Here is a 72,089-nt window from a genome sequence, read left to right as displayed (position 1 = left end):
AAACAAACAAACAAAGAAAACAAAACAAAACAAAAAACAACTCTAATGAAAGATCTCTGCGAGTGAGATCCCAGTAGAAAGAAAGGGCCATCAAAGAAGGAGGTACCTTTCTCTGAAGGGAGGAGAGAATTTCCACTTTGACTTTGGCCTTGTCAAAGTAAGATCAAAGTCGGCGAGCTCAGGGGGCTACCATGGCCTTGGCAACTCATGACTAGAGCCTGAGGAGATTGCTGATGCCTTAAACAAGAGTGTAAAATTGTTAAGTCAGCAACAGGAGTCACTGTGCACTTACTCCTCATGTAGGACCTCTGTCCTTAATATACACTAAATTCATCTTCTGTATATAAAGATAATTGAAAATGAATCTTGATGTGAATGGAATGGGAGAGGGAGCGGGAGATGGGAGGGTTGCGGGTGGGAGGGAAGTTATGGGGGGAAAAAGGCATTTTAATCCATAAACTGTACTTTGGAAATTTATATCTACTAAATAAAAGTTAAAAAAAAGCCAAATCTCTTTCCCTTAATTTCTTGAAGAAACAAAGCTCTAAATAAACATGAAAAAATGATAATATACAAGAAATCTAGGTAAGTACGTATTTAATGTTTGCTCCAGTTTTATCTACACTTCTCTGTCTCCATGAAATGTTTTGATGATTACGACCAGAGAGAATTTTTAAAGGACACAAAATTGAACCTTCTAAAAAATAATCTAGACAATCACCACCAAGTGTAAGTAACTGACACTATGTTTCCTTATTTTTTTTTTTTTTTTGCTACCTTGCACTGATTCAGGTAGGAATGAGATGCAAACAGTTGTAAAAGGAGAAGCTTCTTTGTCTGTTTTTGAGCAGTCAACTTATTTCTATGTATTTCCTTTTAAAAAAAATACTTATTTAAGTGTTTGAAAGTCAGAGTTAGAGAGAGGCAGAGGGAGAGGGAGAAGAAGAGGGAGAGAGAGAGAATCTTCCATCTGCTGGTTTTCTCCACAGATGGTCACAACAACCAGGGCTGAGCCAAACCAAAGCCAGGAGCCAGGAGCTTCCTCCAGGACTCCCACATGGGTGGAGGGGTTCAAGCCTTTGGGAATCTTTCATTGTTTTCCCAGGTGCATTAGCAGGGAGCTGGACTGGAAAGTGGAGCAGCCAGGAGTTGAGCCAGCCCCCATATGGGATGCCAGCATCTCAGGAGATGGCTTTACTTGCCAAGCCACATAATTGGCCCCTATTTTATGTATTTCTGAAACCACAATGTGATGCCAATAGCAGCCATCAGCTATGACAGTTATGAATTTCACAAAGACTACAAGGAACAATGGCAGAAAAATAAAGTTCTACATAACTAGTTCAAAATAATTTGTTAATGTATTTTAAATGTCCTCTTAAATTTCAGAGAAATCAATACAGTAGGCTGGTGCCGCGGCTCAATAGGCTAATTCTCTGCCTGCAGCGCAGGCACACCAGTTTCTAGTCCCGGTTGGGGCGCCGGATTCTGTCCTGGTTGCCCCTCTTCCAGTCCAGCTCTCTGCTGTGGCCCGGGAGTGCAGTGGAGGATGGCCCAAGTCCTTGGGCCCTGCACTTGCATGGGAGACCAAAGCACCTGGCTCCTGGCTTTGGATCAGTGTGGTGGGCCAGCCACAGCCGCCATTGGAGGGTGAACCAACGGTAAAGGAAGACCTTTCTCTCTGTCTCTCTCGCTCACTGTCTACTCTGTCAAAAAAAAAAAAAAAAAAAAAAAGAAAAGAAAAGAAAGAAAGGAACAAATCAATACAGTGGAATTAGGTCCTTCTCATGATGTCATGGCACTCAAAATGTTAGCTAGAATTACCAGTAAATAAAACAAATAACTTCTTTATTTCTAAGTCTTCACCTACTAAACACAGATTTCTATCATCTGCAAATAATTAAGAGCCATTTTTGTTTAAGTTGTTGAATGAGACATGTAGCTTTTGTTTGCAGTCCTCCATCTTCCCCTTCCCTAATATTATTATCATGGAAGCAACCCTTTTGTACGACATAAGGCTGCTACCATGGCACAGTGGACTGGCTCAGAAGTGGGCAACCAATGCAGTTGAGTCAATTAGAGTTCTCTCTGAATTATTTGGAGAAATGATATTCTGCCATGAGAGGGAAGAATGAAGCCAGTACAGGGGTGGAAGGAGGGAGAGGAAGTCTTGGCAATCCGTGGACTCCTGTGATCCCTATTCTGTGAGTTAGCCACCTTCTCTCCTGGTAGATCCCTGCCCTGCTGCATGGAGGTGGTGAAGTTAGAGGCGATTAGCTCTCTGGAATGTCCAAGAAAGAGCAGCTTTTTGGAATATGCATTCTGGCTGCCATTTATCATTTATATGATAAAATTATTGTAATATATTTATATATAAATTATAAATTTATAAAATAAAAATTGTATCACTGATAGTTGATCAATTATTGACATTAAAACAATTCAAATCAAATAACCACTTCAATTCTGTATTGAAAAACATTAATTATTCATGATGGAGTTATTTTCTCCATTTGACACTTTTTTAAAGATTTTTATTTATTTATTTGAGAGGTAGAGTTACAGACAGTGAGAGGGAGAGACAGAGAGAAACGTCTTTCCATCTGCTGGTTCACGCCCCAAATGGACACAAAGGCCGGAGCTGAACCGATCTAAAGCCAGGAGCCAGGTGCTTCTTCCTGATCTCCCATGTGGGTACAGAGCCCAAGCACTTGGGCCATCCTCCACTGCTTTCCCAGGCCACAGCAGAGAGCTGGACCGGAAGAGGAGCAGCAGGGACTAGAACCTGGAGCCCATATGGGATGCTGGCGCCGCAGGAGGAGGACTAACCTACTATGGCCCCCATTTGACACTTTGAAAAAAATGTCACTCAACCTACTGTCTCATCACTGAAAATTTGTTGCTTGTCCTGCTAGTCAGAGAGACAAAGTCCAGTGAGATCAGAAACCATGTCTTTCCCCTCTCCTGAAAATGTTTCTTTCCAGGAGAGTAATTCATATAAACTGCTAATTGTTTTAATTCCCAAATAATACAGAAATTTCTGTGTCATCTGATTTATTTTGGTTAAAAAAAATCAACAATAGAGAATTCATATCCTCAGGCAAAGAAGGTACCCACACCCAAGAATTTACTTTAAAATAATCAACCAATCATGGTTGATTCTATTTGTTGTTGAGTACTTTTAAAACATTGCATCAACTACTGCCATGAAATGAATCAGTAGCTATCTCCCCCAATCAATCTATTTTTATTTGTTCACTTTAATTCATTCAAGATACAGAGAAATGGATGAAAGAGACTGAGAAAGAGAGAGAAGGACAAGCGCTTCACTCAGCTGGTCCACTCTCCAGAAGCCCACAGGGCCAATGCCAGGGACTACAGCCTTTCCGTGAGACCCTGTGCCAAACATTGCATCAGTGCCCTAGAGCAGAGAGAGTTCCACAGGCTTCCTCAGGGCCAGCTCCTTGCAGGATATCTGGGCCATGGAGCCAGGCCACCTTCTACTGGATGGCTGTGCTGCCGTAACTTGGAGGATGGGAAGGAAAGAACTGGGATCCAGACACCAAAGCAATGTATCTAGACTTGTGAATTTAAAAAAAAAAAAGAAAAAAATCAGAGAAGTTCAGAAAAGGCCAAGAGGGGAGGGATTTTCAGGCCCACCCTTCCTTTAACCACAGACACTGCATTTGCTCTGCTTTTTGTTTGAGAGTCAATGAAAGATTTACTTTGAATTAAGCGTGATGTCATTATAAGTCTGAAAGCCATCATACAGAGCCTTTGAAAAATTGGGAGGACACTCTTCCTTGAAGGAGCAGCCAAAACCTTCACCAAGGCCACGTGTTCTTACAGCTCCCTGTGGCTTCAAGGTGCTGAGACGTAGCCTGGAAGAACTGTCTTTGGGAAGCGTCTTTTCCCCTGCTGGATATACACATGGTTAGGCCATGATGGGAGTAACTACAGTCAAGTTCAGTTACCAAACCTCTCATTTGAACAGCTCAGACCTGATGCTCTGTCATCCATTCCTAAACTTCCAGACCAATCCATGGCTCAGGGACCAAGACAGGGTGAGCGTGGTAGCAGGAAGGAAGGAAATAGGGACAAGATATGTGTCTGCTCTCACACACACATCTGTTTTAGGTGCTAGCTCCACTCTGGTTTTTGTTTGGTTTTGCCTTGTTTATATTTTCTTCTTTATTTTTTAAAATATTTATTTATTAATTTATTTGAAAGGCAGAATTACAGAGAGGGACACACACACACACACACATACATACACACAGATCTTCCATTTGCTGGTTCACACCCCAAATGGTAGTAACAGCTGGTGCTTTGCTGGTCCAAAGCCAAGAGCCAGGAGCTTCTTCTGGGTCTCCCACATGGGTGCAGGAGCTTAAGGACTTGGACTACCCTCCACTGCCCTCCCAGTCACATTAATGGGGCTGGATTAAAAGTGGAGCAGCCATTGGCAGGCGCCGTGGCTCACTAGGCTAATCCTCTGCCTAGCGGCGCCAGCACACTGGGTTCTAGTCCCGGTTGGGGCACCGGATTCTGTCCTGGTTGCTCCTCTTCCAGTCCAGTTCTCTGCTGTGGCCCGGGAGTGCAGTGGAGGATGGCCCAAGTCCTTGGGCCCTGCACCCACATAGAAGACCAGGAGGAAGAACCTGGCTCCTGGCTTTGGATCGGCACAGCGCGCCAGATGTAGCGGCCATTTTGGGGGTGAACCAATGGAAAAGGAAGACCGTTCTCTCTGTCTTACTCTTTCTGTCTAACTCTGCCAGACCAAAAAAAAAAAAAAAAAAAAGTGGAGCAGCCAGGACTTCAACTGATGCCCCTGTGGAACGCCAATATCACAAGTGGTGGCTTTACCCATTAAGCCACAACGCTGGCCCCTAGCTCCACTCTTGTTGGGGCAGAGAATAAAACACAGGCCAAGCACCACCTCTGTAAGGAAGAGCTCCAAGGTACTTTTGGTCCCTTTCTCTGTAGCTTCTTGTTTTAGCAGCGCTTGGGAGTGGCTGCAACACACCAGTGGCAAAACTCATGCTTCTCTCTCCTCTCTCACACATCCAAATTGGAAAGCCTTCCCCTGGTCCCTGGGCAGTAACTAGGAGTGATAGCAAGAGCTGTGATGATACCATTTATGAGGGCTTACTCTGTTCCAGGCATCACACTGTATACTCAGCAAAGAGTCATTTGTATTAATCCTTATACCAACTTTATAAGAAACATATTGTCCATACCGTGTGAGAGGAAAAAGTAATCAACAGTATTTAGTGATCATGATATGCACAGACAAAAGGACCCACTGTACGTTATCTCATATAATCCATCTTGCAGTCTATTTAGGAGGTTGTACATGTGATGGCACCTGCTACAAGATCGTATGCTTTTTTCTGAGTCCCAAAGCTAGACTGCACAAAGCTGGACTTAAAGCCCAGATATGTACGATATAAAAGATCAATCAGGTTCTCTGGTGAGTGCACTAGAAAACACATTTAGAAAACTGCTCTAAGCATTTTTTAAAGTTTTTTTTTTTAAGATTTATTTTATTTATTTGAAAGACAGAGTTACAGAGAGAGGTTGAGACAGAGAGAGGTCTTCCATCTACTGGTTCATTCCCCATATTGGCTGCAACGGCCAGAGCTGTGCCGATCCAAAGCCAGGAGCCAGGAGCTTCCTCCAGGCCTCCCACATGGGTGCAGGGGCCCAAGGACTTGGGCCATCCTCTACTGCTATCCCAGGCCATATCAGAGAGCTGGATCTGAAGAGGAGCAGCCGGGACTAGAACTGGCGCCCATGTGGGATGCCGGAGCTTCAGGAGCTTCAGGAGCTTCAGGCTGGGGCTTTAACAGGCTGTGCCACAGCTCCGGCCCCTTAAAAATTTTGAATGCCAGTCTAAGAACAGAGGAATTTATTTCTAAACTACAGATTTTTCAAGCATACAGTTGCAAGATCAACGGCTACTTTAAGATTAATCAGCCTGCAATGTTCAGAGCAAATTGTGAGTTACAGAAACATGGAAAGAAGGTAGGAAATGAGTACAAGATGATGACAAAAGCAGAGGTGCCCACTAGGGGACAGAATGCAGAGAGAAAGTAAGGAGAAAAACAAGATAAAGGACAGTAAAAAGAAATCACTGAAACACTAATGATGAATTTGAAGTAGTTCCAGTTCTGCATGCTAACAAAACAATAGTGCCATCAGCAGAAATAGGGAAATCTTGAAGAGATTGTTTGAAAAAGAATAACTTTATTGTTCCCTACTAAGGAATCCAATTTGCCTGATTCCAGACTGTTTATATAGAATAGAAATTAATATATTTGAATTGGATCTAATATAAGAATATACAATTTCTGGCATTCCTATTTCTAATAATGTTATATTCCCTCTAATTGTTGTGTATCCTAAATGTTTAATTAGAATCAGATTCTCTATACATTATTATTATTACCTCATACTAAGAATTAATATCAATGTAATTTCCAGAAAAGAAACAGTAGAAAGAGGACAGAGAACAACACCTTTGAGTTTTATACTGACAGTGACTTTTCTGGTCTTCATTATCATAATCTTAAAAATCAAACATAACATTCAATTTTAAAACATTTCTCTACTTCTACCATCAGCCAGGAATCTTTGTCTGGATTCTCTCCAGACAAATCTCTGTGCTACTAATTTTCTCCTCTTGCCCATCTTTAAGGAAAAGCTGATGGTCAAAAACAAACAAAAAACAAAGATGACATGGGCCCCTCCACTTCTCGATTGAATTAAATTTGGATAGTTGGGAGTCAGCCACAGAAGACTCTGTTGGAAGTCCCCAAAATCTTAATATTTCCTCCCAAAGTTGTTTTTCTCTCTCTTTTTTTTTTATTTGACAGGTAGTTATTGACAGAGAGAAAGGTCTTCCTTCCGTTGGTTCACCCCCCAAATGGCTGCTATGGCCGTTGCTGCGCCGATCCGAAACCAGGAGCCAGGTGCTTCTGCCTGGTCTTTTATGCGGGTGCAGGGCCCAAGCACTTGAGCCATCCTCCATTGCCTTCCCCGGCCACAGCAGAGAGCTGGACTGGAAGAGGAGCAACCGGGAGTAGAACCCGGTGCCCATATGAGATGCCGGCAACGTAGGCGGAGGATTAACCAAGTGAGCCACAGCGTCGGCTCCCCAAAGTTGTTTTTCAATATATTAGAATATCAACAACTGCTGCTGAGATCACTATAAGTAGTACCTAGTCCCTGTGTCAGGAAACCTTTGGTTCAGTCCTAATCTGACTTCAGACTTCGTCTTCAGTTACCTGGTATCATACATATGGAAACACAAAGCACAGCAAAAGTTCAAACACCCCTGTGTCTCTCAAAATACAACAGGCGCATTCCCAGCTGTGTATATTTCTAACCGTGCTATATAAATTCTGGCAAGCCTCGATCTCACCATCTAGTGCCATGTCCATGATGGTGACGACTGGATTCAGCTCTCACACTAGGGAAGGTGGAGGACAGGGGGAGTTCGCAAGAACTGGAAATGAGGAAATTTGCCACAGGCAGGGGTATACAATGCTCAAAGCGAGGCTTTTCTGGCAATTTCACATGCCACCAGGGAGGAGCCGTTTACTGATGTGACCTTTGGTTTAGTGTGTGAAGGTTTATACAATTGGGGGTGGGGAGGAACCACAGGAGTCAGATTTGCAGAAATGAAGGATGCAGGTAGCAAACTCATTCTATATTAAAATGACCATAAGGCAACCATATACAGAGCCAAGTGAGGCTATAGGCATGTCACAAATCAACAGCAGAAGGCAAAATCATAGCACCTCTCCTATCCCAGTAACAATGCTAAGGGATGTATTTTAAAGAGAGGAAGTGATCATGGAAAATTTATGGGAGAGACATTTGAATGGCTGCTGAAAAGCCCAGAAGCCATAGGGAGTGCATGATTTCATAAATACTGAAAAAGAAGGACTGCAAATCCCCTACCAGGCCCATCATGTATGTCAGAGAGCTGGAAATGTGAGCAAAGTGATTTAACATCCAAGATGATGACTGCCAAGAATGTGTATGTCACCATTTATCACAGGGGTGAGGAAATCATCACAAGGGCTGGTAGCAGCCAATCGGTGGCCTGCAAAGAGTGCAGTGACCTAGGCCAAAGCCAAGTCAACTTTTGGGGGAAGAAACAGAGGAACAGCTCAAGGGAAATGGACCCCTTCACCAATTCCAGATGGGATATGGGAGCCTTCATCCATCTCAATTACAAAACCATTGTGAAAATAAAACCTCTAAACATGAATTAATGATCATGGCTGAGTCTCTGCTGAGTTTTCCTATGAAGTTATTTCAGAGGCTCAAATCGCAGCTACAGGGGAGTGGCTTTGTGTGTGCCCTGTAGGACAGAGGTATTGTATTGAGGCAAGTGTCAGCTTATTAGTTATTATTCTGGAGAGAGTCTCATAATTTCCATTTGGGCTTGGTTTCTAGTTGCTTGGTCCACAGTCACTGGCAACCTCCTGTGGCCATATCACCCAACCTCCTGTGGCCATATCAAATGCCCTTTGTTGCATTTAAAGGCAAAACTGATAGGTCTCCTTTGCTGTCTGAAAATATCAATGCCCTTACCTACTGGTCAAGTCTACTCAGCATTTAGTTATCAGCATCCCAAGAATATTTTCCAAATGCAGTCATCTCGGGGAATCCGCATTGCCCCATATCCATGGATTCTGTGTTTGGGGAAAGGTGAGATTGGATGCACCAAAGCACTTTCTGTCAGTTCTTCCCATTTCTCTTGGATAGATTCATAGGGCAAGAGTCATCAGCTCTGTTCTGGAATTCTGTGTAGTCACATCTCTTACCAAAGAAGCATGCGTAGAACTCACTGGGTCTTCTGCCTGCCTATGAAGGAGCACATGGCTGAAAACATAGCACAAAGATTTTAAAAAGGAAAAAGAAGCAGAAATATCCTCTTCCTGTGATTGAAAGGAGCAACTCGAATTTTCCGGTATATCTTGTCACTCTGATACTCCCAGCAACTTGCTCATTCCTTTGTGGAACACCACTGTTTCCTGTTTTCCAGGCAGCATTTTTCTCCATATTGTTTTAGACACGGTGCCATTATAATCACTTGCAATTGACCAGTAATTGTTGCAGAAGCAGGCCTCCCTCTGCCAGTGCCACCCAGTTGCTGGACTACACCCAGCTGAGTGCAATAAGTTCCAGAATCCAATCAAAGCTAAGCCCCATCAGTATCCAGGTTTCTCATTATGAAGTTGAGCCAACACTCGCCTCAATGCAATACCTCTCTCCTACAGGGCATGCACAAAGGCACTCCATTTTAGCTGTGATTTGAGCCTCTGAAATAACTTCGTAGGAAATCTCAATAGAGACTCGGCTGTGATCATTAATTCATGTTTGGAGATTAAGCTTTTGCAATGGTTTTGTAACTGAGATGGATGCAGGCACCCATCTCCCATCTGGAAAATGGGAATAGTAACACTTTTTTTCAGGAATGTGAAAATAATCTGAATTGAAGAAAACAAAGCTAAAGTGCGTCCTTGAGCCTTAACAAAATGAAGTATTAGTCCTGGGAAGGCTAACTCGCCCTGTAGGATGAATACTCTTGGTTTATAACTAAATTTGAATCACCTGTGCTAAATGCATACCTCCAATCCTGAAATGATGAAGCCTCAATAGTTTTCCTATCTTCTAAGCTAGTCAATAATGAGCAACCTAGAGAAATAGGAACAGAAGGAGAACTTACTAATGGGGTGATCTTGGCCAAACTACAAAAACTGCTAAATATAAAATGCCAATGAAAGGACAAAGAGTCCTTACCACTTAGTCAAGAAATTTAGACACAGTGGATACTCAATACAGGTTTTCTCATTGATATAACTTCCCACCATCTCTGTTAACAATCATGGCAGTAATGACAAAAACCAGCATTTATTGACCACTATTGAGAAATAAAAATATGGATGTTTACCATGCCTCACATGCACAATTCAACACATGATATTCACCCCTGCAGAATTCACAAAACCCTTAAAGATTTGAGAATTCACAACTGAAGCTCCCTCTGGCATCCAGGTCTGATATCTTGCCCCAAGTGCTAGGTAAAACTGAGACCTCCTGCCTGCCGTATCCAGCATTATGCAGGGCAAAGGTGACTCACCCATCTCTAAAGATGATGACATTTCAAGAATCATCAGAAAATGCAAGGGCTTGAGAGACAACTTACAGCTCTGTATTCCTAATAAAAAATACCAGCGTCTCCCGGCAGGTGGACTGAGTGTGGATGGACATGTGCCAGACCGACGCTGACAAATGGGAAGTTTCAGTCTGTCGGGCGGAGATGTGTCATGTCCATCTGCTGGGCTTGGCTCCTCAGCAAGCTCTGCAGCCATTCACGTTGGACCTCGGGAGGAGGTGCTGCGTGAAACAGAGCTTTGCCTCCCCACAGTTGCTCGTTCCTCTAGTGTCACATTTGTGGCCGAATGATTCATTTACTTCAGTTCATTGTTTAATTTCATGTTAATTTTGCTGTCTTTCTCTCACCCAATATATTCCAATGACTCAAAAAACAGGAAAAAAGTTTTTAGAGGGATGTTGTGTCTGTATGTTTGTGTGGTTGTATTTCTCAGACTGTATTTCTGGGAAGTGTGTTTCTATGTGGATACTTCTTTGTGTGAGTGTTTCTGCATGCCTGTGAATGTATATTTTTGTGTGTGTTTCTGTGTGCATGAGTGTGTATTTCTATGTGTGTGTTTTTTAAGAGTGTGTTCCTGCATGTATTTTCATGTGTGCATGTTTATAGGTTGTTTCTGGGTGCATTTTCCCACATGCTTCTGGTTGTATACTTCTCTGTGTGTTCTGTTGGGCGTTCCTGTTTGTATTTCCTTGTAGGACTGTGTGTGTTTCTATCTTCATGGTTATGTGAGTATTTCCATGTGTATATGTGCATTGGGAATGGTAAGGAACAGATGGCAATGACCTTTTATGTTACAGGTGTTAGGAGAGCTCTTACATATGGTGGGTGTAGGCTTCTTGGGGACATCACACAGCTTCCAGCAACAATGAATGCTCTAGGCATTCTCCTGAACTTTCTAAGGAAACCAAGATAGGTTGGATTCACACTATATATCTACCCATTCTTCCCTATATGCTTAAAGAAGTTGTAAAATATCACTACTTCCACTTCTCCATATCCAAAGAGATGACCAACCTGCTGTCTTAACTAATGGTAGGATCACGCATGAATGTTTGTGCCATGTTATGGGGTGCAGCAGCACGTTCCAAGGGCTGTTACCTGTATGCTTACATGTTTTATTCATTGTAAAATAACCCTGTACATCTCAGGACTTGGATTGAAATATGGGCAGCAGCACTGAAAACTACTTTAAAATATTCATTTACCCTGGGATCCAGAAGGAATTTTAAACCATTTTCTTTATGTATCTAGCAGATTAATATTTCCTTTAGTGTTAATATGCAAGTTTATTATTCTTGTTATCTTCATTTAATGTTCTAAGGAACCAGGTGAGACAATTTTGCGAGTTTAATGATCACTGGCATAAATACACATGAGGGTCACTCAGGACATGCCATCCCTTTCAGGGCATCTTGCCAAAAGAGCCTGGAGTTAATTAATTAATACTAGGAAATCCCCTGCCAGTCTCAATGTTGAAAGACAAGAAAAAAAAAAAAGTAAGAGTTCTAGGCTGTAGGCTAACACATCTCCTTCTGTAAAAATTAAAACCTAATCAGAATGCTCATATCAAATGTTCCTCTCAAAGAGTAGCTAATAAAGGATTTATCTATGGTATAAAGGAAAAATAAATGGTGGACTCAATTACAGAGTTACATTCTGGTACAATACAATCTATGGCACTTACCCACCTCGTTCTCGATCATAAATCAAGTTGCCTTGTTTTGCTGAAGTTGATGTTGACCCAATATAGTTTGCACAGATTATGTCACATTCGACACAAACAGGTGACTCACTCTGGACATGCTCTGTGCTCACCTGACAGGTGATGGCATGGACAGGGAAGTGCACCTGACCTCAACCTGCATGGTCACTGTCAGAAGTCCGGCGCCGTGGCTCAACAGGCTAAATCCTCCGCCTGGCGGCACCGGCACACCGGGTTCTAGTCCCAGTCGGGGCGCCAGATTCTGTCCCGGTGCCCCCCCTTCCAGGCCAGCTCTCTGCTATGGCCCGGGAAGGCAGTGGAGGATGGCCCAAGTGCTTGGGCCCTGCACCCCATGGGAGACCAGGATAAGCACCTGGCTCCTGCCTTTGGATCAGCATGGTGCGCCGGCTGCAGCACGCCGGCCGTGGCGGCCATTGGAGGGTGAACCAACGGCAAAGGAAGACCTTTCTCTCTCTCTCTCACTGTCCACTCTGCCTGTCAAAAAAAAAAAAGTCACTGTCAGGAAGACAGGTGAAGAACTGGAGGAGACAAAATGGCTGAGGATCCTCTGTCTGCTTCTACAACTATTTGTGTGTGTACATCTTAACGTGTGTGTACAGCAAAAAGGCAGGGGCAGAGAGCAAAAGAGAACCACTAAGAGCAGACAGAGAAAGAAGAGTGCTCTGAGGCTGAGAGACCTCAGAGAGCAGAAAGAACAGGGGGTGGGGCCGAGGGAAGCAAGCACTTCCTGGTTAACTGGGGCCCTGGTTTGATTGGCTGCTGTTGAAAAACAGTTTCCCTGGCTGCAGTTGCTGTGCAACTGCTTCCTGCAATTAACTGACTTTATTTACTCTGTTTAACCCTCTCCATTAACCCCTTCTTTACCATGCCTTCTGAGGAGCCACAGCCTTGAATGGAGGAGGCAAGTTTATACTATCTCACAGTACACCTCCTAAACATGCATCCACTTGAAGCTTTGAAATATGTATAAATAAATATTTACTTCCTTTATGCATTTATATTAAAATATAATAAATGTATATTTTTGTATTTATAAATATTTATGTTATGTAACATATATACATAAATATGCACACACATGCAGATACTTCAAAGGATTTGTGAAAAATTGATATTATCTTTTTCCATGACTTTTTAAAAACCTCTTAAATGCACACATATATGTTATATGTCTTATAAATCTTACATCTTGCAAATGACTTTAAGGTCCATATGAATATAATATGGGTTTATTTACAAATCATTTCCAGATCATCACGTACATCCACACACATACACATATAAGTAAGTGACCAAGGATTAACATACCTTGCCTATCTTGGCAAAGGAGAAACAGAGAGGGAAGGAATTCAGGGCTGACTCAGTTTTAGGTAAGATCTTAATGTCTGCATCTAAAAAACCTAGATAAATGGCTGAGGAAACACTAGCTGCACAGTAAAGTGAGTGAATCAAAGAACAATAACACATTGTTGTAATTACTGATATATTGGACCAAATGGCTTAACACACCCTTCATGGGAGGCAAGAGTGTGTCTTGAAGTGTAAAGCCACTGGGAGTGTGTCTTGAAGTGTAAAGCCACTGGTCATGATTTTATGCAGTGAGTGAGGAATTGGCTTAAGGTTATCTCCACCATCTCTAACAATCACCAGCCACAGCTTTAGCTACACCTAGCAAGTGTTCAGTGAACATTTTAGGGGATAGGAGAGAAAGAAAGAGCTGTCCTCACATTCCAACACTCCCACCACCAAAACAAAGTTAGACAACTTGGTTAAGTGATTCTATGCTAAAAAGCATACATATTTAAGTATATATATATACACAAGTGCATTAGTGTATATATACATGCATATGGATCAAATATATGTGACAAGTATAACCAAATGACATGTTTTTCAATACAAAGTATTGAAGGTCATTGTTACAAGTTATATACTAAATATATATATATATATATATATATATATGTTAAATATTATGCTAAGCTATCTAAACTATAATCAAAATCACTTTGGTGTTTTGGAGAAACAGTATTTCTCATGGGGCAGAAATATTTGATCAACTGATCGTCCTTTGAACACAGTCCCACTTGTACTGTCTTGATGTATCTTTTCACTTCTGGAAGCTGTGATCACAGAATTCTCCCTAAGAAGCATCTTGAAATTCCTGAACCTGCATATGTCTCTTTTCACACACAATGTAAGGGAAGAGAGGTTTCCTTTGACAGACCTAGAACGCATTCTATTCTCACTGCTGCTGGAAAGCATGTTAGGTACTACTTCCGCTTCACCAAGGAGCTACCACTCAGGGGCCCTGCCCATGTGCTAGGCACACCGGGTTCATTATTCAACAACCCAGAGGACCTGATTGTTATGTCCACTTTTAAAACCAGGAAATGACTTTCAGCTAGGTAGAGTAGCTTGCTGTCAAATGTAAAATAACACATAAACTATACAGGTGGGATTCAGACCCAGATCTGTTGCACTCTAGATCCCAAATTCTCCTCCATTAAGCTCATCTCCACCTGCTCAAGCCAGGGGAGAGAAACAGCTTTGTTTTGAGCCATTGATGTGCTCTAAAGTGAGATATGTGTTTGAAGTACTAAAGAGGAAATTCTTCCAACTCAAGGTTTCCCAAGAGAAAGTTTTCTGCATATTTTTGTACAACTAATGATTCTACCAAAATAAGACTCAGGTAGCATTTTCTTTTAAGAAAAGGACTAAAAGGCTAACTAGGAAAGACAAGTGGCTGAGAGGACACCACTGAGCGTTCTTTAAAGAAAAGCACCAGCTTGGTGGGGGTGCCTATATTTAGACAATTAGTCAGACACATTTCTCACCTACGAAGCCACTGGGCTGAACGAACAGGTTGTAGTTTCAGTTGAAAGGAGATGTGAGATGATTTGAAAGAAAAGAACCCTAAAAACAATAGGATTCTGGAAAAGAGCCAAGAACAGAAAAAAGACGATGCCAAAGTATAGTCAGAGAAGGAACAGTGCAAGGGTGGAGGTTGGAGGAAAAGGAAGCCTAGGGACAAGAAAAAGTTCCAGAAAAGAGAAGGAAAAAAAAGGGGGGCGGGGAGATGCTGCCTTCTAGCTGTTTCTTTACACTTGGTAAAGTTTGAAATTGTACTTATTTTCACTCAAAACCATCACGCACAATAGCCAAGTCTTTCTGTCCACAAGGATGACTCTCTTACTGAAACCTGGCTCACCAGACAGATATCTTGGTTCTACGCTTACTGACTTTTAACTGTTGTCTCAGTTTCTAGTCTTTCATAGGAACAAACAGATGCATTTTTGCAAGATCACACAAGCAGCACAGGGGTTTCCTTTCTGTGAAAGGCAGTGTTTAGGGGGAGTGAGTCAGTCCCCATAGCAGGAGAGCCTTGCTGTTCCTGACTACTTTCAGATACCAGGGAGAGGGCCTGGGCGTTCTCACTGGCAGCCACCAAAATGTGGCCTGATGACAGACACCTGTACACTTGAAATTTCATTTTATGTTCTCTGTAACAAATGTGATACCACAGAATATCCTAGTTTAGCAGAAATAATTTGAATCCTTCTTACATACTGTAAGCAACAATATTAGTCTTATCTGCACTTCCTTCATTCTCTGACTTAATAAATACATAAATAAACAAAACTCTCACTGAAAAATATAATATTCGACAAATTCTATTTTCTAATTTCACCATTAATGGTATGGTTAAAAATGTAAAGAAAAAATACTGTTTCTCCTGACTTTCATTGCTCTTAAACTGGCTAAAAAAGAAAGTGCCTGGAATAGACATCTGTGCCGCGGTTACAGTACTTCTTTGGACAGCCACATCTCCCATCACAGTGCCTGCATTCAGGATCGGGCTCTGCGTCCAAGTCTACTTTTCTGTTAATGTGCACCTTGGGAGGCTGCATGATGGCTCATGTACTTGTGTCCCTGCCACTATGTGGGAGACCAGGATGAAGTTCCTGGCCCCTGGCTTCCACACTGCCCATTCCTTACCATTGCATGTATTTGGGGAGTAAATCAACAGATGGGAGATCTCTACCTGCCTGTCTCTGTCTGTTTCTCTGCCTTTCAAATAAAAAATACCCAGTTATTGGCCGGCACCATGGCTTAACAGGCTAATCCTCTGCCTTGCGGCGCTGGCACACCGGGTTCTAGTCCCCGTTGGGACGCCGGATTCTATCCCGGTTGCCCCTCTTCCAGGCCAGCTCTCTGCTATGGCCTGGGAAGGCAGTGGAGGATGGCCCAAGTGCTTGGGCCCTGCACCCGCATGGGAGACCAGGAGAAGCCCCTGGCTCCTGGCTTCGGGTCAGCAAGATGCGCCGGCCACAGCGGCCATTGGAGGGTGAACCAACGGCAAAAAGGAAGACCTTTCTCTCTGTCTCTCTCTCACTATCCACTCTGCCTGTCAAAAAAAAAAAAAAAAAAGAATACCGGAACATTTAAATGTAGACAATAACCTAGACACTGAATTTATATTTAGTTTCTTGGAGTCTACAGGATATTCTTCTAAGAAAGCACATTGCCTTGTTTTAGCATCTGTTAAAATAAGTTTCTCAGGATCAAGGCTTAGGATGGACTTTGGGGATCTTCAGGTCTCTCTTAACCAAAAATCACTTTCAATATTTTGCCTTCCAAAGGGAGTTGTGAAAAAATATTTTCCCTGAACTCCCTCAATATCTTCCCCCTGCTGATTGTTACAGTTCCAGGATTTGGATCAAACGATTGTTCCTGCCCTGTGTTACTCATTTCCCTCAGCATTTCTGACAACTTAGAAGGAACCCTCATCTCTCAGGCTCCCACCTCTACATCCTAACCCACACACCCATTTCTCATCTAGCTCCACCACTCTCTAACAGAACAATCCCTCTTTCCCTTCTCAGAAGCCATCATAGAAATTAAATGTCACCTCAATTTGTTGCAAAAATGGCAACATTGCAGCTTTTGGGAGAAATATCTTGAGAATTGTAGATCTGGAGTCTCTCGGATTTTCTGACTGAACGCTAAGAATTTTATTTCTAGAATTCTACCTTTTTTAATTTTACTTCACCAGGTAATGGAGCTATTACCTATCTCATGTCTTTTGCTTCTGATTGCCTAAGATGAACCCTAACTTAATAGGTCCACACAAGCCCTTTATTTGAAACAAAGCAAGGTTTTTTTTTTTTTTTAAGTTTTTTTCCTAGTTTCCAGATTCCAGGAAACCCAGAACTCTCAGATAACAAGATCTCCTTCCTTTCCCTACACCTCAGTCAATCCATCATCAATGTCTTGCTGGAACAAATTCCTAAATAGTGGTGTAACCAGGCCCCTTCTCTCTGTTCCATCTCCTGCCTGGACTCTGGAACACCCCCTGGTGGCCCTGGACTCCCTGCTCGTTGTTTCATCCATTCTCTACATCGCATCCAACACCCCTTTACCCCAGGCCTCAAGGCTTCAGAGGCCTTCCGCTGTCATTAAAGACAAGAACCCTACGTGGCCTACCAGGTCATCCACCCTTGTGCCAGGAGCCACCATCCCCTGCAGTCCAGCCTGCCTGTTCTTCCCAGAGAGCACTCTTTCATACCCCCTGCATCCAGGGAACTCTCAGTTCAAGCATTACCAGTGAAGAGAAACTCAGCAGATGGGCTTCCTCACTGCTGTTGCCTTTGCCTCTTGAATTATTTAAGTGAAAAGACAGCATAGCTCGCAGGGCCATCTCAAGGGTGAGGCCTGAGATTTCTGCTCTCTCAAAGGTAGGAAGAAAAGGGAAGATGAGCATTACCAGCTGGACATGAGCAAGGGCACCAACACTGACATGGACCAAGAGTCAGGAAAGTACCCTTTGTGGGCTTCCTACCCTGTTCCGGCTCTGGGGTACAGCAGGAAGTGGGGATGTCTCCCAAAGGTTTCTTTTACTAGTCAGTGAGACAAGGGATCTTCAGAAAGTTTATGGAAAATAATATTATGAAAAAAATGATGCATAGATTTCAAATTATTTTGCCCCAACATAAACTTATTTTTTAATTCCATTTTCCATGAATGTTTTGAAGTAACCTCTATATGTAAACTTATCATGAAAGAATGTTCATAAATACTGAGATGTGGGTAAAATAGATATTGAATAAATAAATAGATATATAAATAGAACAATGTTGTCATTATTATATTAAAATGAATTATTAATTAATTTGGAAAAAGAAGAAACCACACATTCTCATAGTCAAGAACAATGTATGTGTGGGATTCAAGCTTGGAGTCACAGAGCGGTCCCTACCATGTCCCTTATGTGGCTTGTGTCATGATCCTTAATCTCATATAAAATATTTTTCCTTCCCCCAAAAATAGAAATACTAGAAAGCCTCCCACTATTTTCATTTTAGAGGGTTTTGACACAAAGGTAATGCACGCAGTTTACATGTGGACTTTGCTCTGTGCTTACTCCATGGAAATAAAGGGGAAATCATTTTCAGAAACTCATTTATTCAAAATCTTTCCCAAACCAAGGAAAGATGTTTGTTTTTTCAAAAGGTTGCTTAATGATCCTTCTTTTTGACATTGCATGATGGAAAGTCAACAATGTGACATTTGCCATAAGAAAAACAGAAAGATGGGATCACGTAACACAATAACAAGAGCGCCGCGCAGCAGCCAGGAAGTCTGGGATGATTTTTTTCGGTGCAATTTGTTTCTCTTAGTCTGGCAAAGGTTTTGGCTTCGGCTTCATGTTCTTTGATTGTTATTGCGCCTGTCTACTAGTGGAGACTGTAAGTACTCCGTCTTCCCTCCCTGGGAGGGTGAAAAGGAGAAGCCAGCCAAACCTGCTTTGAACACAGGTTTTAAGGCAAATGATCCCGCTACCGACTCAAAAGACCCAGGAGGGGTGATTTCTCTAGAGTCCTAAGTGCCAGGTCTCTCAGTTATTGAATTTCATGTGCGTAGGGCAAGGCTTCTGGTGAGCAGTGAGAGGCGTGCAGGGATAAACCAAGAGAGATGCAACGTGTGCTGTCTTGGAACTAGTTTGTTCAGGAGAAGCCATCAGCTGCCCCTATTGCTCACAGAATGGTCATTTGTTCAGGATACCAAAGCTCGCTATTTACAATGAACCCCTCACAGAATTGTCTGCCCAGGCACCTTGTTCTCTGGTGCAGTAAGTGCACAAACCTTGCCTCACTAGGGACGGTCTTTGAATAAAAGCCACGTAAGTGTCACCGGCTATAACCTAACATTTTTTTCTTCTTCCCCCTTTTTAAGGCCAAAATGACATAAAACTATGTTACATACCCTTTGTATTTGGGGACAATAGCTCTAGGGGTGAGAATGTCAGAATGGGGGCTGGTGTGTAGCCTGGTGGCCAAGACTTCCGCACCCTGTACCAGAGTCCCTGGGTTTGATTCCTGATTCTGGTTCATGACTCCAGGTCCCTGCTAAGGCAGACCCTCTGAAGCAATGATAATGGCTCAGGTAGTGGGGTTCCTGCCACCCACAAGGGAGACCAGGATTGAATTGGCAGCTCTTGGCTTTGGTCACCTTTTGGCCTGGGACCATTGCAGGTATTTGGATAGTTAATCAACCTACAGGAACTCTCCCTCTCCCTCACTCTCTTAAACAAATTTTTTTAAGTGTCAAGAAGAATTAGATGATGTCATTCAAATGAAAATGTTATTTCAGAGAAACTTTTCAAAATGTAGGGAATGTAGTTGCATTTATTGCAAGGAATTTTTTAAATAACTTACCTATTGGTGATTCTAAATGCACAATTAAAATATTAAATTTATATTTTAAATATTATATGAATTCATCATGGCAGAGTAACCCAGAGGAAAAAAGTTGTTTCATTGAGTTCCATAAATGAAACATTTTTTTTATAAAGTAAATTCAGAGTGGTGGTCATTTTCTGCTTCTGTATAACAAATCCTCACAATTGTAGCAGCCTAAAACAAGCATGTTTATGGGTTCCTGGTTCCTTAAGTCAATAACTCATGTATACAGTGGCTGGGTTCTCTGCTCAGGGTTTCACAGGTGTTGGCAGGTTCCAGGCTAATTTGGGATCAGGAGTGTCCTCCAAGATCATCAAGGGTGTGGCAGTCCCCATGGCTGTCAGCCTAAGCCCTGGTTCTCTTGCTGGCTCACCAGGCTGCTGTGTGTTCTCAGTCCTTACCGCCCACCCCGCTTTCTTCAAGTGAATAACAGGAAATCTCCTTCCTATGAAACCCCTCTGCTCTGTGTCTCTGAGATCCGCTCCCAGACCCCAGACCCCAACCTCACTCCAGCGGCAGATAAAAAGGGCTCAAAGGGGGAGGTGGGGCCCCTGAAGATCCTTCTTAAAAGCCACTGTGCCATGTAACAAAATCTAATTAGGAAGGTCAATGACATCCCAGCCCCAGGGGCCCTGCAAGATGTGTGGAGCAGGGGACCGAGATCTAGGGGCCACATTAGAATTCTACAGATTTGCTGGTAGCTTTTCCTTTGAGTCCTTTGCAGCCCAGTGCAGTAAGTGCAGTAAGGGGGCTCAGCTGCGGGCAGCCCAAGGCCACGCCCATATGGCCACATGGAGGGGATGGGGAGGCTCCTGCTCCAAGCTGTCATGGCTCCTATCCCGTCACCTCCGTTCTAGTTCTATTTCAGTTGCTTGGATGTTATTCGTTTTTGTAGATCTTTTGACACCTTTAATTGCTCTTCTCTTCCCACGCCTATTAAGTTTTCTCACCCTTTGATATTGGCATTAGGAACATTTTAAATAATTTGCCAAATAGTGTTTTACCACTGCTGTCTTCTGTAAGTTACATTGCTCTTCCTTTAACCCTGTATTAAGTCTGCTGCGAAGTGTGAAAGAGCACAGAGTGGGGTTATTTTACACATGATACTGCAAAGTTGCCATTCTTCTTTAGCCTACTAGCTTGACGGAGAGGCAAGTTAATACTGCAAATTTTCCTTGAGACGCAAAAACTCACATGTCAATTTCATCTTTTTGCACACAGGCTAGGGAGGAAGGGATCCACTAGCTAGAATCTGAGCACCAACTCTAAGAGGAATTTATATTTCCTGAACACTGAACTTCTTTCAACCTGTTCATAAAGCCAAGCATGCAACTTCCGTCAATACCAGAAAAATAATGCTTAACACTCTGCATATGCTTCTGAGGAATCCAGGAGTTTCTGACTTTTATGAATAAATAGGGAAATCCTCCCTCTTTCATCTGGCCCTTGCCCCCTGAAGCTAGGGTTCCCTCACTGGAAAAAGCAGAGACAAGATGTGACTCTGTGACCACCTGGATAGAGTGGAATGGATTCACATTTTTCATGTTCCAAAAAGGCTACATGCCACACTGTCATCACGTGGCCTGTGACATCACCTGGGTGTGACTTCCACAGAGAGGCATTGTCCACACTAATTCTAAGTAGCCTCTGCTGCTCCAGCACCAACCCCTTCCCCTTTTGTTTACCTGTCCCCTTTCCACTCACCTACTTTTCTTAAGACATCCTGAAGTGCTCTCTGTACCACTGAAAGTGCTGTCTGATCTCTACTTGCCTCCAAAGGACAGCTTAAAATCTGTCTCCCTGTTGTCACTGAATTCGTCTTGATTGTGTGGTGAGAAAGGAAAAGGTTGTGAAGTGCTGTGGCATATATCTTGGGAACAATGACAAGAGGAATTCTCATGAAAGATCTTTGTGTTTCTATGACTCCTTCCTGAATTTTAGATGGACACAGCTGAGAATATAAGATCCCCTGGAGTCCCATGGCTACAAGTATAAAATGCAGGTGTGAATTAGACTGGCAGTTACCCCAAATCACGTGGACCACAAGAACAACCACACCTCTCCACCTAAACTCTCCCACAGCATAAAAAGCAAGGGTGCAGCTTCCCGTGACATCCTAGATTTACACACAAATCAAGTGCAATTCACTTCCCCAAAGAAAGCGGTTTCATTTTTTGTTTCCTGTTTTTGAGGCCCCCCCCCCCCAATTAAACACTCTGAAAAATAAGAATCAAAGCCCTTCTATCTGGTGAAGCAGGCTGAGGGGTTAAGATGCTATATACTATTGACTAGATACTATTGACTGAGGGGTAATACACTTGTACCCAACATTGGAATGCCTGAGTTTGATTCTCACCTGTGGCTCCTGATTCCAGCTTCCTGTTAATGTGTTCCCTGGGAAGCAGCAGCTGATGGCTCAAGTAATTGTATGGGAGGACTTCGAGTTTGTTCCTGGTTCTGGCTATTGTGGGGAATTGAGTAATGAACAAGCAGATGTGAGCTGTCTGTCTTCCTGCTTATCAAATACATAAACATTTATTTGGAAAATTGTTAGCATGACATGGTTGACTATGAGTGGAAAGGAATACAATTCATACAGTTCAACTTCTCTGCAAATTGAATGAAAAAACCTGAAATGTCCAAAAATTAACTGCAATTTTGAAACTGAAACCTCTTCTTGTCATCTGTGTTTATGGAGGGTAGAATAATGCTGCCCTAAGGACATCCTCCTTATCATCCCTAGAACTTGTGGATTTTATGTGGTAAGGAAGAATTCAGATTACAGCTGAAAGTTAGGTGGTCCTTGAAATGGGGAGATGTGCCTGGATCTCCCAGGCGTGCCCGCTGCACTCTCAATAGGTCCAAGAAGAAGAGGGAGGCTGAAGAAGGTAGAATGAAGCAGCATAGAAGGACTCTGCCCATCCGTGCTGGCTTTGAAAAACAGAAAGGACAGCAGAGCTGCTGACACTAGGTTGCTGAGGCATGTGCCATGCTTCTGATGTACAGAACTGTCAGAAGTGTTTGGACCACTTTAAGCCACTAAGTTGGTGAGAATTGACTAAGTAGCAATGGATAGCTAATATAGCATCTAATAGGTCTCTACTATCCAAGTCTTGCAAAGTGATACCATCTGAATGGATCTTAATTGGCGCTGAAGAGTTTGTCCCTTTATGATGTATCCAACAGCTTATAACATCAACTGTTATATCAATCCCATCAAGCTACCAACTGCATTAACAACAGCAAAAGTGTAAGCATCTGAACCCTTCAATGCGTTCCACAAGAGGAATTTGTGCATACTTAGAATTCTCCAGAGAACCCAGGCAACGGAGAAGCCACTGTTAACTATGCTCATGCCTACACAGTGGTGGACTCTGGACAAGAACCCAAAATGCCTGTTCCATGTTCTATCCTCCAGAATTCTGCACAGCAAAGGAAAGATGATTCCTACCTAAGGTGAGCTCTAGAGTAAAATGCAGACTAGTCCCATACAAACCCCTATCCATTCATACAACCAATCTCAGTATTTAGGTAAGATTTGGGGATTTGTCTGGATTTTTGGACTATTTTCAAATAGCCTGTGGTCATAATTTTACTAGAAACAAGAAAATGGATTTGATGTGGTCTTCCCCAGGTTCAGTTCACAGTGAGTTGAGATTTCCCTAGCTCCTTCCAGACACTGGCACAGCTCTGTAAAGAAGACTCAGGGTTCATTGTCAGAGTAACCTCAGGGCTCTCCTGGATTTGTAGCAGGCTCTGTTCCCAGTTCCACCACTGCCTGGCCCAGGGAGGAGACCCTGATGAGTCAGGATCCCTTAGTGAGCTGCAAAGGAATATCCATCATCCTTCTATTTTAAGAAACAGCTTTTCAAAGAGCTCATCTCTCCAAAATCTGTTGTATTCAGTGGGGTGGGGACACTAGGGAGACACAAAATTCCAGTGAGATAGGAGGAGTAAGTTCCAGAAATCTATTGTACAACATGGTGACTACAATGAATAATGCTGTATTATAAACTTGAACATTGCTAAACAGGTAGATTTTAAATGTTCTCACCTAAAAATGATAAGTATTTGAGACAGTGTATATATTAAATATCTCTGTTTAGCCATTTCACAATATATACATAGTTACCTAAAAACGTTGACAATACATATCATGAAAAAAAAAATCTATGCATTGATTTCAAGTTTTTTTGCATCAGGGTAGTCTTTTAATTTCATTTTCATAAACTTTTGAAGTACCTCACTTATAAAAACATATACACCATAAATTTGTACAATTTTTACTTGATTTTTTTAAATGTGTATATTCAGAGACAAAAACAGAAATAAAACCAATGATCTGATATTCATGGGAAGACTCCAGAACAAAAATACAACCAAAAAAAGAAAAACAAAGCCGGCGCTGCTGCTCGATAGGCTAATCATCCGCCTGTGGCGCCGGCACACTGGGTTCTAGTCCTGGTCGGGGCACTGGATTCTGTCCCGGTTCCAGGCCAGCTCTCTGCTATGGCCCGGGAGTGCGGTGGAGGATGGCCCAAGTGCTTGGGCCCTGCACCCCATGGGAGACCAGGAAGAAGCACCTGGCTCCGGGCTTCCGATCAGCGCAGTGCGCCAGCTGCAGCGCGCAGGCCGCAGCGGCCACTGGGGGGGTGAATCAATGGAAAAGGAAGACCTTCCTCTCTGTCTCTCTCTCTCACTGTCCACTCTGCCTTTCAAAAAAAAAAAAAAAAAGAAAAGAAAAAAGAAAAGAAAAGAAAAGAGAAGAAAAGAAAAGAAAGAGAAAAACAAGACCCCCACATGTGATTTCATACAGCCCTCACTCCCCACACTGACCAGCACTGTGCACTGGGTACACAGTGAATCCAGTCTTGTTTACTCACTCAACACACATCGTGGCGTGCTTGTGAAGTTCCAGGCCCTTGAGCGGCCCTACATTATATTGTCAAACTTTTCATCGGAAGTGACATTTCTAGGAAGCACCTGCTATTAGTCTGCTGGTGAGGGCAGCATTCTCAAACCTCAGGGAGCACACAACCCTCCCTGGGTCCACTGTGAGGCAGGCTCCCCTGTGGGCTGCCTGGTATCCTGCTTTGGTCCAAAGAAGCTGTGGGTCTGGGGTCTGCGCTTCCGTAGCAAAGAACTAGAACCCAGGACCTGTGGCCTCTCTCATTCTCCTGACGTCACTAATGCTCACCTAGGAGCACGTTTTGGATCCCCTAGGTCAACATATTGTCCAGGGTCACCCCAGTGTGGCCTGACTCCACAAAGCAACCTTTGTGAGTTGAGCACAATGCAAGAACAGGGTCTATTTTCCCTGCCGTGTGGAGGCAAGACATATGGATGAGGCAGCAATCTGGAAATACGTTGGCTATATTCATCAAAATAGAATGACTCAAAATGTCAACAGCTCTGAAGCTCTTGAACTGAGGAAGTAAGCAGGTGCTGTCTGTCAGCAGGATGTGGAAATGGAACGCATCACAAACAGGGGGCTGCGGGGCTCAGCAGCAGTTTGCAGGGAAGGGACGCTCTTGAGCCAGGGCAGGGGCAGGGAGTGGAAGCGAATGGCCCGGTACAGAAATAAAGCAGGCTATTACCAACCCGCCAGACAGTAAAGCTTCAGGAGAGTTGGGCTTTACTACCGTATTTCACAAAGCGCCGTGCCTCCAACGGCTCCCAGATGCGCAGTTCAGGTTCCTGCTCTTCATCTCGCCTTCCTACTTTAAACGAGGTGATCATATCTTTTACTCAGAGAGCTGGGAATGATGTCCTTGAATGTACCAACCATAGACATTTCAATCATTAAGGCTTGATTACAAAATCTCCCCCAAGAGCCAACAGTGGGGACCGGGGCGGGTTTATAAAAGTTCCATTAGTCCTAGGAGCAGGGTCTCCATGGCCGAAAACCAAATCCCTCACTCACAGAGCTGCCATCGCTGACCGCAAAGGACGGAGCAGTGACGACCTTTCGCACGCAGAGTCGTTTGTAAGTGAATTAAAGCTATCACCAAAGGATTAAGACTGTAGCCATGAATCAATAATTTCTGATACACAGATACTGGTCGGCAAGCTAAGAGGTTAAGAAGCGCAAGGGGATTTCCTTACTTAATTGCAGATTTCCGAAACGTCTCTTTTCCAATTCAGACTCCACCTTTCTAAAATACTATTAAATGTATTGTAGGTAGCCAGTTATGTGAAAGGAAACAGTATTTTCTGTTGGGAAGGTATTCAAACATAAACACACAGTATGGATATGCTAATAAAGCACTTTCAAGCAGCAAAAAAATTGCCATTTTATGCAGATGATAATGTAATGTTTAACCAGTAAAATAATTCCCTCATTTATTATAATAGCTGTAATTATAATAGCTGTATCATCATTAATAGCTGTATAATAGCTGTACAGCTATTAATACTAAGGTACAAAATCAATTTAAATTTAGTCAGAACTTTTCTTATTATCACAAAGTTATTAGGACTCCTTTTATGTATAATTTTAATGTGCCCTCAAAGCATTCCAAATTGTTCAGTCAATTAATAAAGAGAAAGATATCATTGCAAAGACCTTATTTTTTCCCTAAACATAGAATTTGTGTAACAAAGTATTGGAATCTTACTTTTTAAAAAGTATCTAGCAACATGTTAAATATTTTCACTTAAACAAGATCTTGGAGGGGCTGGTAGTGTGGTACAGCAGGTTAGGCCACTGCTTGCAATGTCAAGATTCCATGGGCATGCCAGTTGGGTGCTGGTTCGAGTGAGCACTGCCCCATTTCTGATCCGGCTCCCTACTAGTGTACATGGGAAAGTATAAGATGCTGGCCCACGTAATTAGGCTCTTGCCATCCAGATGCAAGACCCCGATGAAGCTCCTGACTTCAGCCTGGCCCAGGCCCAGCTGTTGTGACCATTTGGGGAGTAAACCAGCAGACTGAAGATTGCCCTTTCTCTCTCTCTGTAACTCTGCCTTTCAAATAAATAAATCTTTAAACAAAGAAACAAAACAAGGTCCTTGGAGACTCTGACATCCCTGATGAATAAGTTCTAGAGACCTATTTTACATATGGTGACTATGGATAATAATAATACATTATACACTTGAAAATGTTCTAAAAAGTAAGTGATATTTTCCTTCTCTTTGTATTGAGAATTAAAGATTATTATATGGTAACATATACTACTTTAGGTTATAACATAATTATGAGAAAATCCCATGAGAACAACCGCCACTTCTGATAAAAGAAGACTTAATAACACCAGAATATAAACATCATTTGAAAGTATTAGTATTTTAAATTAATAGGCAAAAATGCTTCAAAAAGTTTATAAAAGGTATCTGACTGCAAAAAAATTTTAAATCCATGCATAGTTTTTTCATAATATGCATTTTCCATGAACCTGTTGAAGACCCCTCACCTATATTTAACTTGAAAAATAAGAGGAATTTTGTACATATTGTATGTCTACATGGGAAAATTTATTTATTAAGAACTCTGTTTTTTTAATTGGAAATGATGTTTTTCTTATTTTTAACTTTTATTTAATAAATATAAATTTCCAAAGTACAACTTTTGAATTATAGTGGCTTTTCCCCCCATAACTTCCCTCCCACCTGCAACCATCCCATCTCCCACTCCCTCTCCCATCCCATTCTTCATCATGATTCATTTTCAATTATCTTTATATACAGAAGATCAACTTAGTATATACTAAGTAAAGATTTCAACAGACTGCACCCACAAAGACACACAAAGTATAGAGTGCTATTTGGGTAATAGTTTTATTGTTAATTCGCATAGTACAACACATTAAGAGCAGAGGTCCTACATGGGGAGCAGGTGCACAGTGACTCCCATTGTTGATTTAACAATTGACACTCTTATTTATGACATCAGTAATCACCCGAGACTCTTTTTTTTTTAACTTTTATTTAATGAATATAAATTTCCAGTGTACAGCTTATGGATTACAATGGCTTCCCCCTCCCATAACTTCCCTCCCACCCGCAACCCTCCCCTCTCCCGCTCCCTCTCCCCTTCCATTTGCATCAAGATTCATTTTCAATTCTCTTTATATACAGAAGATCAATTTAGTATAAAGGTTTCAACAGTTTGCACCCACATAGACACACAAAGTGAAACATACTGTTTGAGTACTAGTTATAGCATCAAATCAAAATGTACAGCACATTAAGGACAGAGATCCCACATGAGGAGCAAGTGCACAGTGGCTCCTGTTGTTGACCCAACAAATTGACACTCTAGTTTATGGGCGCCAGTAACCACCCTAGGCTGTCATCATGAGTTGCCAAGGCTATGGAAGCCTTCCAAGTTTGCGGACTCTGATCATATTTAGACAAGGTCATAAAAGACAGGGTGAGGATAGTAACCAATGATCCTAAGAGTGGCATTTACCAGGTTTGAACAATTATACAGCATTAAGTGGGGAAGAGGACCATCAGTACACACAGGTTGGGAGTAGAGCCATTGGTGGTAGAGTAGAGGTTATGATTACAAAGGAATGAGGCCCAAGTACGCTAGACAGGGTCTAGAACAAAGGACAGAGTCATTATTAGAGGAGCTAAGAAAGGTGCTGTCTAAGCTACAATTAAGTTTTCTGATTGAGAGGCAAATAGAACCTGATAGAAGGGGCTTGATAATAATCTGGTGGGCTTTAGGCCTTGTAAATTCAGAGGCCCAGACCTATCTATCTCTTCACATGGGGTATATCCTAAGGGAGGTGTGAACCTCCTAGGGGAAGGCACTCTGTTGACTTTCATTACTTGGCTGGCCTGGGAGGAGAGCTAGCCAGGTAAAGGCAGGGGGCATCTCTAACAAGAAATTTACAGTTCTGCCTGCAATGTTGCTGACCCTACTTGACCATCCCCTCAGCTGCAGTGGTCACTTTGGAAGTTGGGCTGAGTGAAGGGCTTTTCAGCTTAGAGCCAATAAGATCTGTGGCTCTGACCTGGGCATCCTTCGACTCCAGGGCAGGTCCATTTCCAGTGATCCAACTCTTGGCAGAGCTGCCAGGGCTCTTCACAAGCTGACTTCTGCTGAAGCCCAGGCTTACCACATTGAAAGCCACTGCAGTGGACTGGCCTGTTGGGTCTCCTTGAGGGCACATCACTGTACAGATCAGCCATTAGTAGGCCTCCCACCCATTGCTTCTGATGCCGAGCTTTCTTTTCCTCCTGGTTTGTGTTAAAGCAGACCAGAGAATGCAAGTCAAGGGAGTGCCCGTGTCCCATCTCTAATCTTCGGTGGCCTGAACTACAAGTCTATAGTCACAGGCATGTTCTGTAGTAGTTTTTCTAAGGTAGACAATGCCCATGAGGAAAATTATATTCTCACTTTAAAACTTTCTTTCCCTTTGGTCTGAAAGGGAGGTTTTTTCTACTTACTGTATACTTGGCTGATGGCGATGTGAATCTAGCTATGAGATTATTATTTAAGTTCTTATTTTGGCTATGCTATTACAGAAAAATGTTAGCCATCTCTTTTATAAGGTCTAAAGATTAAATTGTGCGTCCTACAGATTCCTTCATAATAGAATTAGTTTCCTACCTTGAAGAGAATAGAGAAATGAAAGAACAAGTTGGGCTTAGAATAGAGAAATGAGGGAGCAAGTCCTAGATCGCTTGCTGACAATAGCAATATCACATGAATACTTAGCAAACAGTTTCAACCATTAGATAACAACTTAAGAAAACATTTAGCAGAAGGTCCAATGCCTTCTATAAATTTTAATAATCATGTATTTGGAAACACCTCTTAAATATCTAACATGGTGTAGTTTGTTTAACCAGTAAACTTAAGCACAACCACATAAAATGTTTTTAGTTTCTTTCTACCAACAAGTTTAAAACATATGATACACAGATTCAGGTCACACAAATTAAAATGTATCTTTGATTGATTTTAGCAGCTTAAATTTATGAACAATCTTATCTATAAGCCATTTAAAATAAAACTCTTAATAAAATTTCCCCATGTGGACATACAATATGTACACACATATAACATAGCATAATAGACCAATATAGCAATTTTAATAATAGCTTTTAAAATCTAACTCTTTTTGTAAATTGCCAATTGATTTGAACTGCTTTTTGTTTTTAGTAACCTTAGTTAACCATACTTTCTCTCAGTTGGTACCGAGATTCTTATCATGAGCTTCCAAGGCCATGGAAGCCTCCTGAGTTCACCAACTCTTATCTTATTTAGACAAAACCATATTCAAAGTGGAAGTTCTCTCCTCCCTTCAGAGAAAGGTACTGCCTTCTTTGATGGCCCAAAGAACTCTGTTTTAATTGGCTTATAGATAAAAGATTGCTGATAAATTTAAGCTGCTAAATTAGTCAAAGATATGTTTTTGGCTCATGTGACTTAAATCTGTATATCAGAAGTTTTAAATTTGTTGATAGAATGCCTGCAGTGCCGGCATCTCATACCGAGGCCAATTCAAGTCCCAGCTGTTCCACTTCCGATCCAGCTCTCTGCTGTGGCCTGGGAAAGCAGTGGAAGATGCCCCAAGTCCTTGGGGCTCTGCATCTGTGTGGGGGATCTGGAAGAAGCTCCTGGTTCCTGGCTTCAGATTGGCACAGCTCTAGCCATTTCAGCCAATTGGGGAGTGAGCCAGCAGATGGAAGATCTCTCTCTCTCTCTCCACCTCTCCTTCTTTCTATGTGTAACTCTGAGTTTTAAATAAAATAAATAAATCTTTAAAAAATTGTTGATAAAAAGAAACTAAAAATGTTTAAGTCATCAGTACGTTTGTACTTGAGATTGCTGGTCAAATAAGTTACACCTGTGTTAGATATTTAAGTGATATTTCCAAATACATGTACTCTTGTCTTGAAATTTATAGAAGGCATTGGGCCTTTTGGTGAATGTTTTATAGTTGTTATTTAACACTTAAAATTGTTTGCTAAGTTTTCATTTGTTATTAAGTTATTGACAGTAAGCAATCTGGGAAAACCTCATTTCATTATTCTCTTTAAGATAGGAAACTGATTCTATTCTGAAGGACTCTCCAGGATGTACAGTTTGATCTTTAGACCTTATAAAAGGGATGGCTAACATTTTTCTGTTATAACAGCAAAGCCAAAAGGAGAGCTTAAATTATGATTTCACAACTAGGTTTACTTTGCCACAGGAACAGTAAACAGGCAAAATTCCCTTTTCAAACCAAATGAAGGGAGAGAAAATTTTAAAGTGAGGACATAGCATTCCACATGGGCACTGTCTACCCCACAGAAAAACCACTATCAGAACATGGCTGTGACTATCAATTCCTAGCTTAGGCCACCAAAGATTAGGAATGCAACTAAGCACCCGCTTGACTTGCATCCTCTTATAAGCTGCCTCTGTGGTCTCCCTCACCAGAAACCAGGAGGAAAGAGGAGCAAGCTAGGCAGCAGAAACAATGTAAATATAGGTGGCAGGAGAATTGATGGCTGCTTTACACAGTGATCTGCCAACAAGGAGACCCAACAGACCCATCTACCATAAGCAGTATTGGTTTTCAATGTGGAAAACCAGGGCTTCAGATGGACACAGAAGTCAGCTTTTGGAGAAACCTGGCAGCTCTACCATTCAAGAGCTGGGTCACTGGAAATGGAAGTGTCCTAGGAGTTGAAGGACCCTTGGGTGAAAGCCACAGACCCTGTTGACTCTAAACTGAAAAAATCCCTTCACTTGGGCCAGCTTCTAAAGTAACCACCAGTGTTGAAGGGATGGTCAAGAAGGGTCAGTAACATTGTAGGCAGAACTGTAAATTTCCTTTTAGAGATGCCACCTGTATTCTATTCAGGCCAGCTCTCCTCCCAGGCCAGTTAGGTAATGGAAGTCAACAAGCTGCCTTCCCTCAGGAAGTGCACATCTCCCTTATGATGTCCTTTCTAGTACCCCATGTGAAGAGATAGATAGGTCTGGGCCTCATACCTGACCAGACCTTAAAGCCCACCTGATTATTATCAGGTCCCTTCTGTCAGTTTTTAGCAGTCTCTCAAGGGAAAACTTGCTTGTGGTTTAGACAGCACCTTTCTTAGGTACTCTAATAATGACTCTGTCCTTTGTTTTAGACCCCATGAGTTTAAACTGCTTTTAGATTAATTTTTCTCCACAAATTCTATAGTGAAATAAAATATAATTCTATACTGAAATAGTGAAATTCTAGATGGCCATGAACATGAAACCTTGAATGCAAGCAGTTTCTGCAAGATGGCACTGCATCCCCCTTGAAAATTTGCCTTCTGCTGAGAAGCCACCTCCTGCTGTAACCCTGTCTTGACTACCATTCCCAACTACTCCTGTTTTCAGCATGAAACAGCCAGAGCAGTCATCACCCAGTTCTCCTATGAGAACCTAGGGTCCATTCTTCTGTGGAGGATGTGAGAAGTCAGATGGTTAATAGGCAGTCAGAGTGCTTCCAGTGGAAATTGAGGGTGCAAAATCTTTAGCAAGGCCAAAAGTACCTGCCTGCCCATTCCTTGAAAGCTTCTAATCTTATGAGAATAGCAAGGGAGTAGTAATTCCTTTTGAGCTTTCAGTTATTGTAAAGTAAATTAGGTATCCCAGCCTCCTGATGGTTCTTTTTGTGTTATCATAAGCAAGCCAGATAGAATATAAGATTGTGAATCAGGTCTTTTGGTGTGTTTTGTCCCTGCCATGTAACTGAATATTACACAAAATCAACACACAATCACACGCAAAAATCAACAGTCTTTGTATACACAGACAATGTCATGGCTGAGAAAGAACTTCAATCCCATTCACAATAGCAGAAAAAAAAATCAAATACCTTGGAATAAATTTAACCAAGGATGTCAAAGATCTCTATGATAAGAATTACAAAACATTAAAGAAAGAAATAGAAGAAGATACACACAAATGGAAAAATCTTCCATGTTCATGGAATGGAAGGATCAGAATCATCAAAATGTCCATACTACTGAAAGCAATTTACAGATTCAATGTGATACCAATCAAAATACCAAGGACATTCTTCTCAGATATAGAAAAAATGATGCTGAGATTCATATGGAAACATAGAAGACCAGAATAGCTAAAGCAATCTTATACAACAAAACAAAACAAAGCCAAAGGCATCACAATACCAGTTTTCAAGACACACTACAACGCAGTTATAATCAAAACACCATGGTGCTGGTAAAAAACAGAATGGATAGACCAATGGAACAGAATAGAAATACCAGAAATCAATCCAAGCATCTACAACCAACTTATCTTTGACAAAGGAGCTAAAATTAATCCCTGGAGCAAGAATAGTCTCTTCAAAAAATGGTGCTGGGAAAACTGGCTCTCTACATGCAGAAGTATGAAGTAAGACTCCTACCTTACACCTTATACAAAAATGTACTCAGAATGGACTAAAGACATAAATCTATGACCTGATACCATCAAATTATTAGAGAACATATGTGTATAAAGTTAATTGAAAATAGATCTTAGTAAAAAATAAGAGTGGGAATAAGAGGAGAAGGAAGGGGGTGGGAGTGTGGGTGGGAGGGCAGATACAGTGGGAAAAAAATCACTATGGTCCTAAAGTTGTAATTATGAAGTTTATAACTATAAAGCTGTATAGTTCTGCATACATTCCTATAGACTTACTTGTAAGGGTACAGTTTAAAACCTTGCCATGGCCACCCCAAATCCCCTTAAGCTGGATGGTAAAAATAGCATTTTAAGTGTTAAAATGATCATAGAAGTAGGATTAATTATTATAGTGATCATGTAAATAGGATTAAGTCTGATAATAATAATAGCTAGAACTATAAAGGAGAGAATGTTCCAACATGAGAAGCAGTCCACACAGCAGATTCATGGAATGACAATCTCTTTAAGTAATACTCTGATCTCAGAATCAGACCTTAAGGCATTCTGGTCTGGCTGAAAAGCCCACAAGGGCATTTTAGGCATTGAAAGTCAAAACATTGTGGCAAAAAATGTCCTACATGAAGGACCTCAGTGGGTTAGACCCCAGTGGAAAGAAGTGGTCATTAAAGAAGGAGGTACTTTTCTCTGAAGACAGGAGAGAAATTCCACTTTACTTATGGCCTTCTCTTAATATTGATGGAGTTTGTGGATTCAAAAGGCTTCCATAGCCTAGGCAGCTCTTGACAAGAGCCTGAGGTGATGTCTGATGTCATACATAAGCGTGCTAATTGTTAAATTAACAACAGAGTCACTGTACACTAACTTCCAATGCAGGACATTTGTCCTCAAAGAGTTATATTATGAGAGTTAACAGTAAAACTTGTTCTCAAAGATTTATTTCATTTTATTGTATTAAATGGAGAATATTCTTATGTCTCAAAGTTTTAGTTATGCCTAAGTGTCCAACTCCATTTCTAGTTTTTTTTAGGTGCTTCTTCAATTAATGGTAAAGCTTGCTCTCAAAGACTTACTTTCTGTTAATGTATTAAGTAGAGGATACTCTTATGTTATATAAGTTATGTCTAAGTGCTCACAAAAGATGTATGATTCTTGGGTGCTTCTTTAAAGTTAAGTTTCTAAAAAAAAGTGAAATTAACTTTGAGATGCAATAACTTTGAACAGCCTTTGTCTCAGCTGTTGAACAATTTTTTATACAAAATGGTGAACTCTTTACTTAGTATAGAGTTAATCTTCTGTATATAAAATTAATTTAAAATAGATGTTAGTAAAAAATAAGATTGGGAATAGGAGAAGGAGGAAGAAGAGGTGTGGGAGTGTGGGTGAGAGAGCAGGTACAGGGAAAGAAATACTATATTCCTAAACTTGTACTTATGAATCCTTACACAGCTTTTTCATAGTTTACATTTACATTACTTTTTCTCCCTCCACTCCATTAGATATCATCTTTATCTTGACTTTTGATATAGTTAATTGCCTGATTTTCTTCACAGCTTTCACTCCAATGTATATATCTTTAAAAATTCAGTTGGTGTTACTTGTTTAGGATTTTACACAAGGTATTTCAAAAACTTCATGGAAAATGGAATTAAAACATAAATTTACTTTGGTGCAAAAAACTTTGGAAATCCCTGAATAGGTTTTTCACAATATGCATTTTCCATGAACTTTCTGAAGACCTCTTGTGTTAGTTTTTACTTCTGTGGTGTCTGCTGTTACATTTCCTTTTACATTCCTCATTTTATTGATTTGGGATTCTCTCTCCTTTTTTTGGTTAGTTGGGCCCATGGTGTGTTAATTTTATTTATTTTTTCAAAAAACCAGCTCTTCATTTTGCTGATCTTTTGTTTTGCTTTATTGGTTTCAATTTTGTTGATTTCTTCTCTAATTTTAATTATATTTTCTCCTGTGAGTTTAGGGTTTGGTTGGCTGTTGTTTTTCTAGGTCCTTGAGATGCATTGATACATTTATTTGGTGCCTTTCCAATTTCTTGATGTAGGCTCCAATTGGTATAAACTTTTATCTTAATACTGCTTTTGCTGTATCCCATAAGTTTTGATACATTGTATTGTCATCTACATTTGTTTCCAGAAAATTATTTTTCTCTTTTGGTTTCTTCAATGATCCACTGTTCATTCAGGACTATGTTTTTCAGTCTCCATGTGTTTGCATATGTTCTGGGGATTCCTGAGTTGTTGATTACCAACTTCATTCCATTGTGGTCCAAGAAGATGCATGGTATGATTTTGATGTTTTTAAATTTACTGAGACTTGCTTTATGGCCTAGCATGTGTTCAGTCCTAGAGAAAGTCCATGCACTGGTGAGAAGAATGTGTATTCTGTGGCTATAGAATGGATAGCTCTGTAGATATTTGTTAGGTCCATTTTGTCTGTAGTGTTGATTAACTCTGCTGTTTCCTTGCTGATTTTCTGTCTGGTTGATCTATCCATTGCTGAAAGTGGGGTATTGAAGTCCCATATTACTATTGTATTTGAGTCTATGTCTCCCTTTAGAGACCTTAACATTTCTTTTAAATAGCCAGGTGCCCTGTAACTAAGTGCATATACTTTTAAAATCGTCATACCTTCCTGCTGAATTGATCCTTTATGCATTATATAGTGTCCTTCTTTGTCTCCTTTAACAGTTTTTGTGTTAAAGTTTATTTTGTCTGATATTAGGATGGCTACACTAGCTCTTTTTTGGTTTCTATTTGCAGGGATTATCTTTTTCCATCCTTTCACTTTCAATCTGCATGCATCTTTGTTGGTGAGATGTGTTTCTTGTAGGCAGCAAATAAATGGATTTTCTTTTTTAATCCATTTAGCCAGTCTCTGTCTTTTAACTGGAGAGCTGAGGCCACTTACATTCAGGGTGACTATCGTAAGGTAGCGATTTTGCCCTGCCATATTTTCGTTAACAGTCCTATTTTTTACTTTGGGTTTCCTTTGTATTTTTACTTGGCAATTTTCTGCCTTCACCTTCCTTCATAATGATGTTCCTGTTTCTGTGGGTAGCACATCCTTGAGCATTGTTTGTAGGGCTGAGCGGGTAGTTACAAATTCTTTCAATTTCTGTTTGTTATAGAAAGTCTTTATTTCACTTTTATTCATAAATGAGAGCTTTGCAGGGTACAGTATTCTGAGCTGACAGTTTTCTTCTCTTAAGACTTGGGATATATCTCACCATTCTCTCCTAGCCTGTAGGGTTTCCCTGATGAGAAGTCAGTTGTGAGTCTAATTGGGGTTCCTTGAATGTGATCTGGCATTTTTCTATTGCACATTTTAGTATCTTTTCTTTATGTATTATTATTATTTTTTTCTTTAGACAGGCAGAGTAGACAGTGACAGAGAGAGACAGAGAGAAAGGTCTTCCTCCATTGGCTGCCACGGCCGGCGTGCTGTGGCCGGCGCACCGCGCTGATTCGAAGGCAGGAGCCAGGTGCTTATCCTGGTCTCCCATGCGGGTGCAGGGCCCAAGTACTTAGGCCATCCTCCACTGCACTCCTGGGCCACAGCAGAGAGCTGGCCCGGAAGAGAGGCAACCAGGACAGAATCCGGCGTCCCGACCGGGACTAGAACCCGGTGTGCTGGTGCCGCAGGTGGAGGATTAGCCTTCTTTATGTATTATTGTTGAGAGTTTTACTACAATATTCCATGGTGAAGATCTTTTCTGGTCACATCTATTGGGAGTTTGCATTTTTTAGTTTCCTAATTTCTTCTCCTTTTTTTTTTTTTATCTAACTGTAAAATTTCCCGAAATTTGTCTTCTAGTCAAGATATTTTTTCTTCTGCCTCACCTACTCTGTTGTTAATACTTTCCACTGCATTTTTTATTTGACCTAGCAAATTCTTCATTTCTAATATTTCATTCTGATTTCTCTTTAATATCTCAGTATTGTGGGAAATTTTTTCATTTAGTTTGTGAAGTTACTTGTGACTGCTTCTAACTAATCTGATGATTACTTTTCTGAATTCTGTTTCTGGCATATCCTCAATCTCTTCATCTTCCCCTTCTATTATTAAAGTATTGTAGTGTTCCTTTGCAGGGCTCATAGTGTCTTCCTTGTTCTTATTTAAGTCTCTTCCTTTGTTTTTCAACAGTTGTCTGGTGGCTGTTATCTTTGGTTTGTGTCTTTGTGGCTTAGTGGGACACCTCTACTTTCAGTGAGCACCAAGAGGTGTATGCTAGGTGTGGCCTGGGTGCTCTGTTCAGTATTCCAGGATGGAGCAAGTATCCAGGGTAAGGCCCCCGTGGGCTTTGTTGCTCTCCTCTGGTTATCTGGATGGAGGAGGATGTTCACCTCTGTTGCTGTGACCCATCCTTCTCCTCACAGCTACAGCCTTGGCGTTAGTGCCTGGTGTGTTCAGCATTCATTCACACTGCTTAATGAACTGCACCTTTGATCTGTGGAGTCTTTCCTATGAGCACGGTTCCTGCTTTTATGAGCTGCTATAGGTAACTGATGAGCTTGGTGGTATGGGGAAGTGTTCTGTGGTTTTCCAGGGCCTAGCCACACTTTGTCTCAGACTCAGCTCCCAGGAATGGTTTTTTCTTTCTTTCTTTCTTTTTTTTTTTTTTAAGGCCTGTGGGTCATGGGCAGGTGTGCAGAGCCGTCACCTACTGGAGCCCAGCTCACTTCTCAATGGTAGTGGGCAAGTACCAGCTTCCATAGGTAGGGCTTGCCCTTGCCATACAGCTGGCATGGAGGAGGAAGGAATTTTTCTGAATTCTTGTGGCCCTTGCTGTTTGGGTGAGGGTGAGGTGACCCCCACTATTGCTGGGCATATGCACAGGAGGTAGGGGTGGCAGCCACCTACCTGTGTCCAAAAGTGAAAGAAAGAAGGAAAACAAAAAAGCAAAATGGCTTCTCCTGGCTGGCTGCAAGTCTCTGCAGGGTGGGAGGAGGGGGAGGGGAGGGGGGTGCGCCACCTCCTTATTTGTTTATTTTTTTTTCCCACATGGAACTTCAAAAGTAAATCACCGATCTCTCCCCCCCCCCCCCCCCCCACTGCTATCCGCAGCTCGGTGGGCCTGCAGAGTCCCCTCTGACTGGAACTGCTGGGGCCGGTGTTCTGCTCTCTGGGTCCAAGCCTCCGCTGTTTTGTTTGCCCTCGTTTGCTCTTTCAGCGCAGACCTAGGCCATCTCTTGTTTTCACTGGGTTTCCCACTGTGAATTTCCCACAGCTTTATCTTAGGCATGTAGTTACTCTCCTTTTAAATATTAATTTTGACCCACTATTTGGACTGACCTGTCACTATTCCACCATCTTGGAACCCCTACATGTGTTTTTACCTCCAAAGGAAAGCCATTCTCATTCAAAATTTGGTTAGGTCCTCAGTTTAATCCCATTTTATTTATTTATTGAAAAGCAAAGTTTCCTTATTATAAACCCTTCTCTACACAAAACTTCAGCCAGACCTTCCGCTAAAAGGAGAGCTTAAAACAAACAATCAGAAATTCCTGAACGTACAATAACAGAGAAAAATTATACTTTCTACCCAGTAAAGCATAAGTGAATCATTAGGTGTATGAGAAAATCAGCACCATGAAAGAAATGGATCAAAAATATCAATGGAACCACTGATCCCAGAGGAAATGGAGCAAATTCAGGGACAACCACAGAAAATTAAAAAAAAAAAATTTAAAAAGGCAAATTGTAAATAAGAAAGATATTGAGTAACATAAAACAAGAAAAAGGGGGAGTCTCTTAAAATTTAAAAATTAAATACAGAATTGTCCAGAAACATATTTGAGGAGAAGACCAAAAATCAAGTCAAGAATAAAGGAGGGGCTGGTGCTGTGGCATAGAGGGTAAAGCCTCCGCCTGCAGTGCCAGCATCCCAAATGGGTTCCTATTCAAATTTTGGCTCCTCCACTTCTGATCCAGCTCTCTGCCATGGCCTGGGAAAACAGTATAAGATGGTCCAAGTCCTTGGGTCCCTGCATCAACATGGGAGACCCAGAAGAAGCTCCTGGCTCCTGGCTTAGGATTGGCACAGCTCCAGCTGTTGTGGCCAGCTGGGGAGTGAAACAGTGGATGGAAGACCTCTCTCTCTCTCTCTCTCTCTCCCTCCCTCCCTCTCTCTCTCTCCTTATCTCTCTCTGTATAACTCTGACTTTCAATTAAATAAATAAATCTTTAAAAAGATAAAGAAAAAAGGAATTTTCTTGTTACATGAAAAAGCAAACAAAAGACCAAAACTATGACAGAACATATGATAGCAGTCCATGAGATACAACAGTCAACTGAAAAGAGCCTTGTCAACAGAGAAATTGGAAAGGAGGCAATAACAGAAAAGAATTTACCAAAGTGAAAAAGGAACAGAATGGATTACTAAGACCCAGAGTGGCCAAATCAATCAATTACAAATGCTGCAACCAAGTATCAGCAAATTTCAAAACCCATGAGCTCCAGCAAGAATCCAATAATAAAGTCAACTGTGAAGGAACAAGAGACACAGACTTCAGACTTCTCTTTGGCAACACTGTTGCTGGATGCTAATGGAATAATACTTTAATAGCTTTGAGGGAAAGCACACTTTAACCTAGAATTGCTGCCCTAACCAAAATGCAAAATAAAAAAGATATTTTCAGATAGATAAGGATTCAAAGGGATAGAAAGATTTCTAGGGTAGGAAATATGGTGAGGAACTAAGTTGAGGGAACTTTATGATTTTTTTTAATTAAACTTTTATTTAATGAATATAAATTTCCAAAGTACAGCTTATGGGTTACAATGGCTTCCCCCTCCCAAAACTTCCCTCCCACCCACAACCCTCCCCTTTCCCGCTCCCTCTCCCCTTCCAATCACATCATGATTCATTTTCAATTCTCTTTATATACAAAAGATCAGTTTAGTATATATTAGGTAACGATTTCAACAGTTTGCCCCCATATAGCAACACAAAGTGAAAAAAAAATACTGTTGGAGTACTAGTTATAGCATTAAATAAGAGTGTACAGCACATTAAAGACAGAGATCCTACATAATATTTTTTTAAATTAATTAATTTTCTATGCCATTTCCAATTTAACACCAGGTTTTTTTTTTTTCATTTCCAATTCTCTTTATATACAGAAGATCGATTCAGTATATAATTAGTAAAGATCTCATCAGTTTGTACCCACGCAGAAACACAAAGTGTAAAAATACTGTTTCAGTACTAGTTATAGCATCACTGCACATTAGACAACACATTAAGGACAGTTCCCACATGGGATGTTTATGATTTTACAAAATAGCCATGGAAGAAAAAGGAATCTTTGGGAGAAAAGGAGCACTGAGAGAATAAATGGATAAAATAAAAGAAGTGACAGCACAGAGTGGTCACTGGTTCCTGAAGCCAGGAACTATCTCCTTAGAGGAATCCAGGAACCGAGGAATAGGGCACAGGAGGATAAATAAGGAGTCCTTATATAGTTCCTTGGTTTAGAACAGCACGTTATTTGGGGGCCTAATGTTGTGGAGTAACAGGTAAAGCTGCCACTTGCAATGCCAGCATCCCATTTGGGCACAAGTTCATGTGCCCACTTTTTTTTTTAAAGAATTATTTTATTTATGTGAAGGACAGAGTTACAGAGAGAAGTAGAGCCAGAGAGAGAGAAAGATCTTCCGTTCCACTGGTTCACTCCCCAAATGACTGCAATGGCAAGAGCTGAGCTGAACCGAAGCCAGGAGCCAGGAGCCAGGAGCCAGGAGCTTCTTCTGGGTCTCCCATGCAGGTGCAGGGACCCAAGGACTTGAGCCATCTTCTATTGCTTTCCCAGGCCATAGCAAAGAGTTGGATCAGAAGAAGAGCAGCCGGGACTTGAACCAGTACACATATGGGATGCTGGCCTGCCGGCTGGGGCTTTAACCTACTGTGCCACAGCACCAGCCCCCTGGTTCACTTCTGATCCAGCTCTCTGATAACGGCCTGAAAAAAGCAACAAAAGATGGACCAAGTGGTTGGGCCCCTGCCACCCATGTGGGAGAACCACAAGAAACCCTGGGGTCCTGGCTTCAGTAAGGCCCAGTCCCAGTCCCAGCCATTGTGGCCATCTGGGGAGTGAACCAGTGGGTGGGAGATCTCTATCCCTTCTTTTCTTCTCTCACCATAACACTGATTTTCAAATAAATTAATTAATCTTGAAAACAACAACACAGCATTATTTTAAGGTTCTACTCACAGAAATTGTGCTTATCACTTTTCAGCTTATATAGTCAGTCTATCCACAAAACAAAAGAGACTGAGTTGTGATTGCAGGATGGAGTATAAACAGGGACAACCTTGAAAGGATATCCAGATGGGAAATGGGTCATGGAAGAGAGGAAGGCAAAGGAAAGAATGGAGATGCAGACACTCACCTTGTAAAGCAGGGCATTCATTAAAAATGCAAATAGCAATGGTACAGAAAGACCAGATCAAATGCATTGTATAAAATGTCAAAGGTAAAACACAGAAGAACTCAAGTTCCTGGTGTGCCAAACATTGGAATATAAAAAAAGGAGAGAAGAGAGAGACAGAATAAAGGTGATCTTACTCATCTTATGTGTTGAGGAATCTATAAATCTTTTTTAAATTAATAAATAAAATAACTGTAATACTAATAACTTAGCATTAATGATGATTCATTATATCCCAGTGTTCTAAATGTTTTTATATGTTTATGAATTAATTCTTATAATAACTCCAAGAGAAAAGCAAAGAAACTGTGGCACAGAAATGTTAAAAACCTATGTAGGGAACCTCATCTGGGGACATCCTGGGACCTGGTTTCAAATACAAAACATGTTGGGACAGGCACAGTGAGTTAAGTTAGCACTTGGGACACCTTTATCCCTTAGTGGAGATAAGTGGAGCCTGGCTGAAGTCCTTGCTAACCCATTTCCAGTTGAGCATCCTGCTAATGAGCCTGAGAAGGAAGCAGATGATGGCTCAAGTCCTTGAGTTCTTGCCACCCATATGGGAGACCAGGATGGAATTTCTGACTCCTGGCTCCAGCTTGGACCAACTCCAGCTGTTGCAGCCATTTTGGGAAGTGAACCAGCAGATAGAAGATTCTCTCTCTCTCTCTCTCTCTCTCTCTGCCTCTGCCTCTCCTCTTTGTGTAACTCTGACTTTCAAATAAATAAATAAATATTTTTAAAAAGAATACAATGCATCATTAATAGCCACAGACACCATGTTGTAAAAGTAAATCTCTCAAACTTACTCTTCCTGGCTGAAACTTTGTATCCTTCAACCAGCAGCTTCCCAATTTTCCTCCACTTCTCCACAAAACCAACATTCTCCTCTCTGCGAGATCAACTTTTTTAGAGTCCACAGAAGTGAGGTCAAATAGGTCTGTGTTTCTGAGGCTGACATGACTTCCCTCAGCATGTGAGGCAGGGTCCTCCAGCTTGACTTACGCTGTCAAACAAAACAGGACGTCCCACTTTTTATGTCTGTGCTCCCTTTTTATTTGCCTCTTATCCTTCCAAATAGTGAAGAAATGGTTGAGCAACTGAGGTTTGTGGCCTAAAGCTGTCATATTTTTCCTGGGCTGGACGCCTTCTTGTTTGTATGTGAGTGAGCAATACATTTCTCCCTTAATTAATCACATATTTTAATGTTTATCTCTCCCAGCTAAACCTACTGCTCAACAATAAAAGATGTGAATATGTTGCTCTGATTTTTTTCCCCAAAAATGTAACTTACTCAATGGTATGTTTCTGGAGTTTGAATCCATCCCAAGAAAATATCTAAAAATAGGTTATGACCCCACATTGTAGGATAATGCTTTTTTAGTGAAAATAAATTGACCTTCTTTTCCTAGGGCTAAATGATCATTTAACTCTGTTTTCTGGGACAAACATAAAGAGAGAATACTGAGTGGAATCCAATCTGACTTAGAGAGACCAAAGCAAAATAAATTTCTGATTTCCAGCACAAATGAGTAGCTCCACCCTCTGACCTAGTTTTCTGTGGATCCGTCAGGGTCCTGGTGGGAAACAGATGGCACACTCAACCGGGTAGTGTGAGGAGTGTTACATGAAGAGACTGCAAAGTTGTGAGCAGGGCGGGGGAATCAGGAAGAGATGGTGGAATATTCCAGGCAGAACAGGAGCAGCTGCCTGGGAGCCCCTGGCAAGAGATATAGCCATTGCAAGAGGCTCACCTCTCCCCATGGCAACCCCATAGGGAGGCACCTGGAGTCGTACACCCTAGCTTCACACTGTGCCTCCTGCCAATCTCATCTGCAGACCCCATCGTGAAGTCTGGTAAAGGAGAAGGTGGATAGCATGAAGAGTGGGTCTAGAGGAGCAGAGGGGCAATATCATCCAGATCGTCCATGACAGCAACCAGCATACAGAATATTGCATTTTAAAATTTTCACCACCCCACCTCCCTATCAAAGATGGATCTGTTTCAAGACCCCCAGTGGATACCTGAAACCAAGAACAATACTGGACACTATTTTGTGTTTACTATTTCCTAGACATACATACCTATGAGAAAGTTTAATTTGCAAATTAGGCACATAAGAGATTAGCAATAAATGTTAATAATGTAGAAAAAATTATAACAATATACAGATACTCCTTGATTTATGATGGGACTAGTATCTCAATAAACCTATCATAAGTCAAAAATGCCATAAGTCAAGAATGCATCTAAGGCCGGCGCCGCGGCTCACTAGGCTAATCCTCCGCCTTGCGGCGCCGGCACACCGGGTTCTAGTCCCGGTCGGGGCACCGATCCTGTCCCGGTTGCCCCTCTTCCAGGCCAGCTCTCTGCTGTGGCCAGGGAGTGCAGTGGAGGATGGCCCAAGTCCTTGGGTCCTGCACCCGCATGGGAGACCAGGAGAAGCACCTGGCTCCTGCCATCGGATCAGCGCGGTGCGCCGGCCGCAGCGCGCCAACCGCAGCGGCCATTGGAGGGTGAACAAACGGCAAAGGAAGACCTTTCTCTCTGTCTCTCTCTCTCTCACTGTCCACTCTGCCTGTCAAAAAAAAATATATATAAAAAAGGAAAAGAAAAAAAAAAAGAATGCATCTAATATACTTATCCTGGCAAAGATCAAAGCTTAGCCTAACCTACCTTAAATTTGCTTGGAGTTTTTATATTAACCTGCAATTAGATAAAATAATATAACACAATAATAAAATGTAATGTAATAAAATGTTGAGAATCTCATGTAATTTATTAAAAACAGCCCTGAAAATGAAAAATAGAATACTTGTATGGGCACACTTTTCTATCCTGGTGAATAAAGAAATTGCAAGTTGAGAATAATCTCAATTGCACTGCAATAAAAGTTATGTGACTCTCTCTCTCTCTCTCTATTTTATTGTGCTGGACTCACTTTCTTATATTGATGTGAGATAATACATGATAAGATAGAGTGGAGCTTTCCGGCACAATTTGTTACTGTCAATTGGAACATGTTTTCACATCTTCCATAGATAAATTTAATGCCTTTTCCATCATAACTAATCACATATTGTGGTCAGAACATTGGCAGTTTGATGCGCAGCTGCAAAACTTGCAGAAATTGCTTTTTCCTCCTTCTCGAAGTTTTCGATAAAGGATTTCTTTTCCCGTAAGTCTCAGCAACCTCAACATCTGATTTTTTTTCTCAGTATGTCAAGGACTTCCACCTTTTCACTTTAAAGGAAGCATTTTCCGGCTTCTCTTTGGGACTTCATGATTGCTAGCACTTTGGGGCCAAGGCTAAGTAGAATCAGGGTTACCTGGACACAAGCACTGGGATACCACAACAGTGGATCCTACCACCCAGAAACCAAGATGGCTACTAAATGACTAACAGGTGAGTAGCATATAGAAGATAGATACTCTGGACAAAGGGAGCATTCACGGCCCAGGTGAGACAGAGCTGGGTAGCATGAGATTTTATCATACTACTCAGAATTTAAAATGTATGATTGTTTATTTTTAAACTTTTCCATTTAATATTTTCAGACCACAGTTGCCCATGGATAACTGAAACCACAGAATGTGAAGCCATGGATAAGGAGGAACTACTGTTACCCTCTGAGGTTCTATCTGTGAATCATTCAACTCTTGAAAAAAGACTCATTCTATTAGAAAATCTAATTAGGTGTCCCAATCCTGGTATAGTCTATTGGGGTAGAGAAACACAGAGGATTGTTTCGTCATAGAGCATGTTCCCAAACTTCCAGAGGAAGAGGATGTTTGTAAAATGGGTATAATGTAGGAGTCAGATTTAGAAAGGAGACCCCCCCACACACAGCAAGAGCATTGTGCCACATAGCCCCAAACATCAGAGGGTATTTTATACTATTACTATTTAAATGGGAAACAAAGTGAAATTGCCCTTCATTCTGAAAGTGTGTCAATGACAAATCAAATTCAATCATTTTCTAACTCTAGAAAACTCATTTTCAAAGTTTTGAGATAATTGCAACCAACCGTCTATGTTCTAGGAGAAGGCTGGGAGGAAGCCTCTGAATATGTGATTTTTATCAGAACACTCTTCCCTATAATCACCTGACATATTCTTATCTATTTCCTTGTTGACTGCTGCCCCCAGTGAGCATTAGTATTTTGTTAAAAGGAATTACACCTGTTTTGGTGTCTCCCAGTAGGTACCCAACAAAAGTTTATTAAATAAATTAGCATCAATGTATATAAATGCATATAAACATATATTCATTTTCTGAGACACTGTTTGGTATAGGATTTCAGAACAGCTCAGTTCCACTTTATCTGTCGGCATCAGAAGAAAGGATACAAATAAGCACAATCAGCACCCATTTCAAGTGACACTTCCTCAAGGAAGCTCTCCATGATCAAATGAAGGTGCTGTCTACACTGAATCCTCAGAATGTATTGGCTTGTCTCTCAGATCCTGTTAGTAATTTTTCATTCACATTGTTTTTTTCTTGCTACTGGACAGTTACTGACAGATTCTTTGAATATGAGGAATAATTGTGTGCTACCTTTTTCTCATTGAGTGTTTCATTTCCCAGAGGAACACCATAAAAACTTACTGAATCAGTGAGATTGAGATGTGCAGGAATTCTCACGACATAAAGTTCTCTTCTCTGCCCTCTTTGACATCTTTTTTGCATGTCTTCTGCACATTCTGGAAACCTGAACTGCTTGAATTGTTCTGTCAGGTGGAAATAATGATATTTACATCACCTTACATGAGAGGGGAAAATTTTAAATATTCACTGTGCTCTTCAAATATTTATCATATTATGAGGAAAGATTTTGGGCTCACTATTTTAACATAAAACTAGAACTCCACTGACCAAGCTTTGATTTATTTCAAGGACAAATGGCATGACCCTTGAGTGGTTCGCAACAAAGAAAAATCTATTAGAATTATAGAATGTCAAGGTTGGAAAGAAAAGCAAATAATTTTCATGTTTTACAGTCACAAAAACTAAAAAGAGTAATTCAATTGTTGGTCTGAATATATGTTAAACACTGGAATCAATTTTACAGGAATCCAAAAAATGTATGCAAGTAGCTGCAATGGAAATTCACAAGAACAATGAACATGCAGCTTTGATGAAAACCCAAACCTGCAGAGTGCCTGGAGTTGGAAACCAGGTGAATGAAAGAGCCAGAAATGCAAAGTGTAGTCCATTTGGCAGGTTCCAGTGCCAAGCAGAGCACCTGCCCCCACAGCTTTGTACACCCATATATTTTGGCATGATGCACACATCTGCTGAGAGTGACTCTTGAAGGGTGAGACATGATGGACAGACAGTGGAGACAAAGTCAGCCTGGACACGCTTGGCTCAGACAAGGCCATGAGCTGCTGCTTTCTTTGGGCGCTGGAATTGTCTGCACATCGGATAATGTAAGATTCCAAAGCAACAGAGTGAGCACAAGGACAAATCAAAATCTTCAGGTAGATTTTTTTATAAATTATTTGCATATTTATTTAAATGAGGGGTAAAGAGAGGCAGAAAGAGCTTTCATCCTCTGGTTCCCTCCACAGATATCCACAATAGTCCCAGCTGGGATCAAAGCCAGGGGCAGGAAACTTAATTCATGTCTCTGCGATGGGTGGCAGGGACCCAACTACTTGAACCATCACTGCTGCCTCCCAGGGCCTGCACTAGCAGGAAGTTGGAGTCAGGAGCCAGGGAGCAAATGTGAGGCAGCATCTTAAAGGCTAGGCCAAACATCAACCTCAGTGCTTGCTTGTTTTTAACAAGCATAAATGTAATCCTGAAAACAAGAGAATGTTCACAGCTTTAGAGATACACAATACTCCCTCCTAGAGTCTGTGTGCATAATCCCCCTCTCACTCTATGGCATTATGTTAAGTGGAAATAACAAGCAAGGAGCCCTTCACATGAGTCTCGGATGATCTTCCAGGTGAAGACAGACATACGATGTGAAAGAGGTTTGGATCAGCAGGAATCCAGGGAGCATCCACTGCCTGCCAGGCATTGTGGTAGGCACTGGCATTACACATGTGAACAGAGTCCTCACACCCCAGTGGGATGAATAAATAAACCCAGTGTATTTTCAGCCTGCATTTGTTGAGACTAGGAAAATATTGCAGAAAACTGTGGAAAAGAAAATACCAACTATGTGAATAAAAATATTAACTACAGAGGTATCTGCCATTTAACAGGCACTACATCAATTTTAAAAACCTCATTTCCTGCCAAGTATTCTGAGGGTTAGGTGAATATGCTTCATTTTACAGAGGGGTCACACTGAAGCTAATCGTGGAATGCAATAACCAAGCTGTGACCTGGCAACTAGGGGGCAAATCCAAGGTTCATCCAGTCTAAACCAATTCTAAACTCAACTCATGTTCTTTCCACTCTTCCACACTATGTCCTGACTGCAAAAACATGCACAGCATACATGGCCAGCTTCACTTGGGTTTGTCTTGTATTAAAAGGAATGAGACCTAGACATAATTGACCAAACTATAAGATACAAGTATATGCTAAGGGACAAATAGAATATGCAAATGTGGGTGAGTTCTTAGAAAAAGATACAATTCCGTGAGCATTTAATAAAGCACTGTTTTAAACACTCTACATGTTTTATCTCAATTTCTAAAAGTATAAAATAAGCCTGGACTTTCTTAGCTTGCTTATTGTAACTAAATTATTTTAAAGCCACCATAAATAAAATAGTGCCTTGGGACAAACAATATTTTTGAACCCTTATAAATCATATTTGTGGGAGGTTCACTGGGGCAAAACAAATAATGGTTCTGAATGCTGAGAGGAGATGAAAAAGAAGTAGAAAGTATTGTTTCTAATGCCATAAAGTTCCTAGTCTGAACAGAAACCCACTTCCAAGGCCATAAAAACTCTATGAGCAACCTGAAATTAACATGAATCAGCTATTTACATAAATATTTACATAAATATTAGTGGATGTATTTTGATGGAAATAAGAGTTTTGATCAGGTGTTTTAAACCATTGGCCAGAGAAGAATTGAAAGATAATTATAGGTAAGGGAAATGGATTAAAACCATAAACAAATAAGAGGAGTGACTATAATAAAATAATTAGCATAATACACATAGCATGGTACCTGACCTAAAGGAAATGCTTAGTGAATGTCAATTGTGCCTCTTCCTTCACCCCTGCTTTGGTCAAGGCTCTTGATTGCAGGAGAAAGAAAACACAAACTGCACCTGCTTGAAACCAAACATGGTTACTTACTGGCCCATGATGTGGCTATAGAGTACAGGAGATCCTATCTGTTGCTCAGCCCTTTGGCCCTGGATTTTCCTCTCCAGCCCACCCCACATCCTGCTGAACAGACTCCTCCAAATCCAGTCTTTCACTCATCCAGCCCCATGCCTAGCACCAATGAGAACCTGTTCTTCCAGGTGTTTGAACTGCCATAATATAGTTGGTTGTTGCCAACTATATGTTGGAGTCAGGTTATATGCTCACTGCTTGACCTCTGGAAGGTCTTATAGCTTTCACTCAAAATGAAATGGGAGCCACTGGCAGCTTTTGAGAAGGGAGGCATGACATGACTTAAATATTAAAAGAAGCAAGAGGATTAGCTGTTAACAGGCAAAGCTGGAACCTGAAAGTGTCAGGAGGTTCTAGCAGCAATTAGATGAGCCATGCTGGTGCTCTCACCCAAGGTACAGGCAGTGGGGAGTCATGTGAGGTGGTCAGATTCAGGGGACTGTATTTTCAGGGAGGGGCCCAGATAGCTTCCTGAATGACTGGATGTGGTATACAGGAGAGAGAGGTGTCAAAGACCCCATACTGGGAGTAGAGGTTGAGACTGCCCTAACTGACAGAGAGCAGGTATCTACTAGAGAACATCAAGATGTCTATTAGAAATTCAACTCAGGAACAGGCAGTGGGTATATAAGGGGTCTTCAAAAAAATTTATAGAAATATACATTGTACACAAGTATGCATGAATTTCAAAAATTTTACACAAAAATTTATTTTTGAATTCCATTTTCCATAAACTATTTAAAGTCTCCTCATACAGTGTTTGAATGAATAAGAGAAGTATAAAGATTAAAAGGAGATGAGAATGAGAACTGAGACCTCCAGCCCTCCAATGTTAGCCAGTGAAGAAGAGGAGGAGAAATAAACAAGGGGAAGTGCAAAAAGTTACCCCATAATGTAAAAAGAAACTCAAAAGAGCATGGTGTCCCAGATGCCCAGTGAAAAGGGACAGCAAGAAAGAAAGGAGTCAACAAGCCTCAGACTGTATACAAGCTAAGAAAGATGCCACTGGATGGCTCACTTACAACACTGCATCAAGAGTACAAACATAGTCTCCCCATGAGTTTAAATAACTCAAAGTTATAAATCAAGTTCCAAGACTACCAAATATATATATATATATATATATATATCCATTTCTCCTACATCAAAAACCATACCTTCATAAGAGCCTGTAAAGTCAGATTTTTTAAAGATTTATTTATTTATTTGAAAGTCAGAGTCACAAACAGGCAGAAGCAGAGAGAGAGAGAGAGAGAGAGAGAGAGAGAGAAGCCTTCCATCTGTTGGTTTCGCTCCCCATTTGACTGCAATGGTCAGAGCTGAACTGATTGGAAGCCAGGAGCCAGGAGCTTCTTCCAGATCTCCCATATAGGTGCAGGGGCCCAAGGACTTCAACCATCTTCTACTGTTTTCCCAGGCCACAGCAGAGAACTGTATTGGAAGAGGAGCTGCTGGGTCTTGAACCAGTGCCCATATGGGATGCTAGCACTTTAAGATACTGTTTTATTGGCTATGCCACAGCACAGGCCCCCTGTAAAGTCATACTTAAATTGAGACTTTTCAGATATCACAGGGCTCCATGGGGAACTCAACGAAAAATGATAGCACAAAACTCTCTTATCCCCTACTCCGGTCACCAAGGCTCCTTCCCTCACTGTGAGGGACCTTGAATGAACAAATGTGCATATCCCAACCTACCCTTAGACTTAGGACCTTCCCAGCCTATGACTTATCCACTCCCATCTTCCCCATCACCAAGTCCACAATGCTAAAGAGATGTACCCACCTGAAAACAGTGCCCACCACTCTAGACCATATGTTGGTAACTGGGCACATGGATCTGCTGATTTAATTAACCTGAAACTGCCTTCATGTCCTATGTGGGCCTCCTCCCAGATTCATTCTTAAGAAATGCATGCTCCCAAGTACCTGGGGTCCCTGCCACTCACAGAGGGGACCAGATAGAGTTCTGAGATCTTAGTTTTGGCCTGGACAAGCCCTGGCTTTTGTGGGTACTTGAGAAGCGAACCAACACATGAAAGATCTCTCTTTACCTATATCTATCACTTTCTGCCTTTCAAGTAAATAAAACATATTTTAAAAGCTACAAAAGCAAATAAACTGGATAGAAATTCTGAAACTTAAAAGTATAATAACTGAAATGCAAAATTCACAAGACTCGTTAAACAGCAGGACTGGGCAGGCAGAAGATACAATCAGTATAAATCAATATAAGCCAATTATTATTCAATCTGTGGAGCAAGGAGAGAAAATAATGAAAGTAAATGGCCAGCAGATATATATGGGACACCATCAAGAAGAACAAGAGGGAGAAGAACAAGAGAGAAAAGAGAAAAATATAAGAAAGAAGATTTGAAGAAATAATGGTCAAGGATTTCCCAAATTTGATAAAAGACATAAATATACACATTCAAGAAGCACAAGAACCTCCAAGAAGAATAAAGTGTAAGAGACCCACATTAAGACATATCAAAGTCAAGCACCAAAAGACAAAGACTGGCTAACTTTTTTTTTTTTTTTTGACAGGCAGAGTTAGGCAGTGAGAGAGAGAGAGAAAGAGAGAAAGGTCTTCCTTCCATTGGTTCACCCCCCAAAATGGCCACCACGGCCAGTGTGCTGTGGCCAGCATTCTGTGCCTATCTGAAGCCAGGAGCCAGGCTGGTCTCCCATGCAGGTGCAGGGCCCAAGCACTTGGGCCATCCTCCACTGCACTCCTGGGCCACAGCAGAGAGCTGGACTGGAAGAGGAGCAACCAGGACAGAATCCGGTGCCCCAACCGGGACTAGAACCCAGGGTGCCAGTGCTGCAGGTGGAGGATTAGCCAAGTGAGCCATGGTGCCGGCCCAGGTTATTTTTTTTTTAAGATTTATTTTTTATTTATTTGAAAGGCAGAATTACAGAGAAGAGAGAAAGAGAGAGAGAGAGAGAGAGAGAGAGAGTTATTTTCCACTTGTTAGTTCACTCCCTGGCAATGGCCAGGGCTGGGCCAAGCTAAATGCAGGATCCAGGAGCTTCTTCTGGGTCTCCCACATGGGGCCCCAAGCACCTCACTATCTTCCACTGCTTTCCCAGGCACTTTAGCGGGGAGCTGGATTGGAACTGGCACAGCACAGTCTTGAATCAGCACACATATAGGATGCTGGCATTTCTGGCAGAGGCTTAATCTGCTACAATGCCAGCCCCAAAGACGGACTATCAAAGCATCAAGAGAGTAATGACTTATCATATACAGGAGATCTCCAACAGAATTAACAGCTGATTTTGTTTCAAAAACTTCAGAAGCAAGAAAACAGTGGGATGATAATATAAGTACCTAAAGTACTAAAAGCAAAAAGGTTTAAATCAAGAATTCTGTTTCCAGAAAAACTATTCTTTAAAATGAAGAAGATATTAAGACTCCCCAGATCACTAAAAACTGAAGGAGTTCATCCCTAGTAGATCTGAGAGTCCTCCAGGCTAAAATGAAAAAAAAAAAATTATAAAAACAAAAAGTCACATGGAGAAATAAAGAACAACAGCAATGTAGCTACAGAAATATATGTCAGTAGATTTCATTCTTTGTATATAATCCCTCTTATTTCCTATGTTATTTAAAAGGCAAATGTCTAAAACACTGGGGCACTGGGACCTGCTTTGTGGTAAAGTGAGTTAAGCTACCACCCGAGATGCCGGCATCCCCTATGAGCACCAGTACCAGTCACGGCTGCTCTGCTTCCAGTGAAGCTCCTTGCTAATGTGCCCGGAAAGCAGCAAAAGGTGACCCGAGTGCTTAGGTCCCTCACCTACATGGGAGACCCAGGTACAGTTCCAGATTCTTGGCTTTGGCCTGGTCTAGCCCTGCAACTGCAGCCATTTGGGGAGTGAGACAGTAGATGAAAAATATCTTTCTCTGTAACTCTGCCTTTCAAATAAATTTTAAAAAATCTTTAAAAATAATCTTTATTAAAAATTAGTAGAGGGGACAACACTGTGGCGCAGTGGGTTAACGCCCTGGCCTGAAGCGCCAGCATCCCATATGGGTGCTGGTTCGAAAACTGGCTGCTCTACTTTCGATCCAGCTCTCTGCTATTGCCTGGGAAAGCAGTAGAAGATGGCCCAAGGCCTTGGGCCCCTGCACCCATGTGGGAAACCTGGAAGTAGCTCCTGGCTCCTGGCTTCGGTTGCGGCCAATTGGAGAGTGAACCATTGGATGGAAAACCTCTCTCTCTCTCTCTCTCTCTCTCTCTGCCTCTCCTCTCTGTGTTACTCTGACTTTCAAATATAATAAATAATTTTTTTAAAAAAAGGAATTAGTAGAACATTAATTATAAATCCTTGTTGGTGGGCACACTTGTATAAATATGTAATTTATGATAATAACAAAAGGATTAAATTAGCAGACTTGTAAAGCAATGGAGTTCTGTATATAAGGATCTTCAAAAAAATTCATGAAAATGCGTATTATAAAGAAGCCATGCATGGATTTCCATTTCTATATTTTACTTCAATTTTCACAAACTTTTTAAAAAAGATTTATTTACTTGAAAGTCAGAGTTACACAGAGAGAGAAGGAGAGTCAGAGAGAGAGAGAGAAGTCTACCATCTGCTGGTTCACTCTTCGATTAGCTGCCATGGCCGGAGCTGTGCCGATCTGAAGCCAGGAGCCAGGAGCTTCTTTCAGGTCTCCCACACGGGTGCAGGGGCCCAAGGCCTTGGACCATCTTCCACTGCTTTCCCAGGCCACAGCAGAGAGCTGGATTGGAAGTGGAACAGCTGAAACTTGAACTGGCGCCCATATGGGATGCTGGCACTGCAGGCGGTGGCTTTACCCACTACACCACAGCGTCAGCCCCTTCACAAACTTTTTGAAATAGCTTAGTGAATCTCAGCTGATGCTAATTCACATTAGCTCTAATAAAGTTAACATGTTAATTATAATCTTTGGGGCCAGCACTTTAGCATAGCGGGTAAAGCCGCTACCAGCTGTGTGGCATCCCATATGGGTGCTCTTTGAGTCCCAGCTGCTCCACTTTTGATGCAGCTCTCTGCTACGGCATGGGAAAGCAGCAGCAGATGGCCCAAATCCTTGGGCCCCTGCACCAGTGTGGGAGAGCTGGAAGAGGCTCCTGGCTCCCGGCTTTCGATCAGCGCAGCTCCCGCTGTTGCAGCCATTTGGGGAGTGAGCCAGCAGATGGAAGACCTCTCTGTCTCTCTGCCTCTCTTTCTCTGTGTAACTCTGACTTTCAAAAAACAAATAAATCTTTAAAAAAATTATAATCCCCAATGTAACCTCTAAGGAAAATCTAAAATAAACAAAAACAAACCCACAAAAAAGGAAATGAAAAGTAAACCAAAATGGTAAACTTAAAAGAATTTATCTGAAAAGAAGATATTAATAGAAAATTTGAGTAAAAAAGTTCTAATATTCATAGAAAAGAAATAGCAAAATGCAAATATCCTTCCTTATCAGTAATTACTTCAAATATAAATGGATTAAATTTCTCAATTAAATGTGAAGAACAGAAGACTCAATAAGAAGAAATATGATACAACTATTGTTTATGAGACTCACTTCAGACACAATAGCCCAGATACTAAGAGAGAAAAACTGCCAGCCCAGAATATTATATCCTGCAAAGCTCTCATTTGTGAGTGAAGGTGAAATTAAGACTTTTCATAGCAACAGAAACTGAAAGAATTTGTTGCCACTCATCCTGCCCTGCAAAAGATGCTTAAAGATGTGTTACACACAGAAACACAGAAACATGGTCACCAATATAAAAGAAGGTAAAGGAAGGAAACCTCACAGCAAAAGATCACAGGAAGCTCAACTTCTCTTTGACATAGAATTAAACTCTGATACTCTCTTAAAGGAATGTGTTACAGTAATCTATGATATTCTCTTGATGTCTGTTAAATTCTAATTGTTCAAAAACAGCTGAATTTTTATTAAGAGCTATGGGTTATTTAAATATGTGCTTATTTTCAAAGATTTGAATAATCACCTGTAACAATGATCAAATTTGGTCTATATTATGTCATGATTTTAAGGAATCTTATTTCAACCAGATATTTTGAATTTTGAGCCTTCTTGGCATTCTTGACAGGCATTCAAAAAATCAAAGTTTCAAACAATCTGGTCTCTAAAATTTCCAGTAAATCCTGGACTTTGGTTTTTCCAGTTTGGGCCCAACTGAAAAAATCGAAGGACCTATGTCTCTCATCTTATAGAGACACCGACTAATCAGGCTATTTGGATTATATTAGAAGTACTGTCAAGATGTGACGTGGTACCAAGTTTTAAGTTTCTATAATGGAAAATGCTATTAATACAAATGTTTGAGAATTAAAAAGTCTAAGGATCTTGTGTTACTAGACATGATAGTTATCTTAATGAGAAAGCCCCAGAGGCCTAAAGGGTTAAATACTTGTAAAATCCTACAGGTGCTTTCAAAAATACTGTGAAGTTAGCAAGTGCCTCTTGTTGGCTGATGAGTTTATAATTTTAAACATGGCGACTTAAAGTCTTTTGTCATCCACAGTTATATATGATTTGCTGCTCATAAAACTAAAGCATTGTTGGTTCTGTGTTTAGCTGTCCTCCTATAGGTTCCTATGGACTTTTTCCAGCCACTTCTACTGTATTCAGTACTTTGGGATGGCTCTGTAAACAGATGAAGCCAATAATGTATTAACAGTACCAACTGAAAGTATGGTTAACTGAGGTTACTAAAACCAAAAAGCAATTCAAATCAATTGGCAATCTACAAAAAGAGTTAAAGATTTTAAAAGCTATTATTAAAATTGCTATATTGAAAAGATATAAAAAGATATTTCAAAACAGAAATTAACTTATACTAATTTAACCCAAAACAGGTTAAGATACATTGTTACAAGAAACAAAGTGGCATTGTATATCAATGAAGGGTTAATTCACCAAGGAGGTACAACAATTATAAACATATTCACACATTAAAAAATCCCCAAAATTTATGAAACCAAACATGACATATTGGAAGGGAAAAATAGGCAGATTTTGATATCCCATTCACAATTATGAATAGAGCTATACATAACATTAATAAAGAAATGGAAGACTTGAATAAAACTGTAAGCCAAGTAACCTAACAGACATAAATGAAGCACTCCCCCTTACAGCAGCTGAATATACACATTTTCTCAAGTGCACGTGTAATATCCCCTAGCATAAATCATATGCTGAGCCACAAAACAAGTCTCAATTAATTTGAATAGCATATTCCTAAATTTGTTTACATGAAATTCATGAAGTGTGTAAACCTTAAATAAAAGGGTTCTAGGAAAAAAGAAGAAGAAGAGGATGAGGGTGAAGAGGAGGATGAGGAGAAGAGGCAGCAGCAGCAGCACAAAGTGCCTTCTCCAATTATAATGGAATAAAAGTTGGAATTAATAACCGAAGGAAAACTTAAATTTTACACTTGAAAATTATAGAACACACTCTTAACCAACCAATGGACCAAACAAAAATCTACAAGTGAAATTAGAAAATACTTTGAAATGAATGAAAATGAAACTGCATGAAATTCAGTGAAAGTAGTGTTCAGAGAGAAATTTATTCCTATAAAAATGTACATTAGTAAAGAAAAAAAGCCCCCAAATAATAATCTAACTTTACACACTAAGGAACTAGAAAAATAAAAGCAAGCCAGGGGGGCAGCACTGTGGCACAATAGGTTAGTCCTCCATCTGCAGTGCCAGCATCCCCTATGGTTGCAGTTCTAGTCTCAGCTGTTCCCCTTCCAACCCATGTCTCTGCAATGATCTGGGAAAGCAATGGAAGATGACCAAGTGCTTGGGCCCCTGCACTAGCATGGGAGACCTGGAGGAAGCTCCTGGCTCCTGGCTTTGGATAGGTGCAGTTCTGGCCATTGCAGCCATTTGGGGAGTGAATCAGCAGATGGAAGACTTTTCTTGCTGTCTCTCCCTCTCACTGTCTGTAACTCTGCCTCTCAAGTAAATAAATAAAATCTTGAAAGAAAGGCAAGCCAAACAAAAAGCTAGAAGGAAAAAGAACATAACACAAACTAGAGTGGAATTAGATGAAATAAGAATAAGATAAATCAAAAGTGTATTCTTTGAGTAAAACTGACAAATTCTTAGCTAAATTGACAAAGAAAAGTGAGAGAAGTCATATATTACTAAAATCACAAGTAAAAGTGGGTTAGTGCTATTAACTACAGAAATAAACATACTTACAAGAGAACACTTTGAACAATTATGTGCCAACAAATTAGAAAACCTTGATTAAACAGACAAGTTGCTAGCAACATACAAATCATCAAAAACAACCCAATAAGATAGAGAAAATTTCAATAGAAGTTTACCAAATAAAGAGATTGAATAAATACTAAAAACAAACAAACAAAAAACTTCCAAGGTGGGGGGAAAGTAAGGATGAGATGACTTCACTGATGAATTTTCCCAAATTTTTAAAGAAAAATTACCATCACGTCTTTCTCAAATGCTTGCAAGAAAACAGAAGTGATCCAACCTTACTCATTCCATGAGGCCTATATTACTCTTACTACAAAGCCAGATGAAGATGTCACAAGAAAACGCTAGACAAAAATCCTTTATGAATACACATGCAAAAATCCTCAATAAAACACTAGCAATTGAAATCCAGAAGCATATTAAGAGGATTATGCTCCATGACCAAGTGTGATTTATCCCAAGAACGCAAGAGTGGTTCCATATATGAAGAGTCATCAATTACATTGATATGACATTAATATAATGGAGGAAAAAAACATGTTATCATCTCAATTGATGCAGAAAAGGCATTTGACAAAATCCAATACCATTTCACAACAAAAATACTCAGCAAACTAGGAACAGAAGGGAACTTGCACCATACGATAAAGATACTAGTTAGAGATGATAGCTGTATCCCTTTGTGAATGTTCTAAATGACACTGAATTTTACCTTTTCAAATGGTTAATTTCATGTTATATGGATTTTACTTCAATAAAAAAGGAGAAAGAGGAAAAGGTGAAGCAGCCATGACCATGTTGAATAAGATGACTGGGCTTCCTGTTCTTCTAGGACTTAAATTCTCATGTCTGAGACCAATAGGAAGCAAAGAAATAACTAATATACGTCAAAAATTTACTATGTACCAAGCATTATCTAAGCACTTTGAATACAAAATGGTGTACTCCTCAATGAAATGCGTTTCTCTCTTATAGATTAAAAAACTGAAGCACAGAGAGAGCAAACGACTTGCCCAAAGTCAAGTACAGATGCTCCTAACTATGTGGTTCCATTCTAATTTTTTAAAAAAAGCAAAAAATATCCTAGGTCAAAATTTATTCAACAAACCTACCCTACTGAATATCACATCTTAGCCTAGCTTATCTTAAATATGCTCAGAACACTTACATCAGTGTATAGTTGGGCAAAATAATCTAACACAAATCTTATAAGAAAGTGTTAGATATCTACTGTAATATATTGCAGACTGTACTGAGAATCAAAACAGAATAGTCAAAATAGCTAGGCCAGTAAAAGATCAAGATTCAAAATTTGAGCCATGGTTTTACTAATGTCTCATTTTTGCAGTATCATAAAGTTAAAAATTCATAATTCAAACTATTATTAGCTAGGGACTGTCATTATGAAATGACAGTGATAGGATTTTTAAATCTCTCTCTCTCTCTCTCTCTCTCTCTAAGAAGAGACAGACAGACACAGAGAGAGCTCCCAGCCACTTACTGGTTCACTCCCCAAATGCCTGATAAAACCAGCAAGGGGAGCTAGGAGCCAGGAACACAAACCAGATCTCCCACATGGGTGGCAGGAACCCACTTACTTGAACTATCATTGCTACCTCCCATGGTTTGCATTAGCAAAAAGCTGGAGTCAGGAACCAGAGCCAAGAATTGAATCCAAGTGCTCTGATGTGGGGTGCAGCTGTCATAACCTGCATCTTAACTGCTAGGCGAAATGTCTGGCACCAGAACCAAGAATCTAAACCAGAAGCTGACTTCAAAGATTGTGTTCTTAACAATTGTACCATATACTGCTTAAGCTCAGTGGAGGTGAGGGGATGTGAGGGGATAGGAATAAAGTAGGGTAGGGAGATAGCACTGCAGAAATTCCCTCGTACCCTACTGACATACATCTTGAAAGCTATAATTAAATTTGGCACTACACATTAAGATTTATAAAAGTACAGAGTAAATAGTTTGAAGGATTTTAAGAGAACATGGAATTTTCAACTTGGCTTGCATCTGCTTGGGATAAGAATAGATATAACAACAAATAGAGATCCAAATCTAGTTAAAATTCACATTGTTAATCACAAAATTTTAAGTAATTTTCAAACTTTTTGTTGGAACCACTGACTTACATAAAATGAGTATAAGAAACTAATTTAAGTGTTATCAAATCAGCTGTACCTTTCCTAGTTAAGGAAAAAATTTCAGAGAAACTTGTTACTTTGTGTCAGAATTTATACTCCAATTTCCCACATCTTAAATTATCAGTCTTTCCAGTATATGTTACCCATAACAACATAAACTCATCTATCAGATTTAAGGGATTTGGTATGTAAAATAATTTAAACGCATATTTATATAAAATACTTAGGTTGAACTTTTTTTTATGGGGTAGATATTTGACACTGTTTAACATGCCCCTGCATCCCATATTGGAGTCCCTAGGTTTGAGTTCCAACTCTGAGACTTCCAATCCAGTTTCCACCTAATGTCCACCCTGAGAGCAGGGTTATAACTCAAGTAATTGGTGCCCTGACACCCACATGGAAGACCTGGATTGAGTTCCTAGTTCCTGCTTCAATCCATGCCAGGTCCAGCTGTTGGGCATTTTGGGAGTGAAAGAGTGAATCAGTAGATGAAAAATTCCCTTTCTCTCTCTCTCTCTCTCTCTCTCTCTCTCTCTCTCTCTCTGTGTGTGTGTGTGTGTCTACATTTCAAATATAAACAAATAAAGTTTTGTAAGTATATACATTGAATGTACTACATAGCAATGTTTTGGTTAATGACTGAACACATGTACAAAGGCAGTCCCATAAGATTATAATGAAGCTGAAAAATTCCTGTTGCCTGGTATTGTAGCTGCCACTGCATTGTAGAATAGTGCAATATTCTGGTGTTTGTGGTTCAGTGTGGTGTAACCACATCTACCACACTACCATTAAGATAAAGGTACAGTGGGTACAATTATGTAGAGCACATGATACTCTGTAGTGGTAACAAGTGACTGTTGCTGGTATACACCTTTACTACACTATATTTTCCATGATTATTTTCAAGTGTTCTCCTTCTATTTATGAGGAGAAAAAAAGATTGCTGAAAGAAGGAGGTACCTTTCTCTGAAGGGAGGAGAGAACTTCTGCTTTGATTATGGCCTTGTCTAAATAATATCGAAGTTTGTGGACTCAAGAGGCTTCACAGCCTTGGCAGCTCATGACAAGAGCATTAGGTGATCAATGACGTCATAAACAAGAGTGTCAATTGTTAAATTAACAGCAAGAGTCACTGTGCACTTATTCCCCATGTAGGATCTCTGTCCTTAATGTGTTGTACTATGAGAATTAACAGTAAAACTAGTCTTAAAACAGTACTTTATACTTTCTATGTCTGTGTGAGTGCAAACTGTTGAAATCTTTACTTAGTATAAAGTTGATATTCTGTATATAAAGCTAATTAAAAATGAATATTAATGAAGAATGGGATTGGAGAGGGTGTAGGAGGTAGAATGATTTGGGGGTAGGAGGGCAGATATGCGGAGAAGAACTGCTATAATCCAAAAGTTATAGTTATGAAATTTATATTTATTGAGTAAAAGCTTTCTATTAAAAAAACTGTATGCCACATTCTGCTGGCAGCATCTTCACACAATTTCTGCTTACCACATCTCCTGATTGCATCAGAGCCACACTAAATGATAGACCTTGACTTCTACGTCTGCATAGGACGTTCTGTGATGTTCAAACTATGATGAAATAACCTAAGGACATACAGAACACACCCCAACATAAGGTGGAGCATGACTGTATATATGTATATATGAGCATATGAGTATGTTTAAAATATTTATATGTGGAGTGGCATTGTGGCATAGCAGCTAAAACTGCCACCTGCTATGCTGGCTACTCTACTTCCAATCCAGCTCTCTGCTAATGACCTGAGAAAAGCAGCAGAAGATGGCCCAAGTGTGGGTTCTGCCACCCATGTGGAAGACTTGGAAGAAGCTCCTGGCTTTGGACAGGTCTAGCCCAGGCCAATGTGGCCATCTCTTTCTCTGTCTCTCTCTTTCTCTCTAACTCTGATTTTCTTTTTTTTTTTTTTTTTATTTTTTTTATTTTTGACAGGCAGAGTGGACAGTGAGAGAGAGACAGAGAGAAAGGTCTTCCTTTTGCCGTTGGTTCACCCTCCAATGGCCGCCGCGGTAGCGCGCTGCGGCCGGCGCACCGCGCTGTTCCGATGGCAGGAGCCAGGTGCTTATCTTGGTCTCCCATGGGGTGCAGGACCCAAGCACTTGGGCCATCCTCCACTGCACTCCCTGGCCACAGCAGAGAGCTGGCCTGGAAGAGGGGCAACCGGGACAGGATCGGTGCCCTGACCGGGACTAGAACCCGGTGTGCCGGCGCCGCAAGGCGGAGGATTAGCCTGTTGAGCCACGGCGCCGGCTAACTCTGATTTTCTAACTCTGACTTTCAAACTTAAAAGAAAGCTTTATTTATTAAATAAATAAATAAATAAATAAATAATGTTTACGTGTATACTTCATTCAGGCACATAATGAAACAAATTAGAGTACATCTTTTTACATTTCAGCTTTTGTCTCAACACAATATTGCAATATTTAGATTTCAAATACTGCAAAATATTATATATACATAAACATTTATTTAAAGCATAAAAGGAAATGGTAGTGAGGAAATACAAATGGAAGGCAGAAAATTCTATAGTATCTTGGAAAAATTAGCCAAACTTGGGCAAATTTTAAGCATTATTAAGTTTTCCAAATCTCAAACAGGTGTTGCTACGTATTTTTCTATTTATTTTATGTCCATGTGTTAGAAGGGAAATATGGTCCACATGTGTTTAACTCAGCTGTATTCGAGCTGAGAATAATATATTTGCTGAGGACTTGTTTAATGTCCAGTAAGTTTCTTTGAGTTTTCCAAAGCCTTCCTTCTTCCTCTGAACAGCAAGTGGTGTTTTGCCAGCATAGAACAGAACTTGAACAGGGGGCAGATTGAGTTTGGTTCTAAACTTAGAGCACACAAATTTGAGTGACTGCCAAGGCTGCTGAAATGTGTTTTCTCCAATCTTCTTAAACTGCAGGAGGATTTCAGAGGAAAAATTATAAAGACTTCCATTGTGAGTCTTCTGTTACTATTGAATCCTTCCTAAATTGAAAACCACATATTGTGTATACTATTGTAAGGTATTTTATCAGGTCCTAGTCTTAGTATATTTCACTTTTGTCTATTTTCCAAAAAAAAAAAAAAAAAAAAAAAAAAAGAAAAAGAAAAAGGTACCATCTTGCAACATTTTCAAGACCATAAAGAATTCATTCTCCTTGGCCATTGTGCACTTGAAGTTAATCTATCTTTAATTATCAATAAAAAGTAAGTGAACCAGGGAATATTTATATACAAAAAGTGAGTACATAATTAATACATTTTCTAATTTCTGATCATACTAAAGAGTCACAGATGATTCACGAGTCTTGAGGGGGGATGGGAAAGGCTTAGTGGAATCAGCAGATTGATCCGGACATATTGATGGCATGAGGATGCCTGAGAGTGGGAGAGGAGAAAGAAGGACATTCAAAACAAGCGGCCATGTCGATTGCTTCTTTCATTGCAAATAAGCTGGAAAACATGTCGGGGAATTTACCATTTAAATGGGATGACATTTAAATCATTCCTTTTGTTCATGTTTTTGAGATGTCTCTATAATTCATAGGATGGTATGAATTATTTTGCATATTTCTATTCCTTTTAACAACTTGTTTTACCCAAGTTCAAATCTCAATATTTTGCATGGCTGTTAAAAATTATGCTAAGAAACATTAAGGAGGCTCAAAGAGGAGTAAAGAGTTAACATTGTGAAGAATGAATTCTTTAATTATGAAGAAAAGCTGGTATTTGAGCTCATGCTGAGAGGTAGGATCTTATTTCTAGATTTCATTTATTAGTGATCATTCAACTGATTAAGGATCAGATCTTTATTTTCATTTCTGCAATTCCAAGCATTTGTTGTATTCACACCTCAATTTTTTTTTCCTTCAGGATGAAACTCAGTATGTCTGAAGATAATTTTTCTATAAGTTTTGTTGCAACCGTGGGTTAATTATTGATATATCTATATTATTTACATTGTAAACCACTGTTCTACTTTAGAATGTTAAAATCACTATCTCATGTTTAATTTGTCAAGAGGAAAATTGTAAAATCAGCTTTCATTTCATGTTATCTGATTTAATATGAACTTGGGATGCTTTCCAATCAATTTAGATTAACCAACAGTTGCATAGATGGTCACTTCGGCAAATAATGTGATAACTCCAAACATTTAAAAATTATTCACCCAAACTGGTTTAGAAGACATATAGCAAACATATAAATAATGTGAGGTGCTATGTCTGAAAAAGTAGAAAAATTACTGTTTTTGAACATTTTTTTTCCAAAAATCAACCCAACCAAGAAATACATAATTAGCACCCAGCAGTCCTAGGCAGCATGGTAAGGTGATTGTTGTCAGGTTCCCTAAGTTCAAGTGCTGTTGTCATCAATTTCGGATGTTAAATAAATTTATCTTCTATTGTCTAGATTTCTTCATCTATAAAATTCAACAATCATAACACAAATTCAACCTACATACAGAATTCTCATGAAAATTAAATTAGTAAATACTTAGAACAACCCCTGATTCATGCAGTAGAATCATTATGCCACAAATTCCCACATAGAATTCTGCAAATACAATTTTTCAGTGCCATTTCTGATGTATTGTTGAGAATACAACTAATCGTTCACATACAGGCATTTTAATTTTAGTTACTTAAAATTAAGTATTTGGTAGATTTTAGCAGGCAATTCTTTCTAGCAGCAATGTTCTTGCACTCAGTGTCTTTGTTACTCACATCCTCTGGATCTCAACATCAGGCATCGTTCTCTACTGAAACCCTCCCTCAAGTACAAGACCAGTTAGTTGGGAGACAGGTGTGTTAAGATCTCTCACAACCATTTAAGTTTGTTTATTTTTTTCCTGGTACCTTCTGTCATTTCTCATTTCGTGTATTTTGGAATCAAGTGACTTAGAGAGTAGACTTTTAGAACTTTTTTATTTTTCTAAAAATTATTTTGATGTAAACACAGAAAATTTATTTGAAACTTATATAGAGGGTAAAAGGTCCTAGAATAGCCAAAACAATTTCAAAAAGTAAGAGAAATCACTCCTCCCAATTTCAGGGCTTACTGTATAGTTACAGCTTTCAAGATATTGTGACATGGTAGAGGGATAGAGAACTTGGAAACAGAGTCATATCTTCACAAATGGCCACATATTGTGCTATTTATATAAAATCCATTTATATAAAACCACTGGAATAAGCCAGAATACAGATGCAGAAAATAGGTTAGTGGTTGCCAGGGGATGTAGGGAGGGAAGAATTGACAATAACTGCTAATAAGTATAGGATATTTTTTTGGATTGTGGTGGTGAAAATATTCTGCAATTAGAAAGTGTTGTAGTTTGCAGAATTCTATGAATATACTAAAAATCATAAATTGTATACTTTAATTTTAATGACTTATTTATTTATTTGAAGAAAGGTGGAGAGAGAAAGAGAGAGAGAAAGAGAGAGAGAGACTGGGAGGGAGGGAGGGAGGTAGAGAGAGAAAGAGAGAAAGAAAGATCTTTCATCTGCTGGTTCACTCCCCAAAAGGCCTCAATGGCAACGGCTGGACTGGACTGAAGCCAGGACCCAGAAGCTTGTTCCAGGTGTTCCACATGGGTGCAGTGCCCCAAGCATTTGGACCATCTTCCACTGCTTTCTCAGGCAGATTATCATATGGTGGTGGCTTAACCTGCTATGCACAAAGCCAGCCCCCATTAATTGTACACTTTATTATTTTTTATTAAACTTTTATTTAATGAATATAAATTTCCAAAGTACAACTTATGGGTTACAATGGCTTCCCCCTCCCAAAACTTCCCTCCCTCCCACAACCCTCCCCTTTCCCGCTCCCTCTCCCCTTCCAATCACATCATGATTCATTTTCAATTCTCTTTATATACAGAAGATCAGTTTAGTATATATTAGGTAATGATTTCACCAGTTTGCCCCCATATAGCAACACAAAGTGAAAAAAAAATACTGTTGGAGTACTAGTTATAGCATTAAATAAGAGTGTACAGCACATTAAAGACAGAGATCCTACATAATATTTTTTTAAAATTAATTAATTTTCTATGCCATTTCCAATTTAACACCAGGTTTTTTTTTTTCATTTCCAATTATCTTTATATACAGATGATCGATTCAGTATATAATTAATGAAGATCTCATCAGTTTGTACCCACACAGAAACACAAAGTGTAAAAATACTGTTTCAGTACTAGTTATAGCATCACTGCACATTAGACAACACATTAAGGACAGATATCACATGGGATGTAAGTACACAGTGACTTCTGTTGCTGACTTAACAATTTGACACTCCTGTTCATGGCGTCAGTAATCTCCCTAGGCTCTAGTCATGAGTTGCCAGGGCTATGGAAGCCTTTAGAGTTTGCTGACTTTGATCTTATTCCGATAGCTACACATTTTTAAAGTGTACAATTATTCCGATAAGACTATGACCCTATCGGAATAATTGTACACTTTAAAAATGTGTAGCTTGGCCGGCGCTGTGGCTCAATAGGCTAATCCTCCACCTGCGGAGCCGGCACACCGGGTTCTAGTCCCGGTCGGGGCACCGGATTCTGTCCCGGTTGCCCCTCTTCCAGGCCAGCTCTCTGCTATGGCCCGGGAGTGAAGTGGAGGATGGCCCAAGGGCTTGGGCCCTGCACCCCATGGGAGACCAGGAGAAGCACCTGGCTCCTGCCTTCGGATCAGCGCAGTGTGCTGGCTGCAGCGCACTGGCCGCGGCGGCCATTGGAGGGTGAACCAACGGCAAAGGAAGACCTTTCTCTCTGTCTCTCTCTCTCTCTCACTGTCCACTCTGCCTGTCAAAAAAAAATGTGCAACTTGGTACATTTGAAATATAAAATGCATATATCATTAAAGATGTTATTATTTTAGAGAACACACATACATACCCAACTTATTTTTTACAAATGTGCAAACTTAATTCAATAAACATTGGCAGAGCAGGTGGGCATCAATAGGCAAAAAATTATCTCTGAATTAAACCTCACACTTTATAAAAATTAATTCAAAAATGGAGAATAGAATGAAAGTAAAATATATCACTGGGACTTAGGACTAGGTAAAGCATTCTTGTCATCAAAAGCAAAATTCATAAAGGGGAAATTGATAAATTTGCTTTATCAAAATGAAAAACTTTTTCCCACTAAAAGACCTTCCCAAGGTATTCAAAATAGTTGTAGACCAGAAGAAAATATCTGAAAACCATGTATCTGACAGGTCAGTCAGCCTCTTTCTCATTCTGTTTCTTGTCCATTCAAATACATAAACAATAAATAAAAGGTAATAAAATATACATCAATTCATGTGTTTATTTAACATCTGCATATCCTCTTTGTTGAGATGTCTTTTACTCATTTTCTAATTGGACTTTTTATTACTGTTTTTATATTTCTTTACATAATCCACATAAAAAGCCTTTGTCAGATACTTGGTTTTCAGACTTTTACAACCTTCGTGATGAATTAGCCCAATGAATTAGCCCCTCTTTGGATGATTATTTAGAGATAATTTCCCAGCTGCTTCTTTTTGTTGTTTTAGTATATATACAGATTTATTTATTTATTTATTTGAAAGTCAGAGTTACAGAGAGAAAGAGAGAGAGAGAGAGAGAGAGAAAGAGAGAGAGAGAGAGAATCTTCCACCTGTTGGTTCACTCCCTAGATGGCTGCAAAGGCCAAGGCTGGACCAGGCGAAAGCCAGGAACTTCATCCAGATCTCCCACATGGTGACAGGGGCCCAAACACTTGGGTAATACTCTGTTTCTTTTCCCAAACCATTATCAGGAAGTAGATTGGAATGTTTAGCAGTTGGGACATAAATCAGCATCTGTATGGGGTGCCCACATTTCAGGCACCAGCTTGACCTAGTATGCCACAACACTGGCCCCTCGTTTTAGTATTTTATGTATTTCTCCATCTCATTTTAGCCTGTTAATTAATAACAAAATAAATATATATAAGATTGGTTATTGCCAGTATTGTGGCAAAGCAGAGCCAGCATCCCATATGGGCACCAGTTGGAGCACTGGCTGCCCAATTATTCCTGGGAAAGCAGTGAAAGATGGCCCATGTCCTTGGGCCCCTGCACTCACTTGGGAGACCCAGCAAAAGCTCCTGGCTTCGGATAGGCTCAGCTCCAGCCATTGCAGCCATTTGGGGAGTGAACCGTGGATGGAAGGCCTTTCTCTCTTTCTCTCTCTCTCCCTCTACCTCTCTCTGTAACTGTCTTTCAAATAAATAAAATAAATAAAAATAAGATTGGTTATTATGATTGTCTCTCAATGATATACATCATAGAGAGTTTTATGCTGCATATTTTTGTGAATGCTAGGCCTTGATGAGATGAGAGACCAAACATGGAACTCTCTTAGCCTTCAGTGATGTAGAAAAGTTCAAGTGACTTTTCTTTAGATTATGTCATTGTTTTTTGTCATTGGGGTGGGCATTACTTTTGTGTGTGTGAGTGTGTTTGTGTATGTGTGTATGTAGGTTTTCTATAACTTGAGAATTTTTATAACAATGGTGGTCCAGTTTTTGCAAGTAAAGGTGGTCCCAACTCTAGGTATGTTAAGCATGCCTATGGAAAGAGTGCACTACAAAATGAAGTAGTACAGGAATTTCTGGCAAAAGTCATGTGACACAATTAGAACATGGCAGCGGGCCGGCACCGTGGCTCAACAGGCTAATCCTCCGCCTTGCGGCGCCGGCACACTGGGTTCTAGTCCCGGTCGGGGCACCGATCCTGTCCCGGTTGCCCCTCTTCCAGGCCAGCTCTCTGCTGTGGCCAGGGAGTGCAGTGGAGGATGGCCCAAGTGTTTGGGCTCTGCACCCCATGGGAGACCAGGAGAAGCACCTGGCTCCTGCCATCGGAACAGCACGCTGCGCCGGCCGCAGCGCGCTACCGCGGCGGCCATTAGAGGGTGAACCAACGGCAAAGGAAGACCTTTCTCTCTGTCTCTCTCTCTCTCACTGTCCACTCTGCCTGTCAAAAAAAAAAAAAAAAAAAAAAAAAAAAAAAGAACATGGCAGCATGTGACATTTTTCTCCAAGATCCTCACTATCTGAAAGGATGATGGCATAAAAAGCATGTTCTTTGGGACAGGTGTTGTGGCACAGTGGGTTAAGCCTCCTCTTGTCATGTTTGCATCCTATTTCTGAGCACCGTTTCATGTCCCTGCTAATCTGTTTCCAATCCAGCTTCCTAGTAATGTGTCTTGGAAGGCAGCAGATAGTGGCTCATGTACTTAGTTCTCTGGAACCATTGTGGGAGATCATGATGGAGTTTCTAGCTTCTGGTGTCAGCCTGGCCCAAGCCTGGCTGTTGTAGGCATTTGGGGAATGAACCAACAAGATTGCAGCTCTCCTTCTTTCTCTCCCTCTTGCTCTCGTTCTACTATTACTCTGCTTTTCAAATAAACAAATACTTTATTTTAGAAAATGTATGTTCTTTTTGTGGAATCCTTATTATGTTAGTACAGTTCTGAGAACACTTTCCTGAAGTTATGAATCATTTGACATCATGAAACTGTCTTTAAGCTGTTGTTTCAGATAATTTACATTTTCAGTAGTTAGGAAAACTAGGATTGAAGCAATAGTTCACTGGTAATCAGATAATGACACTTGTGATCACAAGGATCTCTTCTCTTTCTATGCACATTACTTATTTAATGTACTTTCTAATCTTCACTTTCTTTTCATTCTGTAGTACTTTGGCCTATTTTGTAAAAAAAAAATTGATATGAGCAAATCAAAGATTTTGTAATACCAACTCTGCAAGGAAAAAGATGCTGGGTCTAGGATTTGGAGCTAATCTGAAATTCAACACATCTTCTCACTGCACCCAGGACCTTCACACTTTCTCTTCCCTAGGCCTACTTGCATTCATATGGGCATGTATGATCAACATGCTCCTGCTGGAGGAAAACCTGGAAATGCTAATTTTGCACATATGCACTTCAGATACTATTTGAAAGAAATGACAGATTGACTTGTGCACAGGAAATTAAGACATTTCAAATGTTCTGTTATCATTATGACCAAACCTACTGACACCAACATGTATTTCTCACTAATTTGAGAAGTACCACCAGACACATTATGGTTGGTAAGAGTGCTTAATCTTCTCTTGCTCAAGATGTTGGCAGCTGCATGAGGCAGGGGTTGTGGCACGTTGGATCAAGCCTTCTTTTGGGATGCTTGTATCCCATCCATATTAGAGTGTAAGCTCTACTCCTGGCTACTCTCCTCTTCTGATCCAGTTCCCTGATAATGTGCCTAGGAAGCAGCAGATGTTGGCTCAAGTACTTATGTTCCTCTTTTTTTTTTTTTTTTTTTTTTTGCATTTTTGACAGGCAGAGTGGACAGTGAGAGAGAGAGAGAGACAGAGAGAAAGGTCTTCCTTTGCCGTTGGTTCACCCTCCAATGGCCACCGCGGCTGGCGTGCTGTGGCCGGCGCACCGCACTGATCCGAAGGCAGGAGCCAGGTGCTTCTCCTGGTCTCCCATGGGGTGCAGGGCCCAAGGACTTGGGCCATCCTCCACTTCACTCCCGGGCCATAGCAGAGAGCTGGCCTGGAAGAGGGGCAACCGGGACAGAATCCGGCGCTCCGACCGGGACTAGAACCAGGTGTGCCGGCGCCTGTTGAGCCGCGGCGCCGGCCACTTATGTTCCTCTTAACCATGTGGGAAACCTGGTTGTAGTTCCTGGCAGACTGCTCAGGGCTTTAGAGAAGATGTCCTCTTCTCTCCTCTCGTCTTCCCTTCCCTTCCCCTCCCTTCCCTTCCCTTCCCTCCCCTCCCCTCCCCTCCTCTCCTCTTCTCTTCTTTCTTTTCTCTTCTCTTCTCTTCTCTTCTCTTCTCTTCTCTTCTCTTCTCTTCTCTTCTCTTCTCTTCTCTTCTCTTCTCTTCTCTTTCTTCTTCTTCTTCTTCTTCTTCTTCTTCTTCTTCTTCTTCTTCTCTCTCTCTCTCTCTCTCTCTCTCTCTCTCTCTCTCTCTCTCTTCCCCCCATCCAAATAAATAAATGAAATTTTAAAAGAAATATTTGGGTGGCTATAGTGGCAATGAAGGTGACCATCAGAAGAGGTATGAAGAAATAGGGTCATCTTTGCTTATGGGAGCTATGTTGCTATCTGTCTTCAAGTGCAATGCATTCTTGTAGAAAGTTTCAGATTCCCAAAACATGGGTATAGAACAATAAACCCAAACCAATATGCCCAATATTTACACAACAATCTTTATGATGCACAGATTCACGGATTTCTTCTAACTGTGTATTATCAGATTATGTGGTATATGAAGAATGTGAATCTCAAGTTACTTGAAGTAAGCGTAGCACAAACCAGAGCACTATGGCTGAATCTTCCTGCTCAGTCACTGCAAATCAATTCAGAAATGGACAAGATGTTTTCTATCTTCTTAGGGGTGAAAAATAGAAATTCAACTGAAAGTTAGGACTATATTCTAAAGAGAAGCAAATAAAATGGACATGTCCCTGGTGATAGCATTTCCCCAAATACTGAAAGGCAGGGGTCCAAGAACTTGGACTGTTATCTGCTGCTTCCCAGGTACCTTAGCAGGAAACTGGATTAAAAATAAAGCAAACAAGACTCAAATCAACTATAATACAAGGTGCAGAGGTCCACTGCACCACAACACCCATACCTGAATATTTGTGATCTGCAGTTTGTTCTATCTACAGATGCAAAATCTGCAGATGGAAAGGACCAACTGTGCTTAAGAAGTGCCAAGCAAAGCTTTAAGGATATCTCCTAAGGCATCACAACCCTTGAATGAATTACGATCACTGTTTCCAATTTACAGATGAAGTAAATGATACTCACAAATATTATGTCCCTAAGAGGCTGAAGTGAGGGTAGAGTCCATGGACCCTCTCTGTAGGCATCACCATGGGCTCTGCTCTCAGGAGTCCCACCCATAGCTCACCTGCTCCTGCCACCTCTCAAGGTCTCCCCCCAACTCTGCTCCCCCAACCTGTTTGACCCATCCCTCTCTCTACCCTAAATCTCTGCAATGGGCTCCCTGCCCCCACACAAACACTACAGTGAATCAAGTGCTCTTTTTGAAGCATAAATCCCCTCATGTTCCCTTCCTCCCCTCAGAATTCTTCAGTGGTTTCTTGTCATACTCAGAACAACATCTTCAGACCTACCTTTGGCCCCACAAGATCTGACCTCTGATTTTCTTTCCATCCTCAATTCCTGCTCCAATCACACTAGGACTCCTGCTATTCCTTACATAAGTATTGCTCATTTCCTCTTAGGGCCTTTGCATTTATTGTCTTCCCTGCCTAGAATATCAATCCAAACAGAGTCCAAGGACTTATGCCTCCATTTAGGCAACTTAAGTCATCCTACTCTTATTTTTGTTATTGATTTAATATTACCTGATATAATTTTATTATTTGTATTTAATTGTTGACTTATTTTAACATTAAGAAGTAAATTCTGGGGCAGCACTGTGGTGGAGCTGGTTAATCCACTGTCTGTAGTACTGGCATCCCATATGGGTGCCAGTTAAGCTCCTAATTGCTCCACTTCCAATCCAACTCTCTGCTAATGTGCCTGGGAAAGCAGCAGAAAATCTGCCAAGTGCTTGGGCCCTTGAACCCACGTGGGAGACCCAGAAACAGCTCTTGGCTCCTGGCTTTGGTCTGACCCAGCTCCAGCATTACAGCCATTTAGGGAGTGAATGAGCTGATAGATAATCTCTTTCTCTCTCTCCCTCTCTTTCTCTTCCCCTCCCTCTCTCTCTATAATTCTTTCAAATAAAAAAATTTTTTTTAAAAAAAGTAAACCCCATGTGTTCAGAGATTGTATCATTCATTATTTTATCCC

The sequence above is a fragment of the Lepus europaeus genome, chromosome 4, assembly GCF_033115175.1.
Source record: "Lepus europaeus isolate LE1 chromosome 4, mLepTim1.pri, whole genome shotgun sequence".
NCBI lineage: Eukaryota > Metazoa > Chordata > Mammalia > Lagomorpha > Leporidae > Lepus > Lepus europaeus.
This window is presented reverse-complemented; position numbering follows the sequence as displayed.